The 60,948-nt window shown below is 33.2% G+C and overlaps 1 protein-coding gene across 2 annotated transcripts; it reads right to left on the reverse strand.

Moving 5' to 3' along the window:
* Window positions 1–8,789: 8,789 nt before the first annotated feature.
* Window positions 8,790–57,389, reverse strand: LOC114341396 (zinc finger protein 271-like). 2 transcript variants are annotated; one of them, XM_050656784.1, is made up of 3 exons: window positions 57,179–57,389; window positions 56,993–57,124; window positions 8,790–9,062 (listed from the first exon to the last, which is right to left on the reverse strand). In XM_050656784.1, the coding sequence occupies exons 1-3, from the start codon at window positions 57,300–57,302 to the stop codon at window positions 8,944–8,946; spliced, it is 375 nt and encodes a 124-aa protein (XP_050512741.1). In that variant the 5' UTR covers window positions 57,303–57,389; the 3' UTR covers window positions 8,790–8,943. The 2 variants fall into 2 exon arrangements, with proteins under 2 accessions (XP_050512741.1, XP_028147989.1); XM_028292188.2 differs by lacking the exon at window positions 8,790–9,062 and adding an exon at window positions 46,875–48,758.
* Window positions 57,390–60,948: the final 3,559 nt, after the last annotated feature.

Here is a 60,948-nt window from a genome sequence, read left to right on the forward strand (position 1 = left end):
TTACAAAAAGGATGGAAAGCGACTTCTACGGAACACAAAAACAAATATGGAGATTCATAAGAAACCAACGGAAAGAAATGGCAGAATTGAAGGAATACAATAACATACCAGCAAACGAATGGGAAAGATACTTGACGGAACTGTTTAAAGGAAAGGAAAATCATAATCAAAATAATAACCTACCTGAATTAAGACACGAAATTGAAATCAGTTTTCAGGAAGTAGGGGTAGCCATAAATTCACTCAAAAATAGGAAGTCACCAGGACCAGACGGAATAACCAACGAGCTTCTAAAATACGGAGGAGAAAGTATAACCCTAGAGATGACAAAACTTATACAAAAACTAATATTGCACTGCAAGATACCAGACGCATGGAGAAACAGCATAATGATACCAATGTTCAAAAAAGGAGACAAAGAAGACCCCAACAATTATAGAGGTATAAATCTACTAAACACCGCACTTAAGCTAACCACAAAAGTCCTAACCAACAAAATCAATAAACTAACAACTTTATCAGATGAACAACAAGGATTCAGATCCGGAAGATCCTGCGTAGACGCCGTATTTGTACTGAGACAAATCACAGAAAAGGCCATTGAGTACAATAAACCAGCATATCTATGTTTTATAGACCTGACAAAGGCTTTCGATCGCATCCAAGTCGAAGACGTCTTACATTTACTGTATGGAAGAAACATACCAATCAATATTATACAAACCATCGAAAACATCTACTTTCATAATCGAATACAGGCAAAGATAAATGGAAAACTAACGCAGTTTATACCAGTACAAAGTGGAGTCAGACAAGGTGACTCATTAAGCCCACTGCTCTTTAATATAATAATGGACGAAATAATAGAAGCAGTACGTAAAGGTCGTGGTTACAGAATGGGGAATAAAGAAATCAAAGTATTGTGTTATGCAGACGACGCCGCATTAATCGCCGAGACAGAAGACGATCTCCAAAGATTAACACACATCTTTAATACAACAGCCAAGAAATACAATATGATAATATCAGCAGAAAAAACCAAATGTATGACAACATCTAAATACCCACTACGATGTAAAATCGAAATTGATGGGAAAATAATAAAGCAGGAAGCAAGGTTTCGATATCTGGGAATTGATATAACCAGTTACGGAGATGTTGAAGAGGAAGTACGACAACAAAGCTTAAAAGCAAGTAAAGCGGCGGGATCTCTTAATGACACAATCTGGAAGAACAAACACTTAAGACAAGACACAAAAGCAAGAATCTATAAAGCAGCAATTAGACCTATATTAACATACACGGCGGAGACAAGGCCTGACACATCTAAAACGAGACGACTACTAGAAACAACAGAGATGAAAATACTCCGACGAATATCAGGCAAAAGTCTGTTGGATAGGGAGAGGAGCGAAAACATAAGAAGATCATGCAATATAGAAGACATAAATGGATGGGTGACAAAACGGAAACAGGAGTGGAACGAACACATTAGTAGAATGGCAGAGGATAGGATAGTACTAATAGCACGAGATAAATCACCAAATGGACGAAGAAGTATTGGCAGACCAAGAAAAAGGTGGTGCGATAACCTAAACAATTTAGGAGGATAATATTGAAGAAGAAACAGGCTTTAAAGCCTACATACAAGAAGGAAGAAGAAGAAGAAGACTTTCGGCCCTCGGTAATAATATAGTCTTTCATTCTGCGTTTAAATTTTACAAAAATATTTATTGATTTTTTCAGGATTCGAAAAAAAATGAACACAATGTCCGTGGTAATATTTCCAAATCTATCTTTGTCATACAACGCACTCAGTCGAATAGAATATTGTCAGCATACTGTCAGTCAGACAGTGACAATCAGTGACAATTTTAAATATTTGACATGGCATCGGGAATATTTTGAGTTGTTGATTAAATAATATTGATATATAGTGTATTTGATAAATAATTGATTTAAGACGTGAACTTAACAAAAAGTTATTTATTGTGTATTATTTGTGGAAAATCGAAGCAGAGAATACATCAGGATAATATATTCTGTGATCCAAGTATTTTGTTGTTAAAGATGTTCAAAATTGTGAGCGTTCCATAGTAACAATATATTATTAAAAAATCTCTTTAACACTTTTCCTCTTTTCTCGATTGAGTATTAGTTTTTGTTGTACATATAAATTATTACAATCACTGAATACATAGTTAGTGAAAAAATTATCACATTTATTAACTGAATTAATAATTTGCAATTATAAAAATAACAGTTATCCAAGAAAATTCAAACGCCATCTCTTTAAATTAATGATGACATTTTCAAGTAGTATGACATTCTAGTAATGTTTACATATCCATACCAGTGTGAATTTTACTACACGTAATTTGCCATGTAAAGACAGAAAAAGTAGGGATACCCGTAAAATATTTGCGAATTATGTACCGATGGCCTTAAACGTAATGTTCAAATTTTCAAGAGGCTGATGGGTGGCAGCTTTAAATTGAATTTAAACGAAATGCAATATTTATTTTGTCAAATAAACATGTTTTTCCTGTTTTCTGAGAACCGTAAAACGTATTCTGAATTAAATAAATTAAGTACATACATTCTTCTTTTTGTCTCAATTAATTTGATTTAAAAATCATTTTTTGGACACCCTGTATAAATAATTATATTACCTAATGTTTATACTAGTGAAAAGAAAATTGAATACACTTTCAAATGAGCTATCACATGACCCCTATTCTTATTTAAAGAAATCATCGATTACGTCATCAAGACCAGATGGATGACGTCACTAGTATGATATATATGCCAAAAAATTGTAATTTAAAAATAAAAATCGACCAGATTCGGGATTTTTCCTTAAAGTCGCCGGCTTACGAAATAATGAATTTATGCGTTACTTTATGGATGCACTGTATATACCCACAGCACGATTGATTACAATTTTTTCATTGATGTCGCATTCAAGTCCAAGCTTCCATTCCATATAACGAAGTCGAGAAAACGTTACACTTGTTAGACCGTATTCCTCTCTATACTCCGCTATTCTAGTCACCAGCGTCTGAAGATGTTCAATATTTTCGGTATTAATATTCAAATTACTCATGCATCTTTGTTATTTCTTATTAGCGGACTCATACACCAACGCAATATCCTACAGAAATCGCATATAATATGTAGGTATAACAGGGTAAAACATACATTGCGGAAATATATGCAATGCAGGGTTGCCAGGTCAGTTTTGATTTCTTCAGTAGTTTTGCTTCCAAAAATCAGTAGTTTTTAAGCCATGTACAATACAGTAAAACCTATGTTAACGGCCATCTGCACTAACGGCCAGTTTTAAAATAACCGCCTGTTTCAAATTTTTCCAAACCAATTATATGTAGATTTCCTTATTTATGACCTGGTATTTACAGCACCTTTATAATACGAATGCGGCCAAATAATATCATACTTTTAAAGCCTTCATAGTGGTAGGGGAGCCCAAGCGGGGTTTTTTGCAGTTACTCGAGCGCGTCAGATTATCATATGGGGAGAAACCTGGTACCCTGCAGATGTACCTCTACCATATATTGTCTCTTAACACAGGGGAGTTCGTTAAGGGGGGCCCGAAAAAAAAATCTATCCTTAAAGAAACTCGAAATTGTCAGATTAAGATAAGGTAAGTTAAGTACATGCAAAAGAATGTATATTTCAAAAATCTGACGATTTGAGCCGGGCGTAAGGAAATGGGTGAGTCCCAAAATTTCACAATAAAAAAGCGAATATTTCGCGAAATGATTGAAAGATCGAAAAACTAAAAAATACGTTCTCAATATTTTTTAAAAATCTATCGAATGATACCAAACACGACTTCCCATGGAGAGAGGTGGGGGGTAAATTTAATATTTTAAATACGAATCCCGCGATATTTCGCGACATGAACATCATATCGAAAAACTGTAAAACACACTTATTCAATATTTTTGAAAAATCTATCGAATGGCCCCAAACAAGACCCCCACGGAGGTGGGGTGGGGGGTTACCTTAAAATCTTGAATAAGAGCCCCCATTTTTTATTGCAGATTTGGATTCCTTACGTAAAAATAAGTAACTTTTATTCGAAACATTCTTTCGAATTATGGATAGATGGCGTTATAATCGGAAAAAACGATTGGAAATGGAAAATTAAATTAAAAAATGGCAAGCGCCCACTAAAATGGAAAACTTTACTTAACTTTTTTTGGTTTTAGGACCTACTCTTCACAACCCAATAGGTCCCAATAACGCTCGAGTGACTGCACATTTAGCATACTTTTGCTCCCCTACCATAGAAATTTATTTGTTAAGCTTGTCACGCACGGAGAGCTAATTAAATATTACTCATTTCTAATTGATAATTTAAAAATAATTTTTTCTGCTGACTCCTGCTCTTGTTATTAATGAAAGTTTGTTGTTTATGATTATTATCTGAACGTTCTGATTAAAGTTTATTTAATTTTTTGTTGAGTTTTTCATATATAAGGTGTCTACTCAATGCTAAATCATCTTGATGTTCTTGAAGAGCTTGTTGGAAGGCTGAAAAAAAGTGACCCCTGCAATCTGACTATAAAATATTTTAAGTTCGATGTTGATGATCTTGGTCTTAGAGTAATGGAGACAGATTTCTTTCCTAAGTAGTTTTCTTTCTAAGTCGGTTTTGAAGTTAGTTGGTATGTTTTTGGAAGTTCTACATAATTCGATATTAGATGCAGCTTAAGGCATTGATTAATAAACCAGATGTCAATATATTATAGAAGTTCTCTCTTCGTAGACAGCCTAAGGTAATTTAGAATATCCACTACCATATTGTAGATTTACAAATTGTAAAGACTGATATGTTTTGTACACACTTATGACAACTGAGTGACAGAGAAAAGAAGAATACCTTTGAAGCGTGTAAAATTTAATTCCTAGCTGAGCTCTTTCGGCTATGAGAGCTGTGCTACAATAAAACTCTAATGAATGATTAATTGAAGTATTAGAAAATTACATAAGTCAAAAGTTTTTTCAATCATACATGGGATCTTTCTCTCTCTCTTTCTCTCTCTCTCTCTCTCTCTCTCTCTCTCTCTCTCTCTCTCTCTCTCTCTCTCTTCAGAGTGGTATTTTGAAACTATTGAAGTTAAACTTAGTGAATTCTAAGACTAATTATTCATTAGAGATCTTTTATTGTAGCATAGCTCTGATGTTGGCTTGATAAGCCGAAAGCGGTCAGATAGGAATTCAATTTGACACACTTAAAAAGTACTCTTTTTTTCCTATCACTCAGTTGTCATAAACTGCTAGTTTTTCTCGTCTTCTTTTTCTTATTCTTTCTGCTTCCTTAATAGGCTCGCGCGTGTTCCATCTTCGGTTGCCTCCTCATCAAATAACCAGGTTGTCACTCGCATCTCTTCCTTGGCCTTCCTACACTCCTTCAGCCGTTTGGTGATCTGTCTCGTGCTATCTTTATCAGTCTTCCTTCTCCCATTCTGCTTATATGGCTATACCATTCTTTCTTTCTTTCCAGTGTCCAGTCATTTATGTTCTCTATATTACATCTTTGTCTGAGGTCTGTGCTACGTTGTCTATCCCATAATGATTTTCGTGTGACATCTCGGACTATTTTCATTTCACATGTTTACATCAGTCTTTTTGTCCTTGTGGTGTCAGGTCTTGTTTCTCGCCTATTGAGGGTTTTTTTTCACTTATCTACTTCATATTGAATGTTCTATTTGAAGAATTCCGTCCATATTTTTATTATATTTCTCTGTTCTTTAAACATATGTCCGTATTTCCACATTTTTTGTTCAAAGTTTTATGCATCCTTCGAGTTTTATTCAATTTTCGGACTAATGTTTGGAAAATTTTCGCTGGTTACTAATTCATTACATTCACCTATTCCCGATTAAAACTGAATATAGAGCGCAGGCCGAATGCAATAAAACGGCCGATATAAATGGTATAAGCAAACATTCAATTGAGGAATAGAAAATATCGATTTGATTTAAAATATTTTAATGTACTCGTAATGCTGAAATGTACAAAAAAAAATTAAATAGTGACCAAATTCCATTCAAATCAACAATTTTCTGGTTTGTTTATACCACTTATAGTGGTTTAAATTTATTTCAGCAGAGGTCAGATACTTTGTTTTTAATCGCGAATAGGTATGCGTTTTCCATGCTTTATTATTTGACATTCATTCATTTACTATTCTCTGCCTGCTACTTTGTGCTTCTTCTGATTTTTCTTAAGACTAAAGGTTATTTATTCGTTGTTCTGAAGCTATTTTCTTGTGGCATTTTTATAATCAATTACTTTTAATGGGAAATATGCCACACTTTTACCAAAAAATTTACTATGGAGTCTCTAACGTGAGAATTTTACTGCCACCGTTGCATTTGGTTGTCTTTTTAAAGACAGATCACATGCTATGATTTTTTTGTGGCGGATATTCTTGAGTTGGTCGATTTCATGTAATCAAATGAACTATCTTTTAGTAAAGTCGTCCCAGGAAAGCAACTCATCAATATTGGCAATATCATTTTACAGCCTTCTACTTTAAAATGTATAATACATGTCTGAATTGCCGATATAAATGAGTCAGATTAAATAAATTATTAGAAGAATTTTTTACTAAGCAACAGCATTTTTGTTTATTAGTATTATTTTGTATTTTGACAACGACACCCGACTTGGGCGTCGAAACGTTAATAAAATCATTTAAAATCATTAAAAGTAATTGGTTATTTATACGTTTTTTTTTGTTTCGTTTGTACTTTAGAGGGTTATTAATTTATAGATTATTGTTAGGGCAGTCAATGAGAGTGTTTGGCTCCGAATTCCATCCCACTACATCGATATACTTGATATTTTCACTGTAAGTAGCGAATAGCTCAAGAAATAAAGTCTACCCTATGCCGATGTGCGCTTTTATCTTGGGGGTGGTTCCCACCCCTTCTCGGGGGTGAACATTTTTTGATTAAAATAACCACGGAATATGCTAGAGAACCTAATTCTAAGCAAAAACTGATCTATAATTATTTTTTGAAAACTCAATACTTTTTGAGTTATTCGCGATTGAAAATTGCCCATTTTCCTTGAAAAATGACACCTTTTCGGACGGATTTTGGTGGATACTTTAAAAACTATGCATCTAAAAAAAAAACTATATCAAATATTTTTGTAGCTTATAAAAAACAGAAGAGATTCGTTCCTTCATAGATCTTCTAGTCATAATACAAAACAGGATATGGTAGGTGAGGAGAGTTTGTTTTTTTGGTGCATGTTTAAATCGGTGTATTCAACTTGAAATAATAGAGAAACGGTCAATTTTAGCTGTATACTGATACCAATAACTTTTGTAGTTCTTGAAAAGATCTTTAAAATGAGCAATATTAAATGTCGATTACATTCAAACTAAGCGAGATATGCTGCAAAAAATTGATGACTAATGTATTTTAAGAAGAAATGAGAAGAATATTTAACCCCTCATCCATCAGAATTATTTAAATACATCGTTTTCCTTCTACAATACTTTTTACTATAGTATTATTTCTATGTTCCAAAAGTTGGACTGGTTTAAAATGAATGGTTTTTTAAAAAAATAAGATCAAATTATAGAGCACATTTTTAAATTTTCTTAAAAACCTTCCTTTTTCTCCATGTTACTCGAAAATGATCAGAGATACGAAAAAGAGATACCACACAAAAATAAAGGGTTTTTAAAAAAGTTCTTATATTTTATTTCTGTATCTCTTATCATTTTCAAGTTACACGGAGAAAAAGGAAGATTTTTAAGAAAATTTAAAAATGCGCCCTATAATTTAGTCTTATTTTTTTCAAAAACCATTCATTTTAAAATCTATATAACTTTTTCAACACAGAAATAACACTATAATAAAAGGTATTGTAGAATTAAAACGATGCATTTACATTCTGGTGGATGAGGGTTAAAATTACTTCTCATTTTTTCTTAAAATACATTAGTTATCAATTTTGTTTGCAGCATATCTCGCTTAGTTTGAACATAATCGACCTTTAATATTGCTCATTTTAAAGGTCATTTCAAGCACTACAAAAGATATTGGAAGCATTATACACCTAAAATCGACCGTTTCTCTGTTATTTTAAGTTGAATACACCAATTTGAACCTGTACCAAAAGAACAAACTCTTTTCACCTACCATATCTCTTTTTGTGTTATAACTAGAAGATTTATGAAGGTAAGTGTCTCTTTGTTTTTTATATCCTACAAAAATGTTTTGTATAGTTTTTTTAGTTAGATGCTTAATTTTTTAGGTATTCGCAAAAAACCAAAAAGGTGTTAAGTTTCAATCAAAATAGCCAATTTTCAACCACGAATAACTCAAAAATTATTGAGTTTTCAAAAAAAATTATAGAACCGATTTTGCTTAGAATTAGATTCTCTAGCGAATTCCTTAGTTATTTTAACCAAAAATTTTTCCACCCTTGAGAAGGGGTGGGAACCACCCCCAAGATAAAAGCACACATTGGCATAGGGTAGACTTTGAATTAGGAGATAAGTAGAGGCTATTACCAAAATTTCATTAAAATCCATGCAATAGGATAGAATTCGGAGGTAATACCCTATTCTTGCTCCCATTGACTGGCGTATGTTGATTATAGACTATTATAGACTTTCATATGACTATTTTATAAATAATTCAGATATTACGTCATTTCTGAATAGTCCTTTATTTTTATTTAGCTGGAAAACTGAAAAATGTGAGGTAGTTTTACAATAAAAAACAATTTTGTGGAGTTTATAGAATTTAGAATATTTTTATTATGCCCTTTTAATATTCAAAATTACCCAATTTTGCACAAAATCAATATCTGTTTTGTTAATGGCGTCTTTGTCCACCCTGGCCATTAGGATGCCAAGGGATGGTAGGACTATCTGGACGAGGTCGTTCAGGGGAAGGCGAACGAGGAGGAGTATTGGGGTCGTAATTTTTGCCTTCGACAGGTCCCATCAGATATAGTGATGAAATGCAGGCAAAGCAAATCATCAAAAAAATTAATTTGGTAGCCTGAAAAAAAAAATGTTTAAATAATTTTGTTTATATTTTTTACTATTAATAATAATATTCAGTCTGTTGCCATATAAAACTTTTAATTGAAAAAGAAGATATGGAAGTTAACTCACTGCTTCAAAAAGGCTAAAACATATGGAAACATATAGTATAGCGACAAACATATGGAATATAAAAGGCACAAAGTGAAAGAAAAAACATGTGACTTAAATAATTGAAAAGAACCAAAGATCCAATAAAAAAAATATGCTATTTATTAATGCCTGTCTGAGATCTTATTAGTCCTACCTATAAAAAAGGCCAAAAAAGAATGCTCTGGTGCTATAGTAATATAGTGCTATTCACTATTAGAAGTAGTCTACAAAACACTAAATTATTAGGAAAACATTAGTGCAATATCAGAAAGTGATCAGAGAATACCACGAAGGGTTTAGAGCAGGAAGAACAACTACTGATCGAATAAGTTTATTCAAATTAATTAAAAATAATATTTACAAACAAAACTTAGGATTATATATTATGTTATTTATCCATTATAGGGGCCTTCCTATAATCGAGGCGGGAGGCCCCTGTCTGATCAGTGGCGCACCCAGAATTTTCCTCTAAGGGGGGTTGGCTTGAGCGGGGTTCGGACAAATAAAAGCTGAGAAAAAATCAACACAAATTATCCCTGGACAAAAATCCCCAGACAAAAAATCCAAGGACAAATAATCCCCGGGCAAAAGATCCCCACAAAAAATCCTGGACAAATAATCCCCACAAATTTTTTTCGACAAAATATCTACATGAAATATTTGCTACCAAATATTTCTCTAAAAGTTTTCCCGTGAACGCAATCGACTCGAATGTTTTTCAGCCTCAGTGCAAAAGAGTTATAGCAATGACCATGAAACCGCTTTTCGGCACGACAATAGTGATGAGTAATTAAGATTAAGCATGAATTATTGTAATTTCGATTACCAAATTTTGAATTCCAATTACATGCCAAAAACTTCAAATTTTACATGACAAATGAGTGTAAGTTTTTTTTAAATCGTGGAAGATATGGGGATTGAGCTAAGGCTGTGGGAATCATGTAATTAATTATTCGCTTAAATCTTTTGCTCATTCTGCCTTGAATAACTAAGCTTCAAACATTGCCTATTATCTGTGTGCATCCATGAAAATTTTTTGCGCTATTAAGAATGTTTATCTTTGTTATAAAAACGTAGAACACAGGTTTTCGACATAGCTTTTGAAGCAGGTTTCTGAAATGTTGCTTGCAGTTAATTGAAACTGATGACTAAATATTTTTCGTTATGTATTAATAAAAACATTACTACCATATGCCGAAGAAATAGTTGGTGACTACCAGTGTGATTTCAGACCCGGAAGATCGATTGTTGATCAAATATTAACTATTAGACAAATGCTTAAAAGGATTGGGATTATAATCAAGACGTGCATCAGATCTTTATAAATTTCAAACAGGCTTATGATTCAATTAATCATCCTACACTATGGAATACAATGGTCCAGCTGGGCGTACCCAAAAAACTAACTGCGGTAACGCAAATGTGTGTAAGTAACTTCTTTGCACAAGTTAGAAGAGGTGGGGAAATATCAAATGCTTTCTGCGTAAATTCTGGACTGAGACAGGGAGATCCGTTGTCCCCATTGTTGTTTAACCTGGCCTTAGAATATGCCATGCGAAAAATTTGCCCAAAAATCAAACCAGACATAGCTGTTCGGGTAGAGACCAGATGGGAGAAAGTCTGTAGGACGCCTAGAAAAAGGTGGAAAGATGTAGTCAGAGAAGATCTGAAGAAAATGGGAGTGAGACATTGGAAAATAGTGGCACAGGACCGACACATGGAAGGCAATAGTAAAACACTCGCAAGGACACTCGAAGAATTATAACGCCATTGATGATGATAATAACTAAATATTTTTGACGTTAAATTTACAAAAAGTAACAGGTTTTTTGCATTACAAAATTACAATCAAGATTATCGTTTTCAGGACCAGCAGTCCTTATCACGAATAGGCAATGTTTTGAAAATAGTTATTCAAAGCAGAATGAGTAAGAGATTTAAGCGAATAATTACAACATGGTTCCCACAGCCTTAGCGCATTCCCCATATCTTCCACGATTTTTGAAAAATCTCACACTAGTTTGTCATGTAAAATTTGAAGTTTTCGGCATGGATTTGAAATTCGAAATTTGGTAATCGAAATTACAAATCATGCTTAATCTTACTTGCTAATCATTATTTTCGTGCCAAAAAGCGGTTTCATGGCGATTGCTACAACTCTCATGCACTGAGGCTGAAAAACATTTGAGTCGATTGAATTCACGGAAAAATTTTTAGAGAACTATTCAGCAGCAAATATTTCTTGGGGATTTTTTATCCGGGATTTTTTTGTGGGGATATTTTGTCCAAAAAAATTTGTGGGAATTATTTGTCCGGGATTTTTGGTCCGGGAATTATTTGTCCGGAGATTTTTTGTCTGGGGATTTTTTGTCCAGGGATAATTTGTGGAGATTTTTTGCCCGGGATTATTATTTGTCCTAGCTCCGCTTGGGCACCTAAATTGTTTTGTATTGTTTCTGAAAGACAAGTTACATTTTACTACAATTCTTTATATTTTTTTATATGCCCTGGGAGGGGTTTTAACCCCCAAAACCCCCCTGGGTGCGGCACTGTGTCTGATAAACAGAATTACACAGATTATGAATTGCTGCTGCAACCAGATACAGATACCATCTGAGTGGAAGAAGAAGGCTCATTTAGTTTTTATTTTTAAAAAGAGTATTAGAAAAGACCCAAACTGTTATCGAGGTTAAGTGTGAACAGTACATGTGCCGCCTGTTTAGCAAAAAATTAACCAGCTGTTCAACGTGAAACAAATATTAGCTAAAACCCTAAATCCCTTCCAGATAACTAAAGGGCTTAAACAGGGAGATGGTCTGGCACCGACTCTGTTTAATATATCTATGGAATATGTCATCAGAAAAATGTCCGTATACCCAAAAAATTTACTGTTTAGTAAGTCTAAGCAGATTGCAATGTATGCAAATGATGCAAAATTGATGGGAAGAACAGCAAGAGATGTCGCAAAACTACATATATGTACAGTGAGGACGTTTGAGTTTGCATAAATTCATTATCTCGAGAATGGACAAATTTGAAGAGAAATCCTCAGACAGGTCGAGTTTTATTTTTAAATTAGGACTTTTTGGCATAATACTAGTGACGTCATCTATCTGGGCGTAATGACGTAATCGATGATTTTTTTAAATAAGAGTAGGGGTTGTGTGATAGTTCATTTGAAAAGTAATTCAATTCGCTATTCACCAATATAAACAATAACCTAATTATTTATACAGGGTGTCCAAAAAAAATTTTATTTAATTAATTCACACAAAAAGAAGAATGTAAGCAATTTATTTAATTCAAAATACATTTCACTGCTGTCAGACAAACAGGTAATAATGTTTACTACACAAATAAACATTGCTTTTCGCTTAAATTCAATGTTCAAACTGTAAGAGACAGGTGGGTGGCAGTTTTAACATTGAATTTAAGCGAAAAACAAAGTTTATTTGTCAAATAAACATTTCTTTCTGTTTTCTGACAGCATTCAAATGTATTTTGAAATAAATGAATTACATGCATTCTTCTTTTTGTCTGAATTAATTTAATTCAAATAAAAAATGTTTGGACACCCTGTATAAATAATTATATTAACGTTTATATTACTGAATAGAGAATTAAAAAATCCTTCAAATGAGCTATCACACGACCCTACTCTCATTTAAAAAAATCATCGATTACGTCATTACGCCCAGATGGATGACGTCATTAGTATTATATATATGCCAAAAAGTAATAATTTAAAAATAAAAACCGACCTGTCTGAGGATTTCTCTTCAAATTTGCCCATTCTTGAGATATTCAATTTATGCAAACTCAAACGTCCTCACTGTATGTGGAGCTTGAAGAAAATGCGAAAGAAATAGGGCTGGCCGTCAACGTGGATAAAACTAAAACCCTAATACAAGCAAGAAACCAACGCAACTTGCAGAATTTAACAATGGACGACGCTAATATAGAAGTAGTAGAACAGCTCAAATACTTGTACAGTCGGAAAAATGAAAGAATACCCATGAACGAACTTATAAAACACGCTGTATTTTGCTGTCACCGTGTCACAAAGAAAATTGTCCAGTGCAAGTACATGTAACAATAATTATTACATGTACTTGCACTGGACAATTTTCTTTGTGACACGGTGACAGGAAAATATAGCGTGTTTTATATGTTCGTTCACGGGTATTCATTCATTTTTCCGACTGTATGTACAGATAACTGAGGATGGCAGCAAAGAGGAGGAAATACGGGAACGGATAATGCTTGCCAACAAAGCATACTTCTGTCTGTCGCAGGTGTTTGGATCCAAAGACATCCATAGGGAAGTGAAGTTTAAAATATACAAAACCATCATACGGCCAATAGCAACATATGGTGTAGAAACGCGGATCATGACTGAAAAGACAATAAATCTTATTAATACTTTTGAAAGACAAATATTAAGGAGGATACTGGGACCCATTTGCGACAATGGTATAGGGAGAATAAGGTTCAACCCTGAGTTATACCAATATTACAGAGAACCCTCTATAACAAATTATGCAAAAATACAAATATTGCGCTGGGCAGGTCACCTTATAAGAATGGATAACGACAGAATATCTAGTCGAACGCTTAGCGGAACTATGGTGAGACGTCGGTCAGTAGGAAGACCAAGGAACAGGTGGATAGACGAAGTGAGAACCGATGCTAAAGAGATATTGAGGGTGGACAACTGGAGGAGAGCAGCCAGAGACAGAGATACTTGGAGGCCAAGGCCCAACTTGGGCTGTAGCACCATAGGAGAGACAGAACAAAAACAAATACAGAAATAGTGAGTCTATATAAAAAACCAATAATTATTGCAAAATACAAGCTTAAACATCTAGATGGCTTTGGTCACATTATACGAATGCCAGAGAACCGAAATGTTAAAACAATACTGAAAGAGAAAAAGAAGAGGAAGCCCAAAGAGTAAATGGTTGGAAGCAGAAAAAAAATTGTCAGAAATAGACGTGAGAGGTTGAAGAGAAAAAGCAAGGGACCGGACAAAATGGAGGCAAATAACCGAATTTTTGAGCTCTACATGGGCTGAATTTTGGACAAGGCCTATAGTGTTGTTTTATTGTATATATTATATATTTAAGGATTATCTTTGTCTGAAAATATGGCATTTAAATATTATTATTTATAAATAAATATATTGAAGATTACCACAATTTTAAACAAATTGTACTTAAACCTATTTTTATTTTACATACCATTATTGCTTCAAAAACTGTTGAAGTATCTGTACTCAACAACTTTCAACTCAACTATGCATCAACTTTTTGTTTTAGTCCTTTAAATACATAATATTACACGATATTCCGGTTATTTTTATAATATAACAAATATTTCCCTTGTAAATTAAAATTCAATTGGGAAATTTATGAAATTATGAATTTTTGTATAATAATGATTTTTATTACAAAATAATACATAATTTTCTAATGACATATTTAATTACTTTATTAATGTGGTAATGTAACAATAGATTCACGTTTTATTTCTGCTTGTAAATAACGAGTTTTTTATGTATCAATCTAAGAAAATCGAAATGTTTTAATTTTTTTTCCTATTTTTGACTATACATTTTTTCTAAGCATACTTATGTATAGGGACTGCTGTACAAAAAAGAAAGCTTATGCAATATTCGTTATATAGTGGTTTACACAAATTTATACGTTAAAAATTATCTCATAATATAAACGTTTGAAATGGCTTGTTTTCTATACAAGAATAAAAAACCGCTAAACGCCGTAAAAATGAGTGGCGCATAAAATATTCCAGCTACAAAAGATCTGATATGAATGTTACGTGGCGCGAAAATGGATTTTCATTTGATGCAAAACAAAATTCTAGTTTTATTTTAAAAGATTTTTCCATAATATTTGCTAAATTTGAAGTAAACGCGCCACAAAAGAGTAACTTTGATACAGTTTGAATTTTGAAACTCTTTTGTGGCGCGTTTACTTCAAATTTAGCAAATATTATGGAAAAATCTTTTAAAATAAAACTAGAATTTTGTTTTGCATCAAATGAAAATCCATTTTCGCGCCACGTAACATTCATATCAGATCTTTTGTAGCTGGAATATTTTATGCGCCACTCATTTTTACGGCGTTTAGTGGTTTTTTATTCTTGTATCAGGAGTTTTTCAAAGTTATTTATAAATTAAATGTATGAAGTTGAATGCAATGTTCCTCTATTACACGTCAAGCTTTATAAATGGTCAACTTTGTTGCATTATCTCCCAAATCATCTAGTGTCCATCGAATGTACACTAGATTTTTTTCTATTCGAAATAGATTGAAAAAAAAATATATTGAGATGGCCGGTAAATGAAGTCGGATTGCCCGTTGCCAGATCAAATTTAGCGTCGTAACCAGTACAACTCATAAACCATTTGGGGAATAATCGTTAATTGGATTATACTTTTGTATCTTAATGACTTCTCTAAACGGCTTAACCGATTTTGATCAGTAAACATGAGTTTGAAACGTATTGACCAGTAGTATCTGATGGATCTAAGGTCAAGTATGATAACTGAAGCTATTAGGTACAGGAATTATTTAGCTTTCGAAACCGTTTTTCCCACAGAAAATAGATTTTATCATATTTATGAAGCCTATAACCTAAAAATTTGAATTTTCCCGGATATGAGGTATACATCGTTAGATTCGTCTTGAGTCCTTATACAAACGCTAAGTTATTGGCACAATTCGTACGTTGAAATGTTGAGTAATTGTCGAAAAACCAAAATTTTCAAAGTTTAGTTTTTCAGTTTTTCGGCTATACTGAGCCGTGTGTATGTCTGATCCTGACGGCTTGGACACCATTTGAAAGCTTAAGTCAACACTATTGATTTGATATATTTGCGGTTCTCATGCCTCTTCTTGATCCGAATATATTTACCCCCAAAAAATATGCCGTTTTGTACCTACAAAGTCCTATAGCTGGCTTATGGGTGGTCAAAAGTCACAAAATACACCGGTTCTAAATCGGCCCTGACCCCCTCTTTAAATACAGAGAAAAAATATCAAATCGGTTTAACTTTCAAACACACATACATACGTATCCACAAACATTTTCCCTTTTTTAAATAAAAATTGAGTCACATTTCTAAGCTCTATAACTTTTGAATGGTATAACCGATTTTCAAAATTAGACATGCGTTGGAAAGGTAATGATCAGTTCTATTAGAAACCGCAAAGGTTGGACTTAAATTTTCGAAGTTTTTGGGAGTTTTGGGGACCAGAACGAAAAACAGACCCTAAATAGGAAGGGCCGTAAAATCGACACCCTTGGACCAAAATGGATGGTTGACATATGAATGGGTGAGTCTTTTTCTGAACTTGAAGATGGGAGTTGGCACAATTTTCAATTCAGTCAGATTTATAAAATTGAAAATTTCGTGTATATAATAGTGTCGCGTGTAGTGGGGTGTATTTCTGCGCCACTGGCGAGAACTGCCGTTATCTGGTAATCTTTCCGATATAAAACTAACAGCTTCGATAACTAATAAATCGAAAACTATTAATTTTATCAAAAAAATGTATAATGAACCTTTTTTGTTTATAATTAATATTTTTACCAGCATTTGCGATCAAAATATAAAAAAAAATTTCCACCCTCGAGATGAGGTGGCAACTACCCCCTTGGTAAAAGCGTCTTTCGGCATCATATAGATTTTGATCCTTGGACTATCCACTACTTATTGTCAAATTTTTAAACAAATCTATCCATTCTTTAAAAATTGCGAAGTGAAAAATTTCAGTTCCTGGACTAATTATAACTTTGGAGCTCTATAATTTCTGAACGGCTTACCTGATGTTGATCACTAAACATGAATTTGAAACGTATTGACAAGTAGTATCTGATGCATCTAAGATCGAGTATGATAACTGAACGTATTACAGGAATTATTGAGCTTGAAAAACCGTTTTTCCCATAAGAAATAGATTTGATCATATTTATGAACCCTATAACTTAAAAATTCGAATTTTCCCAGATATAAGGTATACACCGTTAGACGCGTCCTGAGTCCTTCTACAAACGCTCAATTATTGGCGCAATTCGTAGGTTGAAATTTTGAGTAATTGTCGAAAAACCAAAATTTTCAAAGTTTAATTTTTCAGTTTTTTGGCTATGGTGAGCAGTGCGTATGTCTCAGCTTGATCGCTTAAGGGTCATTTGAAAGCTTAACTCAACCCTATTAATTTGGTGTATTTGCGGTTTTCCTGTCTTTTCTTGAACCTAAGATATATACGCCCAAAAAATATGCTATTTTGTATCTACTTAGTCCTCTAGGTAGTCCTCTAGGTTACGGGTAGTCAGAAGTCAAAAATTAGACCGGTTCTGAATCGGCCCTCACACCCTCTTGAAACACAGAAAAAAAAATTCAGATCGGTTTACCTTTTCCACATACATACATACATACAAACATACATATCCACAAACATTTTCCATTTTTTAAATAAAAATTGAGTCATATTTCTGAGCTCGATAACTTTTGGATGGTACAACCGATTTTCAAAATTAAACATGCGTTGGAAAGGTAATGATATATGCTATCAGAAGCCGCAAAGGTCGGGCTTAAATTTTTGAAATTTTTGGGAGTTTTGGGGACGAGAACGAAAAACAGGCTTTAAATGGGAAGGGCCGTAAAGTAACATATGGATGGACGAGTCTTTTCGTAAACTTTAAGATGGGATGTGGCCCAATTTTCCATTCAGTCAGGTTTAGAAAATCGAAAATTTCGTGTATATATAGTGTCGCTTGTAGGGGTGTTGTGCGCCACTGGTGAGAACTGCCGTTCTCTGTGGATATAGGTATATATATTTTTTTTTCTTTCAAAATAAATTTTTTGGTATTTTATGATTTGTAATTTTATTAAAAACAAATTTTATTAAAAAACAAATTCTATTTTATTTATTTTAATTAATTAGCTCTCCGTGCGTGACAAGCTTAATAGATAAATCTCTATGAAGGCTTTAAAAATATGAGATTATTTGGCCGCGTCCGTATTATAAAGGTGAACGTAAACACCAGGTCATAAAATAAGGGAATCAGGGAATAGTACAGGTCAGTGTGCGTCTAGAAAGAGTGTTGCCAAGGTATACGTTAAAAGCCCATTGGCTTCACCATTGTCAGGTCTTATTTCAGTATTAGTGTCTCGAATAAAGTACGTGCCTCCTAGCGGCGGGATACGGGCAACAATACATTGGCTTATAGGCCAGTCCTTACAGTAGGGATCCTGGCCTATACAGAAAAATGCAGGCGGGTGTGGGGTAATACTGCACTTTGGTTGCATTGGTGGTGTATTGGCTAAACGTGCAGGGCAGGGTATGGTGCTGATAGAAAAGGCATTCAGGCATCAAATATCCAAACAAAATCTTTTCAGGCCATAATAATGAAAATACCTTCTTCAATGATATAAAAAAAACTTACACTGAAATGATGGCATCTCCTACCGTTCGGATTTCCGGGTGAGGACTATCTCAGGGGGAACACCATTGCAGGTTAGAAAAATCAGGATAGGGTCGTGGAATCTTGGTAGTCTTTCAGGTAAGAGTCTGGAGTTAGTGGATGCGCTCAAACGAAGGAGAGTTCAAATTACTTGCATTCAAGAAACTAGGTGGAAAGGACAAAGGGCAAAAGAACTAGGTAAAGGATACAAATTGTGGTACGCAGGGAGTAGTAACACTAGAAATGGAGTTGGTATAATTGCTGATAGTGAAATGAAAGATAACGTAGTGTAAATTGTAAAAACGGGTGATAGAATGATGTCAGTGAAATTTGTAATTGATAAAGAGGTATTGAATGTTGTGTGTGTGTTTGCTCCTCAAACAGGTCTGGGTGAGAATGAAAGAAGAGCTTTCTATGACCAATTAGGAGACGTCCTGAGTGATATTTCGTCAGAGGAGGAAGTTATAATAGGAGGTGATTTCAAGTGGGCCAAGCCAAGGCAGGATACGAAGCAATATATGGGGATTAGACTTTGGAACTACAAATGAAGCTGGAGATGATATGCTTGAATTAGCAACAGCACTAGATATGGCGATTGTTAACACATTCTTTAAAAAGAGAGAAACTCAACTTATTACGTACAAAAGTGGACAACATCAATCCCAAATAGACTACTTCCTGATAAGGAAAGAAGACATACGTGAATGCAAGGACTGCAAGGTAATAGTTAGTGAGACAGTAAGCCAACAACATAAGCTGCTTGTTCTGGACATCAAAGTAAAAAGTGAAACTAGACCAAAATATTGGAGAGGACCACAAAATATCAAGTGGTAGATGCTAGCTAAAAGATGAGAAAGAAGGTCTATTCAGGGAAAGAATAGTAGAGAAAATATGTTGGAACATGAAAGGAAGACCTACTACAATTTGGAGAAAAATGGCCAGTAGTATTAGAGAGACTACTATTGAAATACTGGGGAAAACGTCAGGAAAAAAGTTTGAGGATAAAGAGACTTGGTGGTGGTCAAACGAAGTTCAAGGAAAAATAAAAGAGAAGGGAAAACTATATAAAAAGTGGCAAGAAACCAGATCCAACACAGATCTTCAAAACTATACGGTCGCGAAAAAGGAAGCGAAAGTAGCAGTAGCAAATGCTAAAGCAGAAGCATATTCAAACCTATACGATCAACTTGATACCAGGGAAGGCGAAACGAAGATATATAAAATAGCCAAACAGAGAGCTAAGAAAGCAAAAGATTTAAATCAGATTAGATGTATCCGAGATGAAAATAATAAAATACTAATTCACGAAAAGGATGTCAAAAAGAGATGGCGAAAGTACTTTGACAGCTTATTAAATGAAGAATTTGACAGACAGCCTGTGGAGTCAACGGAGATAGTAGCAGCAATGGTCACCAAAATAACAAACGAGGAAGTGGCTCAAGTGCTTCAAAAAATAAAGAAAGGAAAAGCGGTAGGACCAGATGATATTCCTGGGGGAAGTATGGAAAGCATTTGGAGAGACAGAAACAAGGTGGCTAGCAGGTTTATTTAAGAGAATGATGGAAGTTGGACAAATACCAGACGAATGGAGAAGCAGTATACTAGTACCTCTCTACAAAAACAAGGGAGATATACAGCAGTGTACAAACTACAGGGCTATAAAACTGCTTAGCCACACCATGAAAATATGAGAGAGAGTAATTGATAGACGGATACGTGAAGAGACCGACATATCCGAGAATCAATTTGGCTTTATGCAGGGTAGATCAACAACAGACGCAATTTTCATTATAAGGCAGTTGATGGAAAAATACAGGAGTAAGGAGACAAACGCTCATATGGTATTCATTGATCTTGAGAAAGCATATGATAGAGTTCCTCGAGAGATTCTGTGATGGGCACTCAATAAGAAAGGAGTCCCATGTAAAGATTGTGAGGGATATTTATGAGGGAGTAACGACTAGTGTTAGGACAGGTGTGGGAGAGACTGATAAATTTCATGTGAAAGTAGGATTGCACCAAGGCTCGGTGCTTAGTCCGTATTTATTCTCATTAGTTTTGGACCAGATAACAGCGAAACTACAGGGTAACATTCCATGGTGCTTAATGTATGCTGATGATGTCGTGTTAGTAGGAAATAGTTAAGGAGACTTGGAACAAAAACTGGAACAGTGGACACGAGCTCTGGAGGAAAACGGTTTAAAACTTAGTAGGACAAAGACAGAGTATTTGAAATGTTCATTTAAAGATGGAGTTACTACAAATAAAATGGTATCTTTGGATGGTGAACTGATTGTAAAAAGCAATAGTTTTAAGTACCTGGGATCGGTATTACAGAGTAGTGGAGAAATAGATGGAGATGCATGTAGTAGAATTAGGGCTGGATGGATGAAGTGGAAGGAAGCGAGTGGTGTGTTGTGTGACAGAAATCTTCCAATGAAGCTGAAAGGAAAATTCTATAAAACAGCCCTAAGACCGGCTATGATGTACGGAACTGAATGTTGGACAGTGAAAAAGAAAGAGGAACAACGAATGCATGTGGCGGAGATGAGAATGCTTAGATGGATGAGTGGAGTGACAAGAAAGGATAAAATTAAAAACGAGATATTAGGGGAAGTCTAGGTGTGGTACCAATTGATGCCAAAATGAGAGAGCATAGGTTGAGATGGTTTGGTCATGTTCAACATCGAGAGGTTAATCATCCAATACGAAGAGTAGCTGAAGTGCAGATTCCTGGGAGGAGTAGGAGAGGAAGACCAAAGAAGACGTGGGGGGAGACGGTTAGGCAGGACATGTTGGTAAAGGGGATTAATATTGATATGACCCAGGATAGAATTGTGTGGAGAAGTGCAATTAGGGAAGCCGACCCCGCATAGGGATAAGGCAAAGAGAATGATGATGATTTCAGTTTTATTGTGGAAGGGGTGAACAGATGATCAGTGTTTTGTTGTTGTTTATTTTGCGTTTACTCTGGTTTAACCTCACTTTAGTTAAAAATTATTCACTAGGGATACTAATATTATAAATATATATTAAAATTCTATAATAGTATAAAAATAATAATTAAAAAATAGTATGAAAATAATTATCATGTAAATTTGAATAATTTTTGTAATATCAGGGTATATATCCTCAATCGTATTTTTACAACTGACAGTTATGTAAAAATGTATATTTTCGTAACCGTTGCCGTAACTGATTACCAATGTTGAAGTGCTACGACGTTTAAATAAGGAGTTAGAAATTATGAAAAGTATAAAAACTAGAAAACTGGAATATTTGGGTCACATTACCAGAGGACAAAAATATGAGTTGCTGAGAATTATTATGCAAGGAAGGATCCAAGGAAGAAGAAGCATAGGAAGAAGACGCACCTCCTGGCTGAGGAACCTTAGAGAATGGCTTAACTGTAGTTCGTTAAAACTATTCAGAGCAGCAGCCAACAAAGTGACCATAGCCATTATGATATCCAACCTCCGATAGGAGAGGGAACTTTAAGAAGAAGAAACCGTTGCCGTCGTAGATAAATTCTCGATAGGTCGGAATGCAGACTTCTTGGTAACAACCCCCTATCTGAGCCTTCTACAATTTGTAAGGCCAGAGCCGCATTTAGGTCAATTGACGCCCTAGGCAATTCTCTAGTAGCCGCCCTTCAAATATGTGTCATTTTTGCGTATTTTTGCTTTTGCCGCCCTCTCATAATTTGTCGCCCTAGGCAACTGTCTATATTGCCTAATGGATAAAGCGGCCCTGTGTAAGACACACATGCCGATCAATAGTAAACATGGGAGAATCTACGTTATGCATTCTACACCTGTCTACTTATCTAGGTAAAAATTCAACAAAATTCTGCTTCTTAGTACACAAATCTGAGTAAACTGAAATAAGGAGAGACAGCTTCTTAAGATTTAATTTGCTTCAGAGGCTACTACCAAAGAATGTATTTAGACGTTAACGGCAAGTATATTATATTCTTTGCTACTACCATGAGTTGACATATGGACAATGGACGGTTCACAATACAAGTAAACCAAGTCCACCTTAGCTAAATTTGAGCTGGAAAGGTTTAAAGTGAAAGCTTCGTCATATAATCACTGGTTAACATTTTTAAAAGTATGTAGGTATATTTAATCTAAGTGCTCAATATCTGCGCCTTTTACTACCATGATACTTCATGATTACTTAATAATACTTCATATCTTTACTTTTTTATGTTGTTACGCCAAAGGTTTTATTTTTATTTAATTATTTTAACTTTTTTTTAATTTCCAATTGCCAATTTTTTTGTTTGGTTACAACAAATAATAATTAAAAAAAAAATGCCAAGTTTCTTGTAAAAGGTATATATTAAAATACCCTAAATAAGGGTCAAAATACAAAACGTTTTCGGATTAAGGAACCCATCATCAGTGTTTAAAAGCCCTAAAATTAAGTATAACCTAATTAAATGAGATAAAAGTTAAAATTGACAGAGGTTTTCAAGAACAAGAGGTCATACTTACAAAATTTGCATGCCTGAGCCACCAAAATGTATAGGGTAAAAACCCTTTAAATGTAAATAATAAAGATGTTTTACATATTTATATAAAATTCATCGGATGTAATAGATAAACCTGGATGTTACCCAGGGCAACACAGGACTCTCCCCACGTGGTTGGAACTTTTTTTGGTGAAAACCTCACATATTGGATTTCAATGGCCAACTGACAAGTGAATTAAAGAGCAACCCGAAATGACACCAAGAACTGTCAATGTAACCTAGTTGTAATATTACTTCAGCCACAACGTTAAAGATTAATTTAAATGTTTTAAGATAAAAAACAGTATCAAATTTACAAATAGTAAAAATAAAAGATGTTCACAAAATATGAAAGATTTTTTCCCTAGAAATAATGCATTAATTAAGTATTCAAAATAGGGAAATGAAATGTTTACGTTACAGGAAGTTATGCAGTCAACAATACCAATAGGTGTTGTATTAGTGGTATAAAATTGTCAATACGATTAGACAAATAATGGTAAAGGCCTTATACTAGGAACACAAAATAGTATGTAATGTGTACATATGTGTACGATTTTAAGAGTATTGATGAAATGATAATTGTTTAATGACTGATAACTTACTTGGTAGTCGACTCAACATAAATTGTATAAAGATAGAAAAAGTGATATGATAATTGTAAAAATACTGTTTTGTTTTTATCTGATATTTATCTGAAAATGAGACTAAAGTAACTTGATGAAACTGAGTCCTCCAGAGACCTGACATCAAATTGGTTAAAAATGAAATGGTTGTAAAATATGGGGGGGAGTAGGACGGTATGAGAAGTCTGACATAGTATGTTGTGATATTGGACCATGGAAGATGTGTAGTGTGTTGTTATGAAATAAGAGTTATCTAATCTATAAGCTATGAGATGAGGCTAAGAAAAAAGGTGGCTGGAAGAGACTCAATTCTGATGGATGTGGTTGTATATGTGATGTAGGAGCTGAATTTTGGAAAATTAAAGATAATGTAAAATAATGTGGATGTAAGAGGATGAGGTACAAATGAATATTAAAGAGTTAAAGTAAGATGTTGCTTATCGACAATTGGGAGTGAAATAGATGTATGTGGTAGTCATGAATGGTGTAGCAGAGAAGAGGAAATTGTATCTGATGTGGTTTATGAAAAAAGTTGACGGTGTAAGGGTTGAAAATCTCGGTTAAATGACACATGGCGATTGACACAATTAGGACTTCTTTGCTTCTCTTTAACTATTTCTAAGTCTTCATACAGGTCCAATTTTAGGAAGTTTTTTTGTGAAATATTGTGTAATATAATAATTGTTTATTTTTATTGACATTGTTTTATTTAACAAAATAATTTTTAAAAATGCCTATTTTTTGGGCGCCATTAAATGTTTTGCACACAGGCGCTACCACGTGCTGGTGCGGCACTGACAACACTAATTGATGTGGCGATACCTAACAATGAGAATCTACGTAGTAAATTTACTAAAAAGATCGCCAAGTACAGAGATCTAGAAATTCAAATACGAAGACAATGGAGAATGCACAGTACCCAGACGATAAATACCTATTATTATGTCTACTACTGGAGTCATTCTGAAAAACCTCCTCGAAAGCATAAAAAGGCTGGGTCTAAATGAACATCTTTACAAGACCATGCAGAAAGCTGTACTACTCGCAACGGCCAGATGTGTACGAAAATTCTTGGGAGATACACCTGCATACCAAGTCACCTAGGGCCCGATAACATGGAAAGAGTCCCACCAGAGCTCAATCCTTTTGATACCGCAGGTATTTGGGATGAGTCAATTTTCCCCTTAGAGGGAGTGTGAGCCGTATGGCTAAATCTGGATTTGATTGGAACGTACACAAAAGTTTTAGAAGGTTTAAGGGAACAAAACCCCCATAAATTTTTTAGGGAGTGTACAAATTTCACTTATATTATTTTTTTAATGTTTCTGCCATAAGAATGCCGCATGCCAATTTTCAATAAAAAATCTCTAATAATTTTCGATATAATTGGAAAAAATCGATTTTCATTCTGTAACTTCAAATGACTGTATTTTTTTTATATGTATTAGTCTGGGCTGATTATCGGAGAATAGGCCATTTTTGGGAAAAGTTATTTACCAGCAATTTTATTGCTGGAATCGAAGCTTATGATTATATATATTAATAATGTAGGTATGCAAAGTCCGCAGATAGTGTGCTACTTTTTTTATTAACAAAATGGCGCCCCCAAATCGTGTTTTTTCAATTTTTGCTCCATAACTCCGAACATTTTAACTTTACACCAAAAACACCCCAATAAAAATTCACGGAAATTAAATTCTGCATAAAGACATGTTTTTCCCGATCTGCTCCGACGAAAATTTTTCTCGAAAAATGCAAGTTTTCCCAACAAAATCTTTAAATTTCAAATAAAGTTTTAGATAAGTAATTATTTACCAATAATTAAATAATTTGGTGACTTAAAAGCCTTCTTGGTTTAGATTATAGTTCCAGAAGCTGGTAAAAATTAAACGAATATTTTAGCAACAATTCAATTGTTAATTAATAACTTACGGTCGCAATAATGACCAAAATAATTACGATACACTGATCAAACTTTGAAATCTTATAAAGATGAGATGCCTATTTATCATTTTGTCGACAGAATATAAATTTTTTACTTTTTTTGCATAATCTTTAAATGTTTAAAAAAAATAGTTATAAACAAATTAACATTTCTCAGAAAGTTTTTATTATATTGTAATTTTAAAAAATAGGTAAAATGCGTATTTCAGAGATCTTGAATATGAATGCTTTAAAACTTTTTTGCAACCATTTGCAAAAAAGTTATGAAACAGCAAATAAACATACGATTACTACGTTGTTTATAATTTTTTTTAATTCTTTCAAAGCGTAAAAGTGAGTTTAAAGTACAAGCTAATTACTTACAAAAAATATCTTAGTTTAATGGTTATATTTTAACTAAATATTATAAATATTTTTTTTTGTAATTTACACGCGCGAAAGTAGACTAATACAGTACCGTAGCTAAAATTTTCACTCGAAGCGACGACTGCCGCGCGACGTACAGTAGTTAATAAATAAAATTATTATGTATTATAAAACATGATACTATAAATAATATGTTATTTATAGTATCATGTTATAACCCACATACACAGCTCGCGCGAGTTTAAAGCGTGTCAGTCGCTTCGAGTGAACATTTTAGCTTAGGCTCTGTATCAAACCTAATTTCGCGCTAAAAATTACAAAAAAAAAACAATTTTAATCTTTGATTAAAATATAACCATTGAACTAATGTTTGATATTTTTTGGGAGTAATTAGTTTGTACCATAAACTCACTTTTAAGCTTTGAAACAATTAAAACAAATTATAAACAACGGAGTAATCGTATGTTTACTTTGCTGTTTCATAACTTTTTTGCAAATGGTTGGAAAATTTTTTTAAAGCATTCATTTTCAAGACCTTTGAAACATGCATTTTAAGTATTTTTTAAAATTATAATATAATAAACAATTTCTGAGAAATATTAATTTGTTTATAACTATTTTTTAACATTTAAAGATTATCCAAAAAAATGAAAAATTTATATTTTGTCGACAAAATTTTAAATAGGCATCACATCTTTATAATCTTTCTAAGTTTGATCAATGTCTCATGGTTATTTTGGTTGTTATTGCGACTGTAACTTGTTAATTAACAACTGAATTGTTGCTAAAATATTTGTTTAATTTTTACCGGCTTCTGCAGTTATTCTATACCAAGGAAGCTTTTATTTCACCAAGTTATTTAATTATTGATAAATAATTACTTGCCCAAAAAATTTATTTGAAAATTCGAGATTTTGTTGGGAAAACCCACATTTTCCGAGAAAAATTTTCGTCGGAGCGAATCGGTAAAAACATGCCTCTATGTAGAATTAAATTAGGGTGAATTTTTATTTGAGTGTTTTTGGTGTAAAATTAAAATCTTCGGAGTTCTAGACCAATAATTGAAAAAAACACGATTAGGGCAGTGGCGTAGCTGACAGGCCCGCAGGCCCCTTAAAGCCTTCAAGCTTGATACTTCTACTTTCTTTTAAATTTGGGATCAAAACATATTTTCCCAATAAGCATCAAAATAGGGAATTTGGAAGGAAGTAATGAAGCGGGTAATTGGCGTAACTCTTACTCTTTCCGGGTGCAATTTAGCGTTTCGTAGGCATGTTGGTAGTTTAGATTAAAGTGGATCACAAAAATGTAATTTTTTGTCTGTGGTTCTTTTACTAGCTAAATATGATCCTGTTTTAGCTAAATTAATCCATAAAAACAATAACTTAAAAACAAATTACTTGAGCCCCCAAATACAAAACGAAGTTATAAATTTGTTGGCTCAAGAAACTGAAAACAAATTGATTAACTTAATTAAAAAAATGTATTTTTATTCAATAATTCTTAATACCACTCAGCACTCAAGATATTTCAAAGCACGATTAGTTTACTTTTATTTTCCGGTATGTAAAAATAACTTGCTATGAAAATAATTTACCTTCCAAAGGATAAGTTGTTGAAAGTTTTTTGGGATTTATTCGCATATTAGACCAAAGTGCAGAAGGTCTTGTAAATGAAATTTTAAAATTTATACAACCAAAGCACCTTTCCGTACACAACTGCAATGGAAAGGGGTATGATGGGGAAGCGTTATGATGAATGGTACAAATTCAGGCGTACAAAGGCGCATAACTGACATTGAAAAAACATCTTCCTATATGCATTGTGCATCCCATAATCTAAACCTAGTGTTGAATGATAACGTTGCTGGTGTACAGGAGTTGGTTATTGTGGGATATATTTAAAAGTTTATGTTTTTTTTAGTGTGAGTATTAAGAAATGAAATGCACTATGTACTATTATAACCTTGGATTCATCGCGTTTGTCAAAACTAGAAAGGTTATGTGAAACTCTGTGGTCATCCAGACATGATGCTGTTATGGCTTTGCGTTGAGCTATCCGACAAAGTAATGAAATCTTTAACGAAAATTTCACTGCTATCTAAAAAACGATGAAAAATTAGAAGCTAATGTATTAGAGCATATGAATGATTTTAAAGTCGGTAACATTACTTCTTCTTAAAGTGCCGTCTCCTCAATGGAGGTTGGCTACTACAATTGCAAACCCTTCTCTGTCTTCAGCTGTTCTTATTAGCTGTTCAAAATTTAGCCCTGTCCATTGTCGGATGTTTCTTAGCCACGATAGTCTTTTCCTTCCTAGTCCTCTCCTTCCTTCGATCTTTCCTTTCACTATAAGTTGAGCATATTGGTACTTATTATTTCTCAGTATGTGGCCCAGGTATGATGTTTTTCTAACTTTCACTGCGTTGAAAAGTTCTCTTGCCTTGCCTATTCTATGCAGCACTTCTTCGTTTGAGGTATGCGATGTCCACGACATTACTAGGTAACATTACTATTCAATCTAAAATACTTAAATTTATTAATCTAATATCAAAACTTTTGCAATCTGAAATGGCAGAGTTAACGGTCGCCCTTCAACTTTTTGAAAAAAATCGTGATAATCTTCGAGAAATGAGAAATTCGTTTTTCGAAACTTTAGAAAAAGCAGCAGGAAGCGCAGAATAGTGGGGTAATGTACCGAAATTTAAAAATAAATGGATAAAACGTATAAAAAAATTTACGATGAGCTCAGCTGCGACGAAAAAATAAACTTGTAGGTCGCAAAAAAGTTGTGAAGTTAATGTTTTCAAACAACTTACTAATAGGTTTGTCGGATTAAGATACATGTAGGTATAATAGGTTTTCATGTCTATTCCCAAAAAATCTACTGATGAATCTACTAAACACTAACTGATGAAGACTTTAAAGAAATGCCAAATATTATCATTTACACATATTTTAGTAATTATATACTGTTATTAGTTGTCGTTATGTTTATAATACGGGGGCCCACAAAAATGGTCGCGGGGAGGCCCCCCAATCTTCAGCTACGCCACTGGATTTGGGGGTGCCGTGTGGTTAATAAAAAAAGTAGCACACTATTTGCGGACTTTGCATACCTATATTATTATTATATAGGATCATAATATTCGATTCCAGCAATAAAATTGCTGGTAAATAACCTTTCTTTGTACTTTACTAATTAGACCAGCGTATTATTACTATTTTTTTTTCAAAATTTAAAGATTATGTAAAAAACGAAAAAATTTTTGTCGTTAAAATATTAAATAAGCATCTCATCATAAGTTTGATCAATGTATCATGATTATTTTGGTTATTATTGAGATCGTAAATTGTTAATTAGCAATTGAATTGTTGCTAAAATATTCGTTTAATTTTCACCGGCTTCTGTAATTCCAATCTATACCAAGAAAGCTTTGATGTCACTAGTTATTTAATTATTGATTTATAATTACTTACCTAAAACTTTATTTGAAAATTAGAGATTTTGTTGGGAAAACCCGCATTTTTCGACGAAAATTTTCGTCGGAGCAAATCGGGAAAAACATATCTCTATGCAGAATTTAATTGGGGTGAATTTTTATTTGAGTGTTTTTGTCGTAAAGTTAAAATCTTCGGAGTTATAGAGCAAAAATTGAAAAAAATACGATTTGTAGGCGCCATTTTGTTTATAAAAAAGTAGCACACAATCTGCGGACTTTGCATATCTATTTTATTAATATATAGGATCTTATAATTCGGTTCCAGCAATAAAATTGCTGGTAAATAACTTTTCCATGAATTTTGCTAATTAGCCCAGAGTATATAGGGTGAGGCAGATAAAGGGCCTATTAGAAATATCTCGAGAACTAAAGGTAACTGAATTATGAAAATTGGAATAATGGGGTTTTGAAGACTGATCTATTTAATGAAAATATTTTCATCTACTTGGTACTTCCGGTTATACCGGAAGTTGCTTATAACTTCGTTTTTTTAAATAGGACACCCTGTATATTTTGACATTTTTCGATCTCCTCGATTTCTTCTTTCTTAAAATATAATGTTTTGTAACATTATACAGGGTAGGTTAAAAGATAATTACGTTTTCTTATTAATTTCGTAGCAATATTCACACCCTGTAGGATTGTAGTAGTTTGACATAATAAACTCTATTTATGTTCAAATGATTTTCAATATAGTCTACTACTGTTAGCAATTATTAGTATAGCTAAATTTTTAATTTTAGTATACAGGGTGGGTCTATACTCGGAATGTGTATTTTCTGAGTTTTCTTAAATGGAACACCCTATATTTTAGTATTGTAATGAAATGATATTTCATGGTACTTTTTTATTTCTTAAGCATTCCCTATACCTAACTGCTTTAATTTGTGCTTAATTGTTAATCGCACCAACAATCTTAACTTCGATGGTATTTTGACAGTTCAACCATTATTGGCAATTTTAAGTATCAGTCTAGATTAATATGTATTTATTTCCAAAAAATTATTTGTGATTGAATATTTTCACGGCCAACCTAATACAATTTCACATATTTTGTGTTTAATTAATGTTTTGCTTTAATCACCAATAACTCACAAATTAAAGCAGTTAGGTATAGGGAGTGCTTAAGTAATTAAAATGTACCATAAAACAACATTTCATTACAATACTAAAATATAGGGTATTCCATTTAAGAAAACTCAGAAAATACTCATTCCGTGTTTCGACCAACCCTGTATACTAAAACGAAAAATTTAGGTATACTAATAATTGTTAACAATAGAAGACTATATTAAAAATCATTTGAACATAAATAGAGTTTATTATGTCAAACTGCTACAAGCCTACAGGGTGTGAATATTGCTACGAAATTAATAAGAAAACGTAATTATCTTTTAACCTGCCCTGTATAATATTACAAAACCTTAAGAAAGAAGAAATCGAGGAAAATCCAAAAATGTAAAAATATACAGGGTGTCCCATTTAAAAAAACGAAGTTACAATCAACTTTCGGTATAACCGGAAGTAGCAAAGAGACCAAAATATTTTCATTAAATAGTTCACACCTCAAAACCCCTGTATAACAATTTTCATGATTTTCTTACCTATAGTTCTCGAGATATTTCTAATAGGCCCTTTATCTGCCTCACCCTGCTACATGTACATTTGTACGTTAAGTTCAATAAAACTATTTTTGGTCCCAGAATATGTGTTTTAATTTATGACCTGTCTTTTTGTTACACCCTGTATACAGACTACAGTAACTTTCATATTTCAGGTAATGGAGTACATCTTATTTCCAACCATGTGATTAAACCTGGGGAAACTGAAAACGAGGCCAAAATTGGATTTGGTACTCTATACCCCAAGCAAGGTTGAAGTATTCTTTGGTACAACCGTTGATTGAAATATTAATATGGGTCAATCAACGGTACGACGCACTTCTTGCCCTGAACTCGGTAATGGCGCTGAGCCGGAGTTAAACTTCGATTGCACCGGTTGTCCCAATAAGAATGGCTCTGGGACATATCTCAGGAACCGTTTATAGTACAGCTTTGAGAAAAAAAATAGTTATATAACCAAAGTTGCCTCGGGAAAAGCCTGTAAATTATTTTCATAATTGTAGGTCCACCTGTAGAGGGCGTAATTGAATATCAAAAATAAAAAAATCAAAATTTTACAAAATTTACCTAATAAAAGGGCACTGGAAATCCAATCATCGTATTCTTCATAAAATTCTGCGCATAGGTATTTGTTTTCACAAGTTTCACAAATTTTACAAAATTTACCTAATGAAAGGGCACTGGAAATCCAATCATCGTATTCTTCATAAAATTCTGCGCATAGGTATTTGTTTTCACAAGTTTAAGTCTACCTTTGCAAATAAGAGATGGGGGTGAGTGGGAACCTTTTTATGAAAAAATGGCTGTAAGTCCGGTTCCGCTAAATCGAATTTTGCATACTTGGTCTTGTTGAAAACAGCTCTTTTTCGTCAATGTAAGTGTCTTATTCTCGAAATAGCCTAAAGGTAGGAGGCGTTAATTAATTATTTTCAGAAATCTGTTTTTTTTTTGGAAATTATTAAATACAAGTATGCAAAAACAAATAAACATTTTCCAGATGTAAACGTATATAATTAATTAAAACAACAATAAGACAAACAACACTATAAAATATAACAAAGAAATAAAAGCAACTATGTAGGTACTTACTTAGTCTTAGTGACTGCCTAAATGTTCAAATTGTTGCTCATCATTTTGGATGCAAGCATTTACTCTTTCAAGAGTAGATTGAATAGCAACAGATGTAACTGATTTAGACTTTTATTTGTGGAGACGGATTAAAGACCTTTTTTGCCCTAGGCCCACTACTCGAGAAAACATGATCTAGAATCTAGAAAATACGAAACGCCATTCAAAGCATTGCGAAAGCAGAAATTGAGACTGCTGTTCAATCTACTCTTTAGAGTATATTTGAGAGAGAATACGAAACGCCATTCAAAGCATTACGAAAGCAGAAATTGAGACTGCTGTTCAATCTACTTTTGAAAGAGTAAACCGAAAAGAGTAAAGTGCATCGAGAATGATGGGCAACAATTTAAACATTTATGTCGTCACTAAGTAAGTAGGTAGTTGCTTTTATTTCTTTGTTATATTTTATAGTGTTGTTTGTCTTATTGTTGTTTTAATTAATTATATATACGTTTACACCTGGAAAATTTTTCTTTGTTTTTTCCATAGCACACTACTTTTCTTTAACTTCGTTTATCGGTGACATTAACAGTTGTTTAAAATTTACACGTTTCTTAAGATATCTCGAGATAGAAAAAAAGTATCGACATGCGGTATTCGGTATTATGTTGCTTATTTGGTCTAATTTTGTAATAGAGGATTAAAAATGCATACTTTTATTTAATATTCTCCAAAGAAAACTAGATTTCCAAAAATAATTAAACTACGCCTATTAGCTGGCATATTACTTACTAGGCTATTTCGAAAATAAGACTCTTACATTGACGAAAAAGAGCTGTTTTCAACAAGACCAAGTATGCAAAATTCGATTTAGCAGAACCGGACTTACAGCCATTTTTTCATAAGAAGGTTCCCACTCACCCCCAGCTCTTATTTGCAAAGGTAGACTTAGCCCCGTATTCATAGTCGAGACTCAAGTCTGAGTCAAGTCCGACCTTGAACAAATTCTTATACAAAGTATACAAATTTTTTCAAGGTCGACCTTAGCATCGACGCTGACTTGAGTACCGACTATGAATACGGGGCTTAAACTTGTGAAATCAAATATGCGTAGAATTCTATGAAGAATACGATGAATGGATTTCCAGTGCCCTTTTATTATGTAAATTTTGTAAAATTTTAATTTTGAAATTAAATTACGCCCTTTAGCGGTGGACCTACAAATATGAAAATAATTTCCAGGCTTTTCCCGAGGCAACTTTTGTTATAAATATTTTTTTCTCAAAGCTGTACTATAAACGGTTCCTGAGATATGGCCGAGAGCCATTCTTATTAGGACACCCGGTACAACCGACCGGGCCTTAGTATTTTTTATGTAGATAGTTTAATATTTTTAATCTAATTTTTAGTTCATTGAAATGTTACATTTTTTAGGTTTTAGTGCATTTGTTAGAGGAGTCAATTTTTTTTAATGTGTATAGGGGATCAGTAGAAGCTTAAGTTCAAGTTTTTGGGGTCGCCACTCTTGTCCCCCGGCCGCCATCTTGGAAAAGGGGTGCAAAGGGGTTTCGCGCTATATCTTGTAAACTATTAACCCTACGGAAAATCTAATAACAGATAAAATATAGCAAATTAAATTTTCTACAATTTTGTTTGTATTGCTTTTTATCGTCAAGTGACCAACAAAAAAGATATAAACAAAAATAAGTAAAAATTTTTTATCAAGTTTCCTTTTGTAGATTATAACTTTTTTCAGTTCATTTTACTATAAAATAATACTTTAGCAATTTTGTAGATGATTTTTCAGCGAACAATTTCAACTATAAAGTTGTTTAATTCTATTTATTTATCTAGGTTTTACAGCGCTCCAAACTTGACCAGATTCTCAAATGCTCATAGAGATACAATAAAAACCCAACGTTAGGCTTACTTTTGTATCTATACGTATATTTTTTACATACAATTTATTATTATTTTAACATTCCTATGCTATTATTAATCTATTTTTGACCTTATTTTCCCCACTATAAAACTTAGAACCCTAAGCATATATAGAAAAGTCACAAGAAGTTGTTTGAGGACAAATTCGCCGGTCCAGAAGAAGAATGACGCAACCGCAAAATGCAAAATTCTTCAGAAGAGCAAAAAAACGATTTTTAAATATTTAAAATAGGGATTAAATAAAGAGTCATCGTCCAGGAGTATCGGTATGGCGTTTGTTTTTTGACAACGATGGCTTTTATTTTCATCGATATTGGTTCGAATTTCATTATATTAATTTAGTCGGGCCATTTTCAACCCTATCTACTATTGCATCATTATGCATCTAAAACAAGGTCTAACATAGCGCGTATTTCAGTAACGACGCAACTACTAAAGGGGGTTAGCACATTTTTACAGTTCGGTCGTTTTTATATCATCTGTATATAGTATTTTAGAAGTTAATTACGCAATAAACAGTAATTGACAAAATTTACAGTTACGTCATTCTTCTTCCGCACCGGACTGAATATCTGCCTGCTATTACTTTTATTATTATAATTTATCCTAGGTGGCACAGTAGTCGGTTCCCCTTTACTTAACTTATTCTTACATTGTGCTACCTATTTCGCCACGTGCAGTCGTATTAAATAATTGTGAAAAGTATTTTGAGTTTTACAGATTGAGAGTCTTCTGGGTAAAATTTATATTTTTGTGATTAGATAAGCATTTTGTGTTTTTTGTAAGCGTGCATCATAAGTGGTGGTTATTTTATTTGTAAGAAAGCTCTGGGGAAAATTATTTGTCAGTGGGAAAATCGAGCCATCTTTACTCACTGTTATCGGCGAAAGTTTTTCATCTCTTTATATGGCGGAAATAAAGACGATTTTCTGGAAATCCTGATATACAAACGATTCGCTAAAATAGAGACAAAAAATGCATTTAATATCTTATCTCACTTCCTCCAACACAAGATGCAGCCCGTTTCCACAGACTTCGAGTGTATCACCAGATTCAGTCATGGCTCGGTAAACATTGTGATCCAGAAGATTGGGGCTGGAAAATTTTGGATACCAATCCAAACTTCCAAGCCGTCAGTACCCCCGAGCTTATTAAATTCATCTTTTGCAGATGCAATGGAAACTGAAAGTGCATGTGGTTGCCGAAAAGCAGACCTCAAATGTTCAGCAGTGTGACTTCATTGTGGTGGTGAAAGTTGCAGCAACATCGTGGACATATCAACATTAATTATTGAAGAAAATTAATTGGAAGATGAATTACCGACAATGACGCCAACTCTAACTCTCATTATACCAAAAAAATTAACCTCGGATACTGATTCAGATCTTGACTCGCAGCCTGGACCATCGAAAAAAAAAATGAAAAAATATAACTATGATAGATGTTTTTTAAGATGTAATAATAAATAATATTATTTTGTCTATAGTCCTGTCGCCAGGGGGTACAACGGCCTACTTAATTCAGATGGACTTTCCCAAATTTCTTTTATGTATTTTGACCCGTAGAACACGAATTTTTTGGGTAACAGTTGATCCGGATGTCGATAAGATTGTTATAAACAAAGAACTTGAGGAATTACATAACAGCGATTTTTCGCAAAACAAAACATTTTTTTGTATTTTTTGGGTGATTCTCAGCAAAAAATGGCCTTAAAAGTTTTTTCGTAGGATGCATAATTTTCGAGATAAACGCGGTTGAACTTTCAAAAAATCGAAAAAGTGCAATTTTTGAACCCGAATAACTTTTGATTAAAAAATAAAATAGCAAATCTGCTCACAGCATTTGAAAGTTCAAGTCAAATTTTATCGGTTTTGATTATTTGCATTGCTAAAAATTAAATTTTTATTTGTTGAACAAAGCCATAAACACATGGTGTTTCCCGTGTCCAATACATGCGTTTTAATGTACGTAATTGTCTGTATGCTCGCCTATTCCTTCGATTTCAAATGAGAAATGCATTGAAAATATCATTCAATCACTATTTGTTTATAGGTTTGTTTAACAATAAAAAAAGAATGTGTGTGTACTTTGTACGCACGTAAGAAGTTATACTTCTATTATAAGATTTCTTAAAAATAAATATACTTTAAACAGTTTGTTTTAATTTTTTTTTAACACCAAACTAATTTTGTGCTTACCGCTTTCAAAAAAATAAAAAAAGTATAGGATTCGAACTCAAAACCTCTCGATCTCTGGCCAATGCTATACCAAATACGCTACGAGGACTGTGTCTGTATCGGTTCGGACGTATCTAATGACAATTCACGCTAAAAAACAGGCAAGGTGAAGTATAATAAATATACAATAAAATGTTTTAATAATACTCACCTTACTCCTGAGGAAGACAAATCCAAAGACACAAAAATTATAATAAATATATTTACTAAAAACACTAATATATTCTTTTCACACCTTTTCTTGCACTGATATATTTATACATAACTTGAAAGATAGCAACTAAACGCCATACTGTCTGTGTGCGCATGCGCGCAGTATTATGAAATTTTACTCTCAATCGCGCCTAAAAAAGTATATAACTTCAAAAATTAATTTTTAGCAATGAAAGTAATCAAAACCGATAGAATTCGACTTGAACTTTCAAATGCGGTAAGCAGAATTGGTATTTTATTTTTCAATCAAAAGTTATTCGGGTTCAAAAATTGCAAATTTTCGATTTTTTGAAAGTTCAACCGCGTTTATGTCGAAAAATATGCATCCTACGAAAAAACTTGTAAAAACATTTTTTGCTTAGAATGACCCAAAAAATACAAAAAAATGTTTTGTTTTGCGAAAAATCGCTGTTATGTGATTCCTCAAGTTCTTTGTTTATAACAATCTTATCGACATCCGGATCGACTGTTACCCAAAAAATTCGTGTTCTACGGGTCAAAATACATAAAAACAACTTGGGTAAGTCCATCTGAATTAAGGAGGCCGTTGTACCCCCACTGGCGACAGGACTACTAGAAATTGTCCGTGGATTAGGCCTATTGGGTATACCACACAAAAAACGCGCCTCCAGCCTCTACCTCATAGGTGGCAGGAAAAGGATCAAAAATACCTTAATTATAATAGCATAGGAATGTTAAAATCATAATAAATATATAGATAGAAAAGTAAGCCTAAGGTTTTGTTTTTATTGTGTTCCTATGAGAACTCGAGCTGGTCAAGTTTGGAGCGCTGTAAAACCTACATAAATGAATATAATTAAACAACTTTATAGTGAAAATCGCTATGATGTTATTTCATTGTGAAATGAACGGAAAAAAGTTATAACCTCCAAAATGAAACTTCTTACAAAATTTTCTCTTATTTTTGTTTATAACTTTTTTGTTGGTCACTTGACGATAAAAAGTAATACATATAAAATTGTAGAAAATTTAATTTGCTACATTTTATGTCTTATAAAATTTTCTGTAGGGTTGTTAGTTTGGTAGATACAGCGCGAAAGCCCTTTGCAGCTCTTTTTCCAAGATGGAGGCCGAGGGACAAGGGTGGCACCCCAAAACTTGAACTTAAGCTTCTACTGAACCCCCCTACACATTGAAAAAATAAAATTGACTCTTCCAAGAAATGCAACCCTAAATGTAACATTTCAATGGGCTATTTATTGTATAACTGTATTGATATTCATTTTCATTTATTTTATTGTATAATTATTGAATAAAACATTGATTTGCCTTTCTGTTAGTTATCTGTACCTTTTAATTAAAAAATACCGCAAAATTTATTGTTTGAAACGCCCGCGTAACTAAAATTTGTTAATTTAGTTCTCCTTTCTAATCAAAAGATGGCATTAATTCGATCCGAAAGATTAACGGTCGTGAAACGTCTATAATAGAATATGTATATGCACATGTATGGTGTGTGAACATCATTGTTACGTGGGCAGGGTTGCCAGATGAAGTGAAGTAAAAAATCGTGAAACTCGACTACTGAAAATAGTGTAAAGTCGGAAAATGCTTAATTTGTACCTATTAAAATCCATAAATGTAATAAAAATATCAAATCCAAGAAAGAAACTTTATTTTTATTTTGAAACTACAGATACAAACACTTCTTTATTGGAAAAATACTTAGTACATCCATAAAGGTATTGAAATACCAAATAAAATAAATACACAACTGAATGTATTTAGAACCTTATCCCAGTTTATAGTGAAGCGGTGAGCGTCGAGGATAGCGGTAAGAGGCGCCAAGTTGTAACTAAGCGGTAAATACACATTTAAGTAATTTACGAAGTTGTAACTAAGCGGTAAGTACGCGTTTGTTAACATAGAGGTGAATCTATGTGAACCGCTACATTATCCTCATTGCTTTACTATAAACTTAACCTTTACATAGGGTCGGAATCGCTAGTCTTTATTTTCGTTATCTGTAAAGTTCTACTTAGTAGAACATGTTTAATTCATTACGAAATTGTGTTTTGATCAAATTAATTAGGGAGAAACTTCTTTCTACAGCCGCACTAGAATGGGATAAACGAGAATTTTGGAAATTTTGGCGAATCCCTTATTTTTACATCCATTTAACTTCCATCCAAAATACTGAAATAGCATTTTCAATTTCATCCATCGCACAGTTTTTTAACAATCTCCATTCATTGTCCAGATCCTGAATTACATCAAGATGAATTAAATTTGGAAATAACGATGCAACATCAAACATTGTGTTCTTTTCTTTGGATTTTGCACAAATGGGATTTTAAATGGGACTTAAGTTTTTCAATTATAGAATTTTTTAGGGAAAATCTGAGAAATATTTGCTTTGTACTTTCAGCATAAAAATCTAAACATTTTACTTTAACTGAATTCAAAATATTTCTATCAATATTGACTCAACATAATTGATGATCCAAAATGTATACTTAGTATTATCAACTTGTTAAAAAATTTATAGGGTTTTTAAAATCAACTTCATTTATATCATCCTATTCTTGAAAAATTCTTGTTAAAGCAGTCCATTAGAGTTTTTAAAATACATGTCACTTCCTCATATATTTTATGTAGCTGTGGTTTTCGCTTTGCATTAAGATGTTTAGCTGATTAAATCAAGGTAATAAGCCACGAAATCGAGATATAATTTTGAATCAGATTTTCTAAAATATTATCGGTTTGTATATAACACTGCTTTAAAAATTTGTTTTGTAAAACAGAGGGTTAAGGCCTGATACTGTTAAATCAGTCTTTTGATTACTGATTCTAGGGAAAGCCATTATCGTTGGGTTATAGGAGAAGAAATTATAAACCTAATACAACAGACAATTTGAGTGATTCTCCAAATTAATCGCCAGTGTCGGTAATTTGATCGCATATTTCCATCCGTTCTTAACCATAGTTTAATTTACATAAATTTGTTTATAGCCCAGTAAATGAACGGGAAATACGGCGATACCGTGTAATTTTCAGTAGTAATTGCACAAGAGCCCTAAAATTATTGAATTTTCCCGAGTGGCACTTTGACAGTTTTAATAATATCAAAGTGTCACGAGGGCAAAAATTCTATATTAATTTTAGAGATCGAGTGCAATTTGTTGCGATTATTTCGTGAATAAAACTGTTCAAAACCAAAATTTTATTGTAATTTATTTATGTAAGTACAAATTAGTACAATTAAACACACAGTTGTTATAAATATGTATTTGACGGTTGAAAGTCATCACTTCTATAATTTTTAAAATATTTGTCATTAATGTCACTGAATGTATTTTTTCGTAGCAACGAAGGGCATCTGACGTAATATGCTTGACGACGGGCAATTATCAAAAAAGTTATCAGTTTAATTTAGATTTCTGTAGCTTTCTATTGGTCAGAAACTCCTATGAATGAAATAATCAGGGGCAACTCCGAATTGCATGAAAATTTGGATATAGGTTCTGCTTACCCTCCACTTGAAAGTTGAAATTGTGCCGTTGGTTGCTTTTACTTGGGGGGTGACAGTCCCCCCTTCTCGTTGGTGAAAAAACATATTTTCAAGATAAGACCGGAAATGGATAAATTCACTGATTTTAAGCAACTTTTGTTCTATAGAGTTTTTTATGTAGTCAATACTTCTTGGAATTATTTTTGATTGAAAATGTTTATTTTTCGACAAAAAAAACTACGTTTTCGGACGGTTTTTCGCAAATAACTCAAAAAGTAAACACTTGATCGAAAAAACTATCCCTCTCAAAAGTGTAGCTTATAAAAAACTGAAAAAAAATGTGTTTCCGTAAAGTCTATCAATCGAGTAAAAACAAAGTTTTAGCTCATGAAAAATACGTTATTGTGTGTCTAATTTCAAATCGAATATTTCAAGGTGAAATCACCGAAAAATTAAGCACTTTTCGGGAAAAACCTATTTAAACTTTTTTAAAGTGTTTATAAAAAGCTTTATTAGAATTGTTCATAAAAGTTTCTAGCATTAAAAATAAGCGAGTTACGCTCAAAATAAAGTTGGTCCTCTTTTTTTTTGGAAAAAAATCATGCAAATTTGACCATGTTTAGCCATAATCGCTACCGCTTTACAAACAATTTACTTACTTATCTATTTTTTATATGATCTGTCAGTCTCACCGGTTTAAAGTGCTTATTTTTGAAAGGGTTATAGTTAAAAAAGCTTGAACGAGTCACTAATCACGAGCGTATGCAAATTTTGAACAGCCATATCTTAACCAATTTTTGTCTTGCGGAAAAACAAAATGAAACTAGCATATTTATAATAACAAAACCTATATTTTTTTACTCTGTAAGATTTTTCTTATCACTAAGACTTTTTAAGTTATTTTAAAAAAAGGAAATTTTTCAAAAATTTTGTTTTACTATAAAACCAAATTTTTTCAAAAATAAGCACTTCAAGATAATCAAACTTACAGATCATATAAACAATATAGTATAGTATAGTTGATCCAAAAGATGGCATAACCCAGACATCCAAAGTGAAAGTTATCCTTCAACACCAAATTGTTCTATATGGTCCACACAATGTCCAGAAAAAAGTCCCACCATTTTGAGCGTCGGGATTGGGGGGGGGAGAGGGGGGAGAAATCGGTAAATTCGTAGTTTTTAAGTTTTTCGCCAATATTTCTAAAACTATGCGGTTTAGCATGAACAACCCTCTATACAAAATTGTTTTACATTAAATTTGAAATAAAAAAGGCCCTATGCATAATCTTTCTAAAATGAATGGTTCCAAAGTTACGGAGGTAGTATAGTATAACTGGTCCAAAAAAAGGCCTAACCCAAACATCCAAAGTAAAAGTTTTCCTCCAACACCAAAATGTTCTATATCAGGGTTGTCCAACTGGCGGCCGCATCCGGCCCGCGAGGCTATTTGTTGTGGCCCACGTAAGATTTTCGAAAAGCATATATTTTCTTTAAATGCTGCCACTGTGAAAAAAGATTTTTTAATTTATATTTTATGGTTTAGCAGTGTTTTTACATCACAATTGCTGTACCGCGTGCCGCTTCGCCGACGTGTAACGAACACAAACACAATCGTCCTCCTCCACTATGAGAACTGCGCATCACAGTTCACGCAGGCCACACCTCCCACTGCTTACCATCCGTCGCTAGCCGCCATCATGCCAGTGTGCTACTGTCACGTTGACTAGTCAGCTAATCTATTACGTTGCTAGTGAACAGTGAACTTGATTAATTCTTTGTCTTGATTCCTCTTATACAATAATGAGTGTAAAACCAGTAAAACGGAAAATTGATAGTGAGAACAGAATTTACAAAGAAAGTTGGGAGAGTGATTACTTGATTGCTAACAATAATGGAAAGTTGCAGTGCTTAGTGTGCATGAATGTCGTTTCAGTGCCTAAAGAATATAATGTGGAGCAGACATTACACAACAGTGCATGAAAATAAGTATGCTACGTACACAAATGAAAGTCGGCGTGCCCTAGTTGCATATTTGAAGAAAAAGCTTAAACAGCAAACTGGTATGTTCAGTAAAATATTACACTCTCAAACGCATTCTTTGCATGCATCTTATGCCGTGTCGCTTGAGCTGGCAAAGGCAAAAAAACCTTTCACTGATGGCAATTTGATAAAAAAATGTGCTGTTGAAATGGCCAAAGCTTTTGGTGATTCTAAAATGGCGGAGAAATTTGAATCAGTGCCACTTTCACATAAAACCATACAAAGAAGGATTGTTGCTATGGGTGAGCAAGTAGAAAAATCTATGCTTAGCCTGGTTAAGAAAAGTTCATATTTCTCACTTTGTTTGGATGAAAGCACTGCCCAAGTAGCAATTTGTCGACGCGACAACGTTGTCTACCGCGTGGCAACGTTTTCTTACAACGTTATTGCCTAAAAGACGACCCTATTCTGCACTGATTTGGTGGACGATTTTTGAGTTGTCTTGACGTTGCCTAGGCAACCTCCTGTTTAAGCAACATCGTTTCGTAACCGTTGCATAAGACAACTGAAGCGACTATAAAAAGCACCTGCGCGTGCAATGGTTGCTCAAGGAGTCAGACTAGTTATGTTTTTTTACCTATATTTTTAACACCTGTATGGTGAATGCGAAAACCAAAAAGTAAACTGTTTTGACATCGTATTGGGTATTTAAATTTATATGATATAAATACATAAAGGACTAATTACCTGATGTGAAATTTATAAACGCATCTCAGATTACCGTCAAATATGGATATTTCACCTTTAAAAAACACACGCGCTGCTTTTTCTATGATATTTTTGACAAAAAATAAGCAAATTTAAAAAATCAAATTTTAATATAAAAGTCAAAATTTATGTTAAAGATGTTCTGTATAAATTTAATGTATTGATGGTGCTTTTAAAGTTATCAGAAAATGCCTGCATTTTTTATATTCTGTGTTTTCATTTTCTTTACATCCCAAAAATCTCAAGTAAAACCAAAATGGCGCATTAAACAATATTACCAATATTACTAAAAAAATACCTATTACCAACCTTAGACGGATAAGACAACTTAGAAGTCCAATCGCCAACCAAACCCGGCCGCGCCGACTATCAAAACCATTTTAGAACGCACCCTCTTATTGGGTGACAGAGGTCATGTGACCAGTGTCAAAAGTGTATCATTCTCATTAACAGCGTTGCCACATTTAGTAGATTTCTACTTTTTTGGTAGATTTTTGATATTTTTTAAAAAATTCTAGTAGGCAATATTTTTTAGTAGATTTTTATTGGTATATTTCCATGGAATTTGATCCATTTTTTTCGAATCATGAGGAAACTATAATAAGTCTTTTTGAAAAATTTAAACGCAGAATGAAAGACTGCATTATTTAGAAAAACCAAAACGTTTCTTTTGAACGAGATATTTGGAATTAAAAGTCACTAAATTGTTTCTTTTTTCACCCCTGTAACGTATTAAAATAAACATTATAGAAGTTTTCAGGGACTTTCGGTCCTCGGTAATAACGTAATCTTTCTTTGTGCGTTTAAATTTTTCAAAAATACTTATAATATACTAAGTATATTTTAGTTTTTGATTTAGTAGATTTTAGTTAAAAAATGATAATTACCAGTTGGTGGTTTGGAATAATTAGGTTTCCAATTTTGTGGAATTGCTCTTGGGACATTTAGGACGGATGTGCATATCACTGTATTACTGTATATTTACATGGCCTAAAAAGAATCTACTGATTTTGTGAAAACAAAACTACTGAAAGAGTTAAAACTGACCTGGCAACCCTGTCTACCAAAGCAGATACAAAGATGGTTATCAAATCTCAAATCTACTGAAAAAACAATGGAATGGAAACCAGCTATTAAAAAAATAAATAAACAGGTTGTTAAATAAATCGAAAATTTCTATCAAAATAAAATATATAATAATTAGTTTAGCATTATAACATTTTTAAGTCGTTGCGATTGTTGAAAAAACTGAAGTGTGATATGTAGTTGTCAAAATGGTAATAAATTAGTTGCCCGTATAACTACAGGTTGTAACATCGTAATGTCGGTCGGGGTAGGGGACGTTGGCCGAAACAACTGAAAATGCTCTCGGTCAACGTTGTAGACAGTGCATTTGTTTGTACTGACAACCAATGCGTCGAAAAATTGCTACTTGGGTGATCAAACCGATGTTAGTCAGCTGTTAATATTTGTGCGCACTACTTTTGATGATTTTACCAGTAAAGAGGAGTTATTTGATATTTGTCCTCTTTATGGAACAACAAAAGGAAAAGACATCTATGAGGCTGTGAAGAAAACATTTGACAGAATTGGAGGCTTTGATAAATGTTCAGCCATAGCAACAGACGGGGCCCCATCAATGACAGGTAAGAAAATTGGATTAGTGGGTCTGCTTCGAGAGAATGGTGTCACTTGCCCAATAATTCATTGTATTATACATCAGGGAGCTTTATGTGGAAAATCAGTCAAGGAAGATCAAGTTTTCCAAACCGTGATTAAGATTATAAATATGATTAGAGGTGGAAATCGATCTCTTTTACACAGGCAACTTAAGCAGTTTTTAGTGGAAACAGAGGCTGAGTATGGAGACTTGCTAATGTACAACCATGTAAGGTGGCTGAGTGCAGGAAAGTGCATGGAACGATTTTTTGCCATAAGAAAGGAAATCCCTGCATTCCTCAACAAATACGTTTCATCTGACACAACTGAACTGGAAGAGAAGTTTAAGGATCCAGAATTCTTAAGACAGTTAGCTTTTATAACAGATCTGACTAATCATCTTAACATGTTAAATTTGAGTCTTCAAGGAAGAAACCAGACGGTTTCTGATTTGATCGGAATGATAAACGGATTCCGGAATAAGCTGAACGTGTTTAAACGTGCTTTGGAAAAGAACAACCTGACACACTTCCCTAGCTGTCTGCAAATAGCAGAAGAATTCAACAGTGAGGAAAATATTGAGTTTTCATCCTGCATTTCACAAATTGAACAAGTTATTGATAAATTCAATACAAGATTTGAAGAAATTGAAAGTCTCAAAAGCAGTGTACTACTTTATAATAACCCTCTTGGAGCAACCATTGATGATCAACCACCCAACTCCCAGCTTGAGTTATGTGATCTTCAAGCAGACATGTTCCTAATCACCAGACAAGGAAAGGGACCTGAATTTTTCAAATTACTGTCAAAGGAGAAATTCCCAAACCTGCGAGATTTTGGACTGAAAATGACGTCAATGTTCGGAAGCACATATACATGTGAAAGTACCTTTTCCTCCATGAAATACATAAAAAACAAAAACAGAAGCAACCTTACCGATTCTTCCTTACGTCATCTTATGAGACTGTCTACAAGTGAACTGGAGGTGGACATTTCTTCATTTGTGGATGAAGCCGATCGACCACAGTCCTCACACTAATTGGATACATCTTTTTCGTTGCTTTTGCACTGTTTGTCTTGATTATTGAAAAGTGTTATCAATAAATTTTCCGTTTATAAAAAAATGTAGTTGTTGAGCAATAAAAGAAATAATACTCTTTTTTGTTTTAATTATTTTTATACCTCACTTTATTTTGTTATTACTTGTAACAAAATTATTATATGGCCCGCGACAACATCAAAGGTTTTAGTTTTGGCCCTTGAGGCATTGCAAGTTGGACACCCCTGTTCTATATGGTCCACATATTGTTCAGTAAAAAGTTACACCATTTTGAGCGTCCGGTTTGAGGGGGGGGAGATGGGGGAGAAATCGGTAAATTATTAGTTTTTTTACGTTTTTCTTCAATATTTCTAAAACTATGCTTTAGCGTAAGGAATGTTCTATAGTAAAATGTTCTACGTAAAATTTAAAACAAAAAAGGTTTTATACATAATTGTTATAAAATCAACGGTTCCAGAGTTACGGAGGGTGAAAAGTCGAGGTTTTCGATACTTTTTATATTTTTTGGGCAATATTTATGATATAACTATACCAAAAACCCAGACATCCAAAGTGAAAATTATCATCCAACACCAAATTGTTCTATATGGTCCACATAATGTTCAGAAAAAAGTCACACCATTTTCAGAGTCGGGTTTGGCGGGAGAGGGGGGAGAAATCGGTAGATATAAAAAGTATCGAAAACCTCCACTTTTCACCCTCCGTAACTCTGGAACCGTGGATTTTATAACAATTATGTATCAAACCCTTTTTGTTTTAAATTTTACGTAGAACATTTTCCTATAGAACATTCCTTACGCTAAAGCATAGTTTTAGAAATATTGACGAAAAACGTAAAAAACTACTAATTTACCGACTTCTCCCCCATCTCCCCCCCAAACCGGACGCTCAAAATGGTGTAAATTTTTACTGAACAATATGTGGACCATATAGAACAATTTGGTGTTGATGGAAAACTTTTACTTTGGATGTCTGGGTTAGGCCTTTTTTTGGACCAATTATACTATACTACCTCCGTAACTTTCGAACCGTTCATTTTAGAAGGGTTATGCATAGGGCCTTTTTTATTTCAAATTTAATGTAGAACAATTTTGTGTAGAGGGTTGTTCATGCTAAACCGCTTAGTTTTAGAAATATTGACGAAAAACGTAAAAAACTACGAATTTGCAGATTTCTTCCCCCCTCTCCCCCCCCCCCCAAACCCGACGCTCAAAATGGTGTGACTTTTTTCTGAACATTATGTGGACCATATAGAACAATTTGGTGTTGGAGGATAACTTTCACTTGGATGTCTGGGTTTGGGTCTAACTATACCATACTAATATACATACAGTTAAAATAAATGGTAAAGCGGTAACGATTAATTTTATTTAGGGTGCTAAATAGAGGGAGTTTTTCACAATTTTTTTTTACCAAAAAAAGGGACTAACTTTTTTTTCAGTGTAACTAGTTTATTTTTCGTGATAGAAACTTTTGTAATAAACAAATATAAATCTTTTTTTAGGTACTTTAAAAATGTTAATAAGCTTTTCCCGAAAAGTGTTTAATTTTTCGGTGATTTCGCGTTGACTTATTCAATTTGGAATTAGACGAATAAGAACGTATTTTTCATGAGCTACAACTTTGCTTTTTCTCAATTTATAGACTTTACTGATAAACCATTTTTTTTTTGTTTTTTTATAAGCTACACTTTTGCTTAGAATATTTTTTTCGATAAAATATTTACTTTTAGAGTTATTTGTGAAAAATCTGTCTGAAAACGTAGTTTCATTGTCGAAAAATCAACATTTTCAATTGCGAATAACGCGAAAAGTATTAACTTACGTAAAAAACTATAGAACTAAAGTTGCTTATAATCGGTCAATTTATCCATTTCCGGGCTTATTTTAAACACGCGTTTTTACCTCCTGAGAAGGGGTGACTGTCAACAATGGGACAAATTCAACTTTGAAGTGGAGGGTAAGTAGAACCTAAATCCAAATTTTCATGCAATTCGGAGTTGCCCCTGAAAATTACACTCCAAAACGGTCATTTATTGGGCTATTAAATATTATAATAATTTTAATTATTATTTCCTAAAATTTAATTTTTTGTTTAATGGTAAAAATCAAGATTTCATACTTGATTCGTGTAAAATAGGAACAAATCGTGTAATTACACGATAATTCGTTTAATATAGCAACCCAGCTCGGAAGATTCGAAATCGAAATTCAACCTCTTCTCAATTATGAACGAAACGAGAAACTCTAAACAACTTAGCGGTTTAAGCCAACTCCGGCGAACTAGTTCATTTAGTTCACTAATCTGAGCCGGATCTTTGAACTATTTCTCTCATAAACTATACAAGTTTATTTTTCAGTGTGCACTGCCAAATGCTTTTTTGAATATGATAACTGACTAAATTGTTTAAAACAAATTTCACACTTGTAAGGTTTCTCTCCAGTGTGTATTCTCGAATGTGATTTCAAACTACTTGGTTGAGTAAACTGCTTTAAACAAATTTCACACTTGTAAGGTTTCTCTCCAGTGTGTATTCTCGAATGTGATTTCAAACTAATTGGTTGAGTAAACTGCTTAAAACAAATGTCACACTTGTAAGGTTTCTCTCCAGTGTGTACTCTCGAATGTGTTTTCAAACTACTTGGTTGACTAAACTGCTTCAAACAAATTCCACACTTATACGGTTTTTCTCCAGTGTGCACTCTCATATGTGTTTTTAAATTAGTTGCTCCACGAAACTGCTTCAAACAAATTTCACATTTATAAGCGTTTTCTGTAGCGTGAATTTTTATATGTTCATCTAAACACTTTCCACTTGCAAATTGCTTACAACAAATTCCACACTTATACATGACACGCTCTAAACGATATTTTTGAGAAAATTGCTTGGAATATATTTGACGTTGATAAAGTCCTTGTCTAGAGAGAACTGTTGTATTTTTATTTAAATTCTTTTTGTAAGAACAATTTTTAGAAAAAATTGAATTTTTAAATGTTTTTTCTTCAGATTTTGGACTTATATGTTGTTCTTTGTTGCATGAAGTTTCAGGTAATGTTTTCATTCTTTCCAATACATTCTTCTTGGAAAACCCTAAAATAAAAAAAACTTTGTAGGAATTAATGTTGTTATAAACAAAACGAAAACAATAAAACATTAGGTCGTGAAACAGAGAAAGATAATATTTTTGGTTGAAAGACTGATACTTTTTTTCACTTGATATTTTTTTTCAAGAAAAATGAAACAATGATTATCATTGAACCTCCCAACGAAAACTGTCATAACACAAAAACGTTCATTACAAGATAATTTTGAAAAGTGATGTCTTTTAATTTTTAAATAACCACTACTACTTTTCTCATAGTCGGTAGCACATTCACTATTGTTTTTTGCAATGCAGTACTAGAAAATTTTTCAAGTACTAGTTTCAGAAATCGCAAGCATATTCAAGAACATTGTTTTGTATCTCGGTTCTTCCTTACAAATTTCCAATGAATACTATAGTAACTCAATAATACTATCTACTTTCTTCAAGTAACACACAGAGGAGATTGAGATACGATAAATATATACATTAATCACATTGTGTTGCCTACATTAAGATATGATTTATTGCAACTCTGTATATTTTCAGTTTTGTATTTCTGGATGTCTTTGTCCTTCATAAGTATGATATCTCCAATACCTATGTTTTGTTGCCTGCTAGTATTCGTTCCGTTACTTCTTCACTTCTCTTGTTTTGGCCATTCACTATTACTCCCAAATATTTAAATTGTTGGACTCTTGTAAAAGTGGTTTTCTATTTTGATTTCTCTCGTCCTGTTATCTTCTCTTCTAGAGCAGAGTAGATATTATGTTTTTCCTTCGTTAATTTCTAGACCTCTTTTCCGTTCTTGCTTTGCCAGGATTGTTACTGCTTCTTTTAATCTTTCCATGTCTCTTCCCATAAGAACTAAATCATCTGCATCGCCTTGTCGCACTTCTGTTTCTATTGCAATTGATTTTGTGCTACCTTCCTATGTTGTTACTTTAGCTGGAGATCAATCCATAGTCATTTTTGTTAATGTGATTAACTTTGCTGGTATATCTTGATTTTTTATTTCAATAAATAATTCTTTATTTATGTATAAACATTCTCAATTTCTTTGCAAAACGAAAATGCAGCAGCTGCATAATACTCTGGTTAAAGCGGAGAGTGCAGGAAGAGTCTATACCGGTTTCGGAGATCTTTTTCCCCTCATCAGTAAACCCATATCCTCTTCTCTCCGCTTTAACCATTTACCATAGCTTAGGGCCTTTCCGAATTGCAAAGAAAGAAATGTCACGGATGAACTAGGGCCATCTACCGGAAAACAAACTAAGTTATCAATCGAAGCAGCGCAGAAAACGACAATAAATATCGCCTCCGTACCACCAGATTGACAACAGGTTACTTTCTTTGGTTACACTCAAATTCTCTCATCTTAATTTTCTCGGCACCTGTATGACTTATAAATTGTAAAAGTCTCAGGAGGTGTAACCAAAGAAAGTATTCCACCTGTTGTCAATCTGGTGGTACGGAGGCGATATTTATTGTCGTTTTCTGCGCTGCTTCGATTGATAACTTAGTTTGTTTAATTCTTTATTTCTTCCAATACAGTCAAAGGCTTGTCTGAAGTATACGAAGAGGATGTGGAGTTCTATGTTGAGTTCATGGCATTTTTCTATTGTTTGTGTAATTATGTGGATCGCATCTGTTGTGGATCTGCCTTCTCTGAATCCTTGCTGGTAATCCATAATTTTTTTTGTGAATTGAGTGAGTTTTTGTCTGATGAGGGCTGTTAGAATTTTATATGTTGTACTCAATAGAGATATCTTCTATAGTTGTTAACAGTTTTTTATTTTTTCTTGATGTGCCTCATTAATGGACATAAAACAAGCCAAGAACTTCTTATAAATGACAGAACCGTCTCAGAACATAGGAGTCATTCAGTTTAACTTTTTCTGCAGTCGCTAAAACTTTTGGTGTCCGGTAGATGGGAAACGACTCAAGTCAAATATAAAGAGGACTTGGTTCATACAGTAAATGCTTCATTGACGATTAAAATGCGTGATAATATTATTAAAGGCTATTCCAATAAGTGGGTTCGACTGTATATAGAAAGAAGGCCCCATTCAGTTGGTGGGGTCACCAACTGAATGGAATCATGGACAATGGGCAAAACCGGTGAAAAAAATATGGCAGGCAAAAACGCAAACAAAAAAGGGAAACAGCATGGATAGAAGCAAGGATGCTGGCCAGAAATAAGAAGGATTTGGTAAAATTTGTATGTAATGTAAATATATAGTAGAATATTAGTTAAACTTAAGTTTGATATTAATATTGGGTTGTTATTGCATTGTGTTATAATGTATTGTTGCCCTATGTGGTATAGTCCTTCCACTCTAACTTTTCCCATGCATCACGATTCATTTTCAAAGAAATTAAGTCAAAACATAAAGTGAAACAAACGTCGATTTGTATAATATACATTTTGTATACTGTATACTATTTAATATGATAATGTAACGTCGAGGCCACTTCAGTGTATGATGGGTGTACCTCAAGGCTCAATACTGAGTGTTATAAAATGAGTTAGGTGAGCTAACTAAATGACCAACAACGATTATAATTCACTCAATTACAGGACAATAGGAAAACATTTTACTTGAACATAACATATATATAACTGACATTATATTTTCTTAATTTCTTGACATTACATTTTCAACTTCTATTAGCAATAATGTCAAATACATAAAGTGACAACCATAGAATAATAGCTACTTTTTATATTGTATATTCTAACACTCTCCCTCAATATGAAAAGTAGATAAGCTAAACATTAGACCCTAAAACAAAATCATTATACAATTTTGGTTTATTTCTAAAACGCATAGGGTAACGCCTAAATTCTTTAACACCATCATCGATTCTTTCTGCACTTTCCATATTCTTAGATTCCACAATTTCATTGATACCACTTTTCCCTTCTTCGGAGTTTTCATTTACACTAAAACATTCCGACTGATTCTGGTTCACTGGTTTAGCTTTAACTTCAGAAATTCGCAAATTGCATGTAACCTCAGGTTTAAATCGTACGTCGTGGCTCGATACGATTTTTCTTTCAGATGGAATCCATATTCTAAAACCATCCCTGTCATTCACGTAACCAACCAAATAACCATGTATCGCCTTATCATCAAATTTACTGCGAAAATTCTTGTTTACGTGAACATAACATTCAGTGCCAAATATTCTTAAATGTTTCAAACTTCCAACTGGCTTTCCATACCACAATTCATACGGACTTTTATTCTCAATTGATGACTTTCCTGTGCGATTCAGAAGATACACTGCAGTATTACATGCTTCTGCCCACAATTCTTTGGACAACTTGCATGGGTTTAACATGGAACGAACACACTCTACAATGGTACGGTTTTCCCTTTCAGCAACACCATTCTGCTGAGGTGTATAGGGTGGAGTGATACAATGCTCTATACCTCTACTCGCAAGAAGTTCAGATACCTTTCTATTGTCAAACTCTCTCCCTCCATCACATCTCAGTTGCTTTACTACATGGCCATTTGTGTTTGCTTCATTTAAAAATTTTTCTAAGAAGGTACATACCTCACTTTTGTGTTTCATAAAGAAAACTTTCCGAAACTTACTAAAGTCATCTTTAAAACATACGTAATAACGTGATCTTCCCAGTGATTCATAGACATGGGTCCATTCACATCTGCATGAATCTGCTCACCAGTGACTTGTGGCCGATTGATCCTAGTTTTAAATGGCAATCTATGCATTTTTCCAATTGCACATCCTTCGCAAAAGCTTTCTTTGCACCCATCAATGTCTATATTCATTTTCTTCAAGACCTTCTTTACGTGTTGCTTATACTGATGACCAAATCTTTCATGATACACTTGTAACATATCTGTTGACTCTACTAAATTTGCTTGAATGGGATTGGTCGGTTTCACAACACGTATATCAAGTGCATACAGGCCATTACTGAAGTACCCAGTTATTACAGATTTAAGCGTAATTTTATTATGTAGATTTACACTTTTTTCGTCGAGTACTGTAATGAAACCCCTTTGTGCAGCAGCTTTCACAGAAAACAAATGAGCACTTGCTTCAGGAACATAAAAAACATTCTTCAATTCAGCATCTTTCCATTTATTATTCAGATGCCTTTGAATTTTGACCGTTCCTTTTCCATGGGCTAACATACATACATCCTTCTTACCAAGTGATATCTTTTCAGGTTCAGCAAACTCTGTATAAGATGAGAAATATTGCTTATCTGTAGTGATATGATTTGTGGCTCCACTGTCACAATACCATTTCCCAGCTTCAACACAATTGTCAGATGGGGCACTTAAAACAACAGACAAAAAAGCAGTATTCTTTTTCTCATGATCATCTTTCAGTGCGTCACAGTTTTTCGATTTCTCTCTAACGCATTAAATTGTATGTGAGAGAAAAAAAGGCACGTCTGGGAATACTTCGGTAATTATTCTAGTTCGGTGATTAGTCTAGTTGTCGATAGATGGCGCCATAATCAAAAAAGAATTATTTATTAAATAAAATAATAATATTATCAATATAATCTGTACAATTTATAAGACTATACAAATGAAAGAAAATACCATTTTATAAATGCAATAGACACAATTGATTTGGTTTTATTCCAAATTGAAAATAAAATTTGACAACTGTCAGATTTAACTAAAATGTCACGTTAGAATAGATGTCATAAATGTGTATTATCACGGACTTACCTTTTTTTCTATAATTTGTGACGCACTGAAAAATGTTCATGAAAAGGAGAATATCAATACTTTCTCATTCTCATCTAAATTCTCAGCAGATTTTTTCAATGGACACTCTCTCGCCCAATGGCCTAATTTCTTGCATCTGTGACAAGAAAATTTTTCTTTTGCACGATGTACATTTTTCTTTGACTTTGTAGTAGTGGTACTTTGGCTCTGTTTGTATTTTTCTGTCAGGCTAGTGCGTGCAACAAACGCAAAAGATTCTGTGGTACTTTGGTCACGTAGTTCAATGACAAACAATTTCTCAATCAATAAATTCAAAGTTTGATTCTTTGATGGTATCGTGTCCCACAAATCTTTGTAATTATCAAAGTCCTTACCCAAAGTTGATAAGATCCGACCATTTAACATTCTTTCAGATAAAACATTTTCATCATGCTTCTGCAATTCATCATTCAAATCTACAAACAGTTTCTGCAACTTCGCAACATGTGTGCTAATATCTTCTTTTTCATCACGTTGGACTCTAAAAAAGGCTTCAATTAACATGTTTAACTGTTGCGTACTGCTACGTTCAAATCGCGCACGTAATTTGTCCCATATTTCACTAGCGTGAGTACATGTCAACACGAGTTCGGCAACAGTTTTTCCTAGCGTACCTGCTAGCAAACTTACCGCTTTTGCATAGTCTTTTAACCATTGTTGATGCTTCTCTACTTCCAATAAAGTTGCATTTGCACTAACCTCGGGACATTTACACATACCGTTCACAATGTCTTCAAGTGCATACGCTAGTAATAACATCGAAACGTGCCATTTCCATTTTGCCCAGTCTTCACGACCCTCAAGTTTATCGACTTGAATTTTATAATCATTATTGCTGGTCGCCATATTTTTTCACCTGTTCACAGTTCACGTGAATTGGGCCCGTAACCTGTTATAAAATGAGTTAGGTGAGCTAACTAAATGACCAACAACGATTATAATTCACTCAATTACAGGACAATAGGAAAACATTTTACTTGAACATAACATATATAACTGACATTATATTTTCTTAATTTCTTGACATTACATTTTCAACTTCTATTAGCAATACTGTCAAATACATAAAGTGACAACCATAGAATAATAGCTACTTTTTATATTGTATATTCTAACACTGAGGCCTTTATTTTTCATTATATTTGTAAGTGACCTAAACATGTTTTGTTCAAAGCCAGATAAAATTGTTCAGTATGCTGATGATACCAATATTCTCATGTCTCACAGTGAATCCATACAACTGGTGGAAAATACCAATGTTGCGTCTGCTGAATTTAGCACATATTGTAAAAATAATGGACTCAAGCTCAACGTAACAAAAACACATTTTATGCGTTTCTTACCAAAAAACTTAACTCCAAATTCTGACTTTTATTTACATGTGGATGGCAAATCAGTAGAAAGTTATACTACAACGAAATTTTTGGGGGTAACCCTAGATCATAAACTTACATGGGAAACTCACGTAAATCATGTATGAGCAAAGTTAAGTACATGTAACTATATAATGCGTAATTTAAGAGAAGCTGTCCCATTTGATATGTTGCGAATGATTTACTTTAGTTTAGTCCAGTCTGTACTTCAGTATGGCTTAATATTTTGGGGTTGCTCATCTCATTTTTAACGGGCATTTATAGCTAAGTCCTAGTTTGGTAGTTTGGTAGTGACACTACCTAACCTTTTAATTTTCCAATTAATATTGCACATTGAAGAAAACAAGCTCAAGTTTGACAGAAATGAGGACATTCACTCACATGATACTAGAGGTAAATCAAATTTTCGACAACATTTCTCTAGATTAGGTGTATCCCAACATGCACCTGAATATGTATATTGGAATAAAATGTTATAATAAAATAGTCAATATATTAACTCTCAGTAATTCTTCACATAAAGGTTTTCGCCGAACTGTGTATTCATTTTTAATGGACAACAAATTCTACAGTATTGATGGATTTTTAAATTTTTTAAAATTCTTGCAACAATAGTTCTAAAAATTTTATGATTAACTATTTAGGTGGGAAATAAGCCACAATTAAATTGAAAAAATAATTGTATTAACGTTTCGAAGTCCATATCGGGTTTCGTTGTCAAAATATAAAATACTACTAGTATTTTACATTTTGACAACGAAACCAGATTTGGGCTTCGAAACGTTAATAAAATTATTTTTTCAATTTAATTGTGGCTTATTTCCCATCTAAATAGTTAATCATAAAAATGCCACAAGGAAATAGCTTCAGAACAACACTAAAATTTTTAATTGTAACTTTTATTTCTTTCTTATTTATTTTATTGTAATCACTGTTTTATTTTAATTATGTGTACTTTTACTATATATTGTACTCTATTGTCCTAAAATTTTGACTAGTCCGATAAGATTTATACATTTTTTTGTAAGAATTGTGTAAACTTTGTGGATGAATAAATTCCATCTATCTATATACCTACTATACACATTTGCATACTTTTCTCTTTATGTTTTGATTTAATTTTTCTGAAAATGAATCATGCCCAACGAACTGTCAACACTAATGGAATGGCCCCGTCCCATTCAAACTGTGAAGCGAGATTGACTGCAACATACAAGAGAGAGTTCCTAGAGATACAGAGAATTTTTCAGGTAAAATTTGCTATAACTACCACCAGAGTTGCCAGATGTGATTTTATAAAACCCCCACTTAGAAACTGAAATTCCCTCAAATCAACCAAATTTAAATTTTTGCCGCATTTTAATAAATTAGTAATCAAATGTAGAGAACAGTAAACAAAAATTATACTACTTCTCAACAGAGGGCCCAGGAAATAATTCATAGGTCCTATCTTCTTCGATTACGTGAGAGTATAATCACTGTTTATCTACACAAGTCTAAGTAACTGGTCTAGTTATACAATGGTATAATATACAGTTCTATGTGTACATTCGCAAATTTAATTTCCCATGACCCCTTAAAATCTTCCATAATTTTCACCCCAAAAAATCTCCCAACCATTTCTGCTTAGAGAAGTTCCCCTATACACTTTCAAATTACCCCAAAATTGTGGGAAAATACCCCAATCTGGCAACCCTGACATACCTGACTAGCAGTGTCAATTTGTTTGTTTATGAAAGATGACGATTATCTCCCTCCTTTACCTGAGTGTCTCTATCTCATCCTGAAGTCATTGGGTGCATTCGGATGACCACAGCAGCTGGACAGCTGAGCCAGTGGTAGCTGTCAGATGTCCCCGCTGGAAGTCAGCTGCTGAGAGATTGACTAAGCTTTCCCTATCACCGCTGGATACAACCACTCAGCCGATTTCTGCTGACAGTCAGCCGCTGTGGTCGTCCGAACGCAACCATTAAATTCGATTTTTGGCGATTCCATCTGTGTTGACAGTTCGTTGATCGTGCCACATGGGCAAAGATAAAATGGAACTACTCTAACAGGGTTTTTCAAAGTATAGGTATATCAATAATATTGATATTCTCTCACCTGAGTTATCTTCATCTATTTCATTTTTCAAGTCTCCTAGATCTATGGATGTCAACATATGACTCTCTATATATCCTTGGTCGTCTTGAACAAATTCTTTTTTAAATTCAGCTTTCACTTTAATTTCCATTGCTAATAAATACCAATTACATCATGTTGTTCACTAATTTTTAATACTTTTCTTACCTGAGTTATCATGGTTATTATCTGGTTCATTTTTGAACTGTTCAAGATCTATTGATGTGAACAGCTGACTCTCTATATATTTTTGATCATGGTCAACAAATTTTTCTTTAGCTTTAAATTCCATAGCTAACAAATAAAGAGGAAATCTAAAAAAATATTACAAAATATTGATTTCTTTGTGTTGTGTTTACATCATAAAGTTGACGATCAAAATGTCAGTGTCAGTGTCAGGTGTCAAGTGTCAATGTCCAAAACCTTGTAGTCAATGTTGCCAATATAAAGGCTGTATGACACTATGCATTTTCTTGTATCATTTCTTAAATCGTTTCTGATATGAGCGTCATAAAGTTAGCGAAACGGTTTTTTCAAAGTCGTTATTTTGACTTCTACCATAACTCAAAAAATTGCACCTCGTTTGCGGATAATTGCACCATTCAAAATTTCATTTGCGGAGTTTCCGTTTTCGAGATATAAGCAAATCAAAAGTGGAGATTTCGGCGCAGCGCTAAAAATAAATGTCAATTTTCAGGGTATAAAATGCCGTAAAGTCACTAAATAACCATATCAAAAAATTGCACCTCGTTTGCGGATTATGAATAAACTGGTTTTAATTGAAAATTGTGAAAATTGAGAATGTTATAAAGGAAAAACGATTTTAATGTTGGTTGCCTATACTGTAGGGGCAAAGGAATGCCAGAATAATTTTCACATTTGGTAAACCTAAACTGTAAGGCTAGTATGTACCATAGTCAAAATAACTCCTCCTGACTTAAAGGTAATCCCTCCTCTGAAATTTCATTTGCGGATATTCCATTTTTAAGTTATATCAAAATGAAATTTCTCGGGACAGCGCCAAAGTATACAGTGAGCACGTAAAGGTTGGAATAAATTCATTTTCTCGAGAATGGACGATTTTGGAAAAAAATCCCAAAGCAGGTCAATTTTTATTTTAAAATTACGACTTACTGGCATATATATCATACTAGTGACATCACCCATCTAGGTGTGATGACGTCATCGATGATTTTTTTAATAAGAATAGGGGTCGTGTGACAGCTCATTTGAAAGGTAATTCAATTCTCTATTAAGTAATATAAACATTAACATAATTATTTATACAGGGTGTCCAAAAAAATTTTTTTGAATTAAACTTATTGACATAAAAAGACGAATAATGTGTAATTTATTTAATTCAAAATACATTTTACTGCTATCAGAAAACAGGAAAAAATGTTTATTTGGCAAATACATATGTTTTTTTGCTTAAATTCAATATTAAAGCCGCCACCCACCAGCCTCGTGAAAGTTTGAAAATTTAATTTAAGCGAAAAGCAATGATTATTTTACAAATAAACATTTTTTTCAGTTTTCTAAGAGCAGTAAAATGTATTTTGAACTAAATAAGTTACATACATTCTTCTTTTTATGTCAATAAATTTAATCCAAAACAATTTTTTTTGGACGTCCCGTATAAATAATTATGTTAATGTTTATATTACTGAATAGAGAATTTAATTACCGTTCAAATGAGCTATAACACGACCCCTATTCTTATTTAAAAAAATCATCGATGACGTCATCACGCCCAGATGGGTGACGTCACTAGTATGATATATGTGCCAAACAGTCGTAATTTAAAAATAAAAATTGACCTGTTTCGGGATTTTTTTCCAAAATCATCCATTACCTAGAAAATAAATTTATTCCAACCTTTACGTGCTCACGGTATATTTCCATTATCGGGATATTTATCAAAAGCTGTAAAAATAACAATAACTATATCATTTAATTTCTTCTGGTTTGAGGATTACGAATAGACCTGGTTTAAACTAAAAATCATAAAGCTTAAAAATTTTCCGAAGAAAAAAATTTTCCATTTTGGTGGTCCTAAACTGTATTTGCAAAAGTATTATCTGTATTGTAATGTATATCTAAAATAATTGCTTCTGACGTAAGAAAATCCCTCCATTCGAAATTTCATTTGCGGATTTTCCGTTTTAGAGTTATAAAAAATAAAAATTTTCGGCGCCGCACCAAAGTGTTTATTTCCTTTTTGTAAATATCAAAAGCTATAAAAGCACTAAATAATCATATCTTTTAATTCCTCCTCGTTTGAGGATTATGAGTATACCTTTTTACTAAACTAAAATTTTTAACTTTTAACTAAAAATCATAACAATTAAGAATTTTCCGAAGAAAAAATATTTCCATTTTGGTGGGCCTAAACTGTATTAGCAAAAGTATTATCCACCATATCTAAAATAATTCCTCCTGATTTGAGGATAATCCCTCCATTCGAAATTTCATTTGCGGATTTTCCGTTTTCGAGATATAACTAAATAAAAGATTTCAAATAAATTTTCATTTTCTGGGTATAAAAAGCCGTAAAATTGCTAAATGACCATATCACCTAATTGCTCCTCGTTTGCGGATTATAAAGAAACTGGCTTTAATTGAAAATAATAAAAATTGAAAATTTTATAAAGAAAAACGATATTAATGTCGATTGTGGTTGCCTACACTGTAGGGGCACAGGCAAAGGAATAGTAGTGATGTTGATTATAGTTACTTTCGAGGATTCGTTACAAATCGTTACTTTTGTATAAAATAGTCATTTACAAAATAAAAATGTATACCATTTTTATTCAGTTACAATGCGAAGGCAAAACAATCTTACTTTTCAATTAGAATACGGAGTGCAATCCAGCTACCGAGAGCTTTTCCCACACATTGCAACTGAAACAAATAGGGTAGGGGACTTGTGGCAATTGAAAGATGAAGTTTTTCAATCCTAATAGCATCATTAATAATATTGAAAATATTAAAAATATTACTAAAAGATTTTTAAATTGAAAAACTTATTGGTACATTTTCCTGGTGACACCTCCAAGACTTCTACAATTTGCAAGCCAAATGGATGCTGCAGTGAAGACAAAGGGAAGGAATTCTACACTATGCAATTCACATCCCCGTCTGCAGCTTGGTATAAAGTTCCAACGGAAAATGCACCTAGTTACTCTACGGAGTAATACGACTATACGCTGTGAGCTCGTAGGTAGAGGGGATAATTAAAAAGTCGCGAGCGCCAGTAGTGACAAGTATGTAAACCTTTACCGGAAATTTGACATAAATGTCAAAGTGATTAATTTAAAACATTGAAATTAAAAACATTAATAGGAAATAATATTAGTTGGTCAAAGCTCTGGTGTATACTTTTACCTTAAATATACTTACGTTTTAAATATTGAATTTTAAGTTTTTTTAATATTTTGTAATATGTAATTATAAATTAATCTGAGCGCCATCTACACGATAATTGTGAAAGTATCCGAAGTAAGAAATTAATATTTCATTAATAGAACGTTAAAATGGTTAGCAAAATTTTAAAAAAATCGATTACAATTTAATTACTTTTTTGTGTTGTAAGAATTAAGCGATAACAATTAAATAATAAATTTAAAAATTACCGGTAAAAGTTGCATTAGTAATCCGCTAGGAGCGACACCAGCGAAGCTCAGAGCGTATTAAATAAAAATGTATACCATTTTCAGTTGCAATGCGAAGGCAAAACAATCTTACTTTTCAATTAGAATACGGAGTGCAATCCAGCTCTCTGAATCGCGATTTTCGATTCTTATTGGAATATCATCGGAGAGAGCGTAGGCTTGTTATCCATATCCTAACTGACCAGCACCGAGAGCTTTCCCATACATTGCAACTGAAACAAATAGGGTAGGTGACTAGCGTCATCTGGCAATTAAAAGATGAAG

Source organism: Diabrotica virgifera, chromosome 1 (assembly GCF_917563875.1).
Source record: "Diabrotica virgifera virgifera chromosome 1, PGI_DIABVI_V3a".
NCBI lineage: Eukaryota > Metazoa > Arthropoda > Insecta > Coleoptera > Chrysomelidae > Diabrotica > Diabrotica virgifera.

Excerpts from the sequence above, each read along its gene's own strand:
- LOC114341396 (XM_028292188.2), bottom strand. The coding sequence starts at position 57,302 with ATGGAATTTAAAGCTAAAGAAAAATTTGTTGACCATGATCAAAAATAT. Across the intron at positions 57,125-57,178 it reads TAATAACCATGATAACTCAG|CAATGGAAATTAAAGTGAAA; the intron begins GTAAGAAAAGTA and ends GGTATTTATTAG. Across the intron at positions 48,759-56,992 it reads AATAGATGAAGATAACTCAG|GGTTTTCCAAGAAGAATGTA; the intron begins GTGAGAGAATAT and ends TTTTTATTTTAG.